The following is a 72,089-nucleotide window of genomic DNA, read 5'->3' on the forward strand; positions in this document are numbered from 1 at the left end:
GTCTTGTCTGGCTCTTCTTATGAACGGTCCCCCAGCCCGGACTCCCCAAGGTCCATGCGAGCTTCACCCAGCTTCTCCCTCTCCCCTATCAGAAACTCAGGCTTAAGGGGAAGCTCCTCACCAGGGATCCGGAGCTACCATTCACCATCCCCTAGGGCTTCACCACACTCACCTCTGTCATCACCAGAATCCCACAAGCTCCCATTTCCCTGTCCTCACCGTGATGGGCAATCAATGAAGCCATTGGGCTCTCCCGTGTCCTCCTCTGAGGATTCCTCAGAGTCCCCACGTTCATCAATAATATACCACATGTTCTTACTGCCATCACCCAGCAGCTCACCCCCAGCTCTCGGGGGGTCTCCTGTGTCTCCCAGCTACTCTCCAAACAACCCCAGATTTCAGCTGGAGTCAGCCCCCCACACCCAGGAATCACCTACAAACTCACGAGCCTCACGGTGCTCCACCCCTGTGTCTTTCATCTCTTCACCCCCAGGCCTCAGGGACTCTCCTGTGGCTCCCAGTTACTCTCCAGCCATCCCCAGGTTCCTGCGGGAGTCAGCCCCATGCACCCAGGAGTCCCCCAGAGACTCACACGTCTCAGGAGAATATGAGCGGTCCCCCAGCCCTGACTCCTCAAGATTCATGCCTGCCTCACCCAGCTTCTCCCTCTCCCCTCCCAGAAACTCAGACCCAAGGGGCAGCTCCTCACCAGGGATGTGGAAGTACTCTACATCACCCCGCAGGGCTTCACCACTCTCACATCCATCATCAACAGAACTCCACAACTTTACGTTTCCCTTTCCTAACCAAGCAGGACAGTCACTCATGTCATTGTGTTCTCCCGTGTCCTCCTCTGGAGATTCTCCACAGTCACCTCATTCATCAATAATATACCATATGTTCTTACTGCCATCATCCAGCAGCTCACCCCCAGCCACCCATGACTCGCCTGTCTGTCCCAGCTACTCTCCAACTACGCCCAGATTTCAGCGGCAGTCTCTACCCCACACCCCAGAAACACCTACAAACTCACAGACCTCAGTGGGATCCTCGCCAGTCTCTCTCACGTCTTCACCCCCAGCCCTTACGGACCCTCCAGTCTGTCCCAGCTACTCTCCAACCACGCCCACATTTCAGCGCGGGTCAGTTCCAGGAACCCAGGGATCACCACCAAGCCCACCACTTTCACTGAGTTACTCCCCAGTCTCCAGCACGTCTTTATCTCCAACCCTCAGGGACTCGCCTGTCTGTCCCAGCTACTCTCCAAACACGCCCACACTTCAGCGGGAGTTCGTTGCAGGCACCCAGAAATCACCACCAAACTCACCAATTTCACGGCGTTACTCCCCAGTCTCTCTCATGTCTTCACCATCCCTCAGGGACTCTCCCGTCTGTCCCAACTACTCTCCAACCACGCCCACATTTCAGCTGGAGTCAGTTCCAGGCACCCCGGACTCACCACCAAACTCACCAGTTTCACTCAGTTACTCCTCAGTCTCTAGCACGTCTTTATCTCCAACCCTCAGGGACTCTCCTGTGTGTCCCAGCTACTCTCCAACCACGCCCACACTTCAGCGGGAGTCAGTTCCAGGCACCCAGGAATCACCATCAAACTCACCAATTTCACTGCGTTACTCCCCAGTCTCTCTCATGTCTTCACCATCCCTCAGGGACTCTCCCGTCTGTCCCAGCTACTCTCCAACCACGCCCACATTTCAGCTGGGGTCAGTTCCAGGCACCCCGGAGTCACCACCAAACTCACCAGTTTCACTGAGGTACTCCCCGGTCTCTCTCATGTCTTCACCCCCAGCCCTCAGGGACTCTCCTGTGTGTCCCAGCTACTCTCCATCCATGCCCAGATTTCAGCGGGAGTCCGTTCCAGGCACCCAGGTATCACCACCAAACTCAGCAGTTTCGCTGAGTTACTCCCCAGTCTCTCTCATGTCTTCACCCCCAGCCCCCTGGGACTCTCCTGTCTGTCCCAGCTACTCTCCCACCACGCCCAGATTTCAGCGGGAGTCAGCCTCCCACACTCCGGAATCACCTACAGACTCACAGACTTCACTGAGGTCCTCCCTGGTCTCTCTCAGGTCTTTGCCCTCAGCCCACAGGGACTCTTGTGTCTCTTTCAGCTACTCTCAAAACTTCTCTAGATTCCAGCTGGAGTCAGTTCCAGGCACCCACGATACACCACCGAACTCACGAATTTCACTGACTTACTCCCCAGTCTCCCTCATGTTCTCACCCCCAGCCCTCAGGGACTCTTCTGTCTCTCTCAGCTACTCTCCAACCATCTCCAGATTGCACCTGGAGTCAGCTTCCCGCACCCAGGAATCATCTACAAACTCACGGACCTTACTGCCACCCTCCCCCATTTCTTTCACCTCTTCACCCCCTGCCTTAAGGGACTCTCCTGGGCCTCCCAGCTTCTCTCCAGCCTTCCCCAGATTTCTGCCACAGTCAGCCCCAGGCACCCAGGGCAACCATAGACACTCACAGGCCTCACGAGACTATCTCCCTATGACCTGTACCTACACAGGGATGGCTCTCACGCATCCCTCAGTGACCCCAAACCCATCTCCACTTACACTTAGACAATCCCAGGGCCTGACAGCTACTCCCCGTTATTGTCCTTCAGTTCGAAGCCCTGGCCAATCTACTAGCCCACATGACGCAGTTACCTGGCCATTTCTCCACGGTTCCCGTGAGGGCCCCACGCCCAGCCGCACAAGAGCCCCTCCTGCATTCCGTCCTCACACGCAGGCCTGTCCATCTACTTGCTACTGTCACACTCTTGCCAGCAGAAGAGGCCCCTGTAATGGCCGATATCACCACCCAGTCTATCCTCACCCCACAGCTGTGCAGCGGGTCCCTCCTGCTGGCCCACGTGGCTGCCAGAGCCCATGCTGGCACGACGCTCCAGCAGGTCGGCGTCCCTGCGGGCCACACTACCGGTGACATGGCTAGCATGACCCTCCTTCCTGGCAGTGACACTGTTGATGTGAACCCCAGTTTCACATCTGTCATTTCTAAATAGGACCATTTTCCCTTTTCGCTCTCCCTTCCTTTCACAGGGCTTTTCGTTCTCTCTGTTTCTGCCTCCGTTTCAGATATTTACTCACCTTTTTCTCTCTCACTATGTCTGCCGTGGTCTCCATGAGAGTGCGCCACTTAAGATTCCCCCATTAAAAGTCATGAATTGAGTGGCTTTTAGTATACCTGTGGTTGTGCACATTCAATTATAATTCGCAATCCATTGTACAACGTCTTATCACCCCCGACCAGAGAAAAACCCTGTAGACATTAGTCACTCCTCATTCTGTCTCAAACCCTCTCCCTGACCCTCAGCCCTAGGTAGCAACTACCTAGTGCCATCAATCCCATATGCATAGATTTCCATATTGTAGACATTTCCTATAAACGGAATTGCACAATAGGTGAGCTGTTATGACTGACATAACACGTAGCACAATATTTTCAAGATTCATCCACATTGTAGGCTTACCCACAGGGGGAAACCATTTTTTGGGGGGGTTTTAGTAACACCGGGTGTTTTCTCCTTCCTTTCGTCCTTCTTTCCTTCCTTCCTTCCTTCCTTCCTTCCTTCTTTCCTTCTTTCCTGCCTTCCTTCCTTCCTTCCTTCCTTCTTTCCTTCCTTCCTCCTACTTCTCTCTTACTCCTTCTGCCCTCTCTCTTTCATATGCCTTAGGTGCATCCCACATTCTGCATTTTTTTGGGGAAATCCACGACAGGTGCAGGAAAATTGTGTTATTGTAACTATTTACCGCTATCTCTCTTTCACGGCTCTCCATCAGTTGTGAACATCTATTGGTTTATCCCAAGTCACTAAGCATATGTTTATTAGGTACACCTGTTTTTCCTTATACAGCTGTTTCTGGAGTCTAGGGTCGCATGCTCATAAACCCAGTGTAACTCAGAAACGCATCTAATAGTCCAATAAACCCATCATAACGTTGAAAAATCATAAATCAAACCATCATAAGTCACGGTTTGTCCGTGGATATGGGCGTCATCAATTCCATTGTATTCAGTCATGCTGTACACCATTAACCACGGCAGACTGACTGGGAGTGGATATTGATACCATTATAAAAGTCAGTTATTAGAGGGATACTTCTTTAACCTGACTGAAGAACTGATCTAATGGCTTTAGTCGAGTGCATGATTATGTGAGATGTTTTGAGACAGAGTAGTACATTTGTGAATGAAATTTTATGGCTTTTTTTCACTTAGTAGGAACCATTGTGTGTGGAAAAGTGAGAAAATTGCTTTCTGCTGTAGAGTCTGGCATTCATTGTAGATTTAAGCTTATTTATCTGGGAGCAAATCTTATTCAATAAAATACTACTCTTTATACTAAGAAACAAAAACAGTGGTGATGTGTGGTCATTATCCTCAGCAAACTAATCCAGGGAAAGAAAACCAAACGCCACATTCTCACTTATAATGGGAGCTGAAAAAGGAGATCACATGGACACAGGAAGGGGAACAACACACACTGGGGCCTTTCGGGGGGCAGAGCGTTAAGAAGAACAGCTACTGCATGCTGGGCTTAATGCCTAGGTGATGGGTTGACAGGTGCAGCAAACCACCATGGCACACGTTTACCTTAGTAACAAATCTGCACATCCTGCACATATACCCCAGAACTTAGAAACGAAACGAAACAAAAGAAAACGAAAAAGCAATAGCAAAACGCTAAAGGCAAACTAAAGTTTCAAACTCAGAACGTGACAGACCAATGTTTGGTTCAAATCATGGTTCTCAACCCAGGTGCCATAAGGTCAGGATAAAGAATTTGATTACATATTGTAAATAAGACATGCAGCAAATGACCAGAAAGATTATTCTCAACATATGTGTGTCTTCTAATTCAATGGTGATGCTACCTACCGGGACATAGCATTAGATTCCAAAGGGCCGGGTCCCGCCACACAGGCCTCCCACACTAATAACAATGGGAAGCCCTACGTGGTTTTACCTGTGCTTCTCAGCAACTGGCTATAAATCAGGTTGCCACCACTCCCAGATTTAGTTGCATTCATTTGCTGGAAGAGCTCACAGCACGCAGGGAAGCACTTACATTTGCCGTTGTATTTTAGCGGACATTGCAAAAAGTTCAGAAATTAATGTGGGGCCCGGCATGTGGGGAGGGGCGCACTACCTTCCAGGAAGTGTTATCCAGAAGCTCTCTGATCCCAGTCCTTTTGGGTTTTTATGGAGACCTCATTCTATAGGCATGATGGGTTAAACCATAGGCTATTGGTGATCAACTCCACCTGAGGCTCTCAACCCTCCCTGGAAATTGGGGTTGAGGCTTTGCCATTCTCAGTCTGACTAAAAGAATTTACCCAAACGGAATTTTGAAACAGATGAGCATAACTGGAATCTTAATTAGATGATTGGATTATCTGGAGCCACACCTTGATATTCCTAACCCGAGCACCCTCATCCAACGAATGCTCCACCCAACTGGCTCCCAAGTCTCTACGTGGTTCCAGAGCAAAAGAATGTTTATACAACGCATATCTCCACCTTTTCTTCAAAGTCTTTTCGCTTACACGGAAAGACTTCTTAAACTGCCATGCATCAGGGTCAGGGGGAGGTCTTGTTACAACGCAGATCTGTGGATCTCCGGGTTTTGATTGTGGCAAGGATGCTGCTGGTGTCAAAACCACAACGTGGGAACCACAGAACCACTAGTTGGTTTTCAGTGTTTCAGTGCATACAATTCCTAACATGTCTGGCCAAGAAAACTTGTAAGTTCTTAGATTGTCCCAAAGGTGGCGCATGAAATCAAAGCAGGAGAACAGTTTCCCACGAGGTGTAGCCTGGGAAAGTTGGGGGTGACTGATGGAAAGGAGGAGTGAAGCTCCGCCCTTTCCGCTGCTAGGCTGCGCCCGAGGCTATTTAAACCCACCCTGGCTGGCCTGTACTCAGATCTTCGCGGAGCGGATCAGCGGCCGGAGCGTTTGGCGGACTCTGCGTGGACTTGGAGCTCACAGCGTCTTGCGACTTGGAAGCGGATTCAGAGGACAGGACAGAACACTTGGGCAAGTGAATCTCTGTCTGTCTGTCTGTCTGTCTGTCTCATTGGTTGGTTGATTTCCATTTTCTTAAGGGGCACATACCTCACACCGCACACACACACACACACACACACACACACACGCACACACACGCACACACACTCCTTCTTTCTGCGAGTTAGAAAATTAGTAGGGGCCCCTGGGAGCTGCAGGTTTCCTAATCATGTCTGCACCTAAGAACAGTAGGGTCTTGTCTGGCTCTTCTTATGAACGGTCCCCCAGCCCGGACTCCCCAAGGTCCATGCGAGCTTCACCCAGCTTCTCCCTCTCCCCTATCAGAAACTCAGGCTTAAGGGGAAGCTCCTCACCAGGGATCCGGAGCTACCATTCACCATCCCCTAGGGCTTCACCACACTCACCTCTGTCATCACCAGAATCCCACAAGCTCCCATTTCCCTGTCCTCACCGTGATGGGCAATCAATGAAGCCATTGGGCTCTCCCGTGTCCTCCTCTGAGGATTCCTCAGAGTCCCCACGTTCATCAATAATATACCACATGTTCTTACTGCCATCACCCAGCAGCTCACCCCCAGCTCTCGGGGGGTCTCCTGTGTCTCCCAGCTACTCTCCAAACAACCCCAGATTTCAGCTGGAGTCAGCCCCCCACACCCAGGAATCACCTACAAACTCACGAGCCTCACGGTGCTCCACCCCTGTGTCTTTCATCTCTTCACCCCCAGGCCTCAGGGACTCTCCTGTGGCTCCCAGTTACTCTCCAGCCATCCCCAGGTTCCTGCAGGAGTCAGCCCCATGCACCCAGGAGTCCCCCAGAGACTCACACGTCTCGGGAGAATATGAGCGGTCCCCCAGCCCTGACTCCTCAAGATTCATGCCTGCCTCACCCAGCTTCTCCCTCTCCCCTCCCAGAAACTCAGACCCAAGGGGCAGCTCCTCACCAGGGATGTGGAAGTACTCTACATCACCCCGCAGGGCTTCACCACTCTCACATCCATCATCAACAGAACTCCACAACTTTACGTTTCCCTTTCCTAACCAAGCAGGACAGTCACTCATGTCATTGTGTTCTCCCGTGTCCTCCTCTGGAGATTCTCCACAGTCACCTCATTCATCAATAATATACCATATGTTCTTACTGCCATCATCCAGCAGCTCACCCCCAGCCACCCATGACTCGCCTGTCTGTCCCAGCTACTCTCCAACTACGCCCAGATTTCAGCGGCAGTCTCTACCCCACACCCCAGAAACACCTACAAACTCACAGACCTCAGTGGGATCCTCGCCAGTCTCTCTCACGTCTTCACCCCCAGCCCTTACGGACCCTCCAGTCTGTCCCAGCTACTCTCCAACCACGCCCACATTTCAGCGCGGGTCAGTTCCAGGAACCCAGGGATCACCACCAAGCCCACCACTTTCACTGAGTTACTCCCCAGTCTCCAGCACGTCTTTATCTCCAACCCTCAGGGACTCGCCTGTCTGTCCCAGCTACTCTCCAAACACGCCCACACTTCAGCGGGAGTTCGTTGCAGGCACCCAGAAATCACCACCAAACTCACCAATTTCACGGCGTTACTCCCCAGTCTCTCTCATGTCTTCACCATCCCTCAGGGACTCTCCCGTCTGTCCCAGCTACTCTCCAACCACGCCCACATTTCAGCTGGAGTCAGTTCCAGGCACCCCGGACTCACCACCAAACTCACCAGTTTCACTCAGTTACTCCTCAGTCTCTAGCACGTCTTTATCTCCAACCCTCAGGGACTCTCCTGTGTGTCCCAGCTACTCTCCAACCACGCCCACACTTCAGCGGGAGTCAGTTCCAGGCACCCAGGAATCACCATCAAACTCACCAATTTCACTGCGTTACTCCCCAGTCTCTCTCATGTCTTCACCATCCCTCAGGGACTCTCCCGTCTGTCCCAGCTACTCTCCAACCACGCCCACATTTCAGCTGGGGTCAGTTCCAGGCACCCCGGAGTCACCACCAAACTCACCAGTTTCACTGAGGTACTCCCCGGTCTCTCTCATGTCTTCACCCCCAGCCCTCAGGGACTCTCCTGTGTGTCCCAGCTACTCTCCATCCATGCCCAGATTTCAGCGGGAGTCCGTTCCAGGCACCCAGGTATCACCACCAAACTCAGCAGTTTCGCTGAGTTACTCCCCAGTCTCTCTCATGTCTTCACCCCCAGCCCCCTGGGACTCTCCTGTCTGTCCCAGCTACTCTCCCACCACGCCCAGATTTCAGCGGGAGTCAGCCTCCCACACTCCGGAATCACCTACAGACTCACAGACTTCACTGAGGTCCTCCCTGGTCTCTCTCAGGTCTTTGCCCTCAGCCCACAGGGACTCTTGTGTCTCTTTCAGCTACTCTCAAAACTTCTCTAGATTCCAGCTGGAGTCAGTTCCAGGCACCCACGATACACCACCGAACTCACGAATTTCACTGACTTACTCCCCAGTCTCCCTCATGTTCTCACCCCCAGCCCTCAGGGACTCTTCTGTCTCTCTCAGCTACTCTCCAACCATCTCCAGATTGCACCTGGAGTCAGCTTCCCGCACCCAGGAATCATCTACAAACTCACGGACCTTACTGCCACCCTCCCCCATTTCTTTCACCTCTTCACCCCCTGCCTTAAGGGACTCTCCTGGGCCTCCCAGCTTCTCTCCAGCCTTCCCCAGATTTCTGCCACAGTCAGCCCCAGGCAACCAGGGCAACCATAGACACTCACAGGCCCCACGAGACTATCTCCCTATGACCTGTACCTACACAGGGATGGCTCTCACGCATCCCTCAGTGACCCCAAACCCATCTCCACTTACACTCAGACACTCCCAGGGCCTGACAGCTACTCCCCGTTATTGTCCTTCAGTTCGAAGCCCTGGCCAATCTACTAGCCCACATGACGCAGTTACCTGGCCATTTCTCCACGGTTCCCGTGAGGGCCCCACGCCCAGCCGCACAAGAGCCCCTCCTGCATTCCGTCCTCACACGCAGGCCTGTCCATCTACTTGCTACTGTCACACTCTTGCCAGCAGAAGAGGCCCCTGTAATGGCCGATATCACCACCCAGTCTATCCTCACCCCACAGCTGTGCAGCGGGTCCCTCCTGCTGGCCCACGTGGCTGCCAGAGCCCATGCTGGCACGACGCTCCAGCAGGTCGGCGTCCCTGCGGGCCACACTACCGGTGACATGGCTAGCATGACCCTCCTTCCTGGCAGTGACACTGTTGATGTGAACCCCAGTTTCACATCTGTCATTTCTAAATAGGACCATTTTCCCTTTTCGCTCTCCCTTCCTTTCACAGGGCTTTTCGTTCTCTCTGTTTCTGCCTCCGTTTCAGATATTTACTCACCTTTTTCTCTCTCACTATGTCTGCCGTGGTCTCCATGAGAGTGCGCCACTTAAGATTCCCCCATTAAAAGTCATGAATTGAGTGGCTTTTAGTATACCTGTGGTTGTGCACATTCAATTATAATTCGCAATCCATTGTACAACGTCTTATCACCCCCGACCAGAGAAAAACCCTGTAGACATTAGTCACTCCTCATTCTGTCTCAAACCCTCTCCCTGACCCTCAGCCCTAGGTAGCAACTACCTAGTGCCATCAATCCCATATGCATAGATTTCCATATTGTAGACATTTCCTATAAACGGAATTGCACAATAGGTGAGCTGTTATGACTGACATAACACGTAGCACAATATTTTCAAGATTCATCCACATTGTAGGCTTACCCACAGGGGGAAACCATTTTTTTGGGGGGTTTTAGTAACACCGGGTGTTTTCTCCTTCCTTTCGTCCTTCTTTCCTTCCTTCCTTCCTTCCTACCTTCCTTCCTTCCTTCTTTCCTACCTTCCTTCTTTCCTTCCTTCCTTCCTTCCTTCCTTCCTTCCTTCCTTCCTTCCTCCTACTTCTCTCTTACTCCTTCTGCCCTCTCTCTTTCCTATGCCTTAGGTGCATCCCACATTCTGCATTTTTTTGGGGAAATCCACGACAGGTGCAGGAAGATTGTGTTATTGTAACTATTTACCGCTATCTCTCTTTCACGGCTCTCCATCAGTTGTGAACATCTATTGGTTTATCCCAAGTCACTAAGCATATGTTTATTAGGTACACCTGTTTTTCCTTATACAGCTGTTTCTGGAGTCTAGGGTCGCATGCTCATAAACCCAGTGTAACTCAGAAACGCATCTAATAGTCCAATAAACCCATCATAACGTTGAAAAATCATAAATCAAACCATCATAAGTCACGGTTTGTCCGTGGATATGGGCGTCATCAATTCCATTGTATTCAGTCATGCTGTACACCATTAACCACGGCAGACTGACTGGGAGTGGATATTGATACCATTATAAAAGTCAGTTATTAGAGGGATACTTCTTTAACCTGACTGAAGAACTGATCTAATGGCTTTAGTCGAGTGCATGATTATGTGAGATGTTTTGAGACAGAGTAGTACATTTGTGAATGAAATTTTATGGCTTTTTTTCACTTAGTAGGAACCATTGTGTGTGGAAAAGTGAGAAAATTGCTTTCTGCTGTAGAGTCTGGCATTCATTGTAGATTTAAGCTTCTTTATCTGGGAGCAAATCTTATTCAATAAAATACTACTCTTTATACTAAAAAAACAAAAACAGTGGTGATGTGTGGTCATTATCCTCAGCAAACTAATCCAGGGAAAGAAAACCAAACGCCACATTCTCACTTATAATGGGAGCTGAAAAAGGAGATGACATGGACACAGGAAGGGGAACAACACACACTGGGGCCTTTCGGGGGGCAGAGCGTTAAGAAGAACAGCTACTGCATGCTGGGCTTAATGCCTAGGTGATGGGTTGACAGGTGCAGCAAACCACCATGGCACACGTTTACCTTAGTAACAAATCTGCACATCCTGCACATATACCCCAGAACTTAGAAACGAAACGAAACAAAAGAAAACGAAAAAGCAATAGCAAAACGCTAAAGGCAAACTAAAGTTTCAAACTCAGAACGTGACAGACCCATGTTTGGTTCAAATCATGGTTCTCAACCCAGGTGCCATAAGGTCAGGATAAAGAATTTGATTACATATTGTAAATAAGACATGCAGCAAATGACCAGAAAGATTATTCTCAACATATGTGTGTCTTCTAATTCAATGGTGACGCTACCTACCGGGACATAGCATTAGATTCCAAAGGGCCGGGTCCCGCCACACAGGCCTCCCACACTAATAACAATGGGAAGCCCTACTTGGTTTTACCTGTGCTTCTCAGCAACTGGCTATAAATCAGGTTGCCACCACTCCCAGATTTAGTTGCATTCATTTGCTGGAAGAGCTCACAGCACGCAGGGAAGCACTTACATTTGCCGTTGTATTTTAGCGGACATTGCAAAAAGTTCAGAAATTAATGTGGGGCCCGGCATGTGGGGAGGGGCGCACTACCTTCCAGGAAGTGTTATCCAGAAGCTCTCTGATCCCAGTCCTTTTGGGTTTTTATGGAGACCTCATTCTATAGGCATGATGGGTTAAACCATAGGCTATTGGTGATCAACTCCACCTGAGGCTCTCAACCCTCCCTGGAAATTGGGGTTGAGGCTTTGCCATTCTCAGTCTGACTAAAAGAATTTACCCAAACGGAATTTTGAAACAGATGAGCATAACTGGAATCTTAATTAGATGATTGGATTATCTGGAGCCACACCTTGATATTCCTAACCCGAGCACCCTCATCCAACGAATGCTCCACCCAACTGGCTCCCAAGTCTCTACGTGGTTCCAGAGCAAAAGAATGTTTATACAACGCATATCTCCACCTTTTCTTCAAAGTCTTTTCGCTTACACGGAAAGACTTCTTAAACTGCCATGCATCAGGGTCAGGGGGAGGTCTTGTTACAACGCAGATCTGTGGATCTCCGGGTTTTGATTGTGGCAAGGATGCTGCTGGTGTCAAAACCACAACGTGGGAACCACAGAACCACTAGTTGGTTTTCAGTGTTTCAGTGCATACAATTCCTAACATATCTGGCCAAGAAAACTTGTAAGTTCTTAGATTGTCCCAAAGGTGGCGCATGAAATCAAAGCAGGAGAACAGTTTCCCACGAGGTGTAGCCTGGGAAAGTTGGGGGTGACTGATGGAAAGGAGGAGTGAAGCTCCGCCCTTTCCGCTGCTAGGCTGCGCCCGAGGCTATTTAAACCCACCCTGGCTGGCCTGTACTCAGATCTTCGCGGAGCGGATCAGCGGCCGGAGCGTTTGGCGGACTCTGCGTGGACTTGGAGCTCACAGCGTCTTGCGACTTGGAAGCGGATTCAGAGGACAGGACAGAACACTTGGGCAAGTGAATCTCTGTCTGTCTGTCTGTCTGTCTGTCTGTCTGTCTGTCTCATTGGTTGGTTGATTTCCATTTTCTTAAGGGGCACATACCTCACACCGCACACACACACACACACACACACACGCACACACACGCACACACACTCCTTCTTTCTGCGAGTTAGAAAATTAGTAGGGGCCCCTGGGAGCTGCAGGTTTCCTAATCATGTCTGCACCTAAGAACAGTAGGGTCTTGTCTGGCTCTTCTTATGAACGGTCCCCCAGCCCGGACTCCCCAAGGTCCATGCGAGCTTCACCCAGCTTCTCCCTCTCCCCTATCAGAAACTCAGGCTTAAGGGGAAGCTCCTCACCAGGGATCCGGAGCTACCATTCACCATCCCCTAGGGCTTCACCACACTCACCTCTGTCATCACCAGAATCCCACAAGCTCCCATTTCCCTGTCCTCACCGTGATGGGCAATCAATGAAGCCATTGGGCTCTCCCGTGTCCTCCTCTGAGGATTCCTCAGAGTCCCCACGTTCATCAATAATATACCACATGTTCTTACTGCCATCACCCAGCAGCTCACCCCCAGCTCTCGGGGGGTCTCCTGTGTCTCCCAGCTACTCTCCAAACAACCCCAGATTTCAGCTGGAGTCAGCCCCCCACACCCAGGAATCACCTACAAACTCACGAGCCTCACGGTGCTCCACCCCTGTGTCTTTCATCTCTTCACCCCCAGGCCTCAGGGACTCTCCTGTGGCTCCCAGTTACTCTCCAGCCATCCCCAGGTTCCTGCGGGAGTCAGCCCCATGCACCCAGGAGTCCCCCAGAGACTCACACGTCTCGGGAGAATATGAGCGGTCCCCCAGCCCTGACTCCTCAAGATTCATGCCTGCCTCACCCAGCTTCTCCCTCTCCCCTCCCAGAAACTCAGACCCAAGGGGCAGCTCCTCACCAGGGATGTGGAAGTACTCTACATCACCCCGCAGGGCTTCACCACTCTCACATCCATCATCAACAGAACTCCACAACTTTACGTTTCCCTTTCCTAACCAAGCAGGACAGTCACCCATGTCATTGTGTTCTCCCGTGTCCTCCTCTGGAGATTCTCCACAGTCACCTCATTCATCAATAATATACCATATGTTCTTACTGCCATCATCCAGCAGCTCACCCCCAGCCACCCATGACTCGCCTGTCTGTCCCAGCTACTCTCCAACTACGCCCAGATTTCAGCGGCAGTCTCTACCCCACACCCCAGAAACACCTACAAACTCACAGACCTCAGTGGGATCCTCGCCAGTCTCTCTCACGTCTTCACCCCCAGCCCTTACGGACCCTCCAGTCTGTCCCAGCTACTCTCCAACCACGCCCACATTTCAGCGCGGGTCAGTTCCAGGAACCCAGGGATCACCACCAAGCCCACCACTTTCACTGAGTTACTCCCCAGTCTCCAGCACGTCTTTATCTCCAACCCTCAGGGACTCGCCTGTCTGTCCCAGCTACTCTCCAAACACGCCCACACTTCAGCGGGAGTTCGTTGCAGGCACCCAGAAATCACCACCAAACTCACCAATTTCACTGCGTTACTCCCCAGTCTCTCTCATGTCTTCACCATCCCTCAGGGACTCTCCCGTCTGTCCCAGCTACTCTCCAACCACGCCCACATTTCAGCTGGAGTCAGTTCCAGGCACCCCGGACTCACCACCAAACTCACCAGTTTCACTCAGTTACTCCTCAGTCTCTAGCACGTCTTTATCTCCAACCCTCAGGGACTCTCCTGTGTGTCCCAGCTACTCTCCAACCACGCCCACACTTCAGCGGGAGTCAGTTCCAGGCACCCAGGAATCACCATCAAACTCACCAATTTCACTGCGTTACTCCCCAGTCTCTCTCATGTCTTCACCATCCCTCAGGGACTCTCCCGTCTGTCCCAGCTACTCTCCAACCACGCCCACATTTCAGCTGGGGTCAGTTCCAGGCACCCCGGAGTCACCACCAAACTCACCAGTTTCACTGAGGTACTCCCCGGTCTCTCTCATGTCTTCACCCCCAGCCCTCAGGGACTCTCCTGTGTGTCCCAGCTACTCTCCATCCATGCCCAGATTTCAGCGGGAGTCCGTTCCAGGCACCCAGGTATCACCACCAAACTCAGCAGTTTCGCTGAGTTACTCCCCAGTCTCTCTCATGTCTTCACCCCCAGCCCCCTGGGACTCTCCTGTCTGTCCCAGCTACTCTCCCACCACGCCCAGATTTCAGCGGGAGTCAGCCTCCCACACTCCGGAATCACCTACAGACTCACAGACTTCACTGAGGTCCTCCCTGGTCTCTCTCAGGTCTTTGCCCTCAGCCCACAGGGACTCTTGTGTCTCTTTCAGCTACTCTCAAAACTTCTCTAGATTCCAGCTGGAGTCAGTTCCAGGCACCCACGATACACCACCGAACTCACGAATTTCACTGACTTACTCCCCAGTCTCCCTCATGTTCTCACCCCCAGCCCTCAGGGACTCTTCTGTCTCTCTCAGCTACTCTCCAACCATCTCCAGATTGCACCTGGAGTCAGCTTCCCGCACCCAGGAATCATCTACAAACTCACGGACCTTACTGCCACCCTCCCCCATTTCTTTCACCTCTTCACCCCCTGCCTTAAGGGACTCTCCTGGGCCTCCCAGCTTCTCTCCAGCCTTCCCCAGATTTCTGCCACAGTCAGCCCCAGGCACCCAGGGCAACCATAGACACTCACAGGCCCCACGAGACTATCTCCCTATGACCTGTACCTACACAGGGATGGCTCTCACGCATCCCTCAGTGACCCCAAACCCATCTCCACTTACACTCAGACACTCCCAGGGCCTGACAGCTACTCCCCGTTATTGTCCTTCAGTTCGAAGCCCTGGCCAATCTACTAGCCCACATGACGCAGTTACCTGGCCATTTCTCCACGGTTCCCGTGAGGGCCCCACGCCCAGCCGCACAAGAGCCCCTCCTGCATTCCGTCCTCACACGCAGGCCTGTCCATCTACTTGCTACTGTCACACTCTTGCCAGCAGAAGAGGCCCCTGTAATGGCCGATATCACCACCCAGTCTATCCTCACCCCACAGCTGTGCAGCGGGTCCCTCCTGCTGGCCCACGTGGCTGCCAGAGCCCATGCTGGCACGACGCTCCAGCAGGTCGGCGTCCCTGCGGGCCACACTACCGGTGACATGGCTAGCATGACCCTCCTTCCTGGCAGTGACACTGTTGATGTGAACCCCAGTTTCACATCTGTCATTTCTAAATAGGACCATTTTCCCTTTTCGCTCTCCCTTCCTTTCACAGGGCTTTTCGTTCTCTCTGTTTCTGCCTCCGTTTCAGATATTTACTCACCTTTTTCTCTCTCACTATGTCTGCCGTGGTCTCCATGAGAGTGCGCCACTTAAGATTCCCCCATTAAAAGTCATGAATTGAGTGGCTTTTAGTATACCTGTGGTTGTGCACATTCAATTATAATTCGCAATCCATTGTACAACGTCTTATCACCCCCGACCAGAGAAAAACCCTGTAGACATTAGTCACTCCTCATTCTGTCTCAAACCCTCTCCCTGACCCTCAGCCCTAGGTAGCAACTACCTAGTGCCATCAATCCCATATGCATAGATTTCCATATTGTAGACATTTCCTATAAACGGAATTGCACAATAGGTGAGCTGTTATGACTGACATAACACGTAGCACAATATTTTCAAGATTCATCCACATTGTAGGCTTACCCACAGGGGGAAACCATTTTTTTGGGGGGTTTTAGTAACACCGGGTGTTTTCTCCTTCCTTTCCTCCTTCTTTCCTTCCTTCCTTCCTTCCTACCTTCCTTCCTTCCTTCTTTCCTACCTTCCTTCTTTCCTTCCTTCCTTCCTTCCTTCCTTCCTTCCTTCCTTCCTTCCTCCTACTTCTCTCTTACTCCTTCTGCCCTCTCTCTTTCCTATGCCTTAGGTGCATCCCACATTCTGCATTTTTTTGGGGAAATCCACGACAGGTGCAGGAAGATTGTGTTATTGTAACTATTTACCGCTATCTCTCTTTCACGGCTCTCCATCAGTTGTGAACATCTATTGGTTTATCCCAAGTCACTAAGCATATGTTTATTAGGTACACCTGTTTTTCCTTATACAGCTGTTTCTGGAGTCTAGGGTCGCATGCTCATAAACCCAGTGTAACTCAGAAACGCATCTAATAGTCCAATAAACCCATCATAACGTTGAAAAATCATAAATCAAACCATCATAAGTCACGGTTTGTCCGTGGATATGGGCGTCATCAATTCCATTGTATTCAGTCATGCTGTACACCATTAACCACGGCAGACTGACTGGGAGTGGATATTGATACCATTATAAAAGTCAGTTATTAGAGGGATACTTCTTTAACCTGACTGAAGAACTGATCTAATGGCTTTAGTCGAGTGCATGATTATGTGAGATGTTTTGAGACAGAGTAGTACATTTGTGAATGAAATTTTATGGCTTTTTTTCACTTAGTAGGAACCATTGTGTGTGGAAAAGTGAGAAAGTTGCTTTCTGCTGTAGAGTCTGGCATTCATTGTAGATTTCAGCTTCTTTTTCTGGGAGCAAATCTTATTCAATAAAATACTACTCTTTATACTAAAAAAACAAAAACAGTGGTGATGTGTGGTCATTATCCTCAGCAAACTAATCCAGGGAAAGAAAACCAAACGCCACATTCTCACTTATAATGGGAGCTGAAAAAGGAGATGACATGGACACAGGAAGGGGAACAACACACACTGGGGCCTTTCGGGGGGCAGAGCGTTAAGAAGAACAGCTACTGCATGCTGGGCTTAATGCCTAGGTGATGGGTTGACAGGTGCAGCAAACCACCATGGCACACGTTTACCTTAGTAACAAATCTGCACATCCTGCACATATACCCCAGAACTTAGAAACGAAACGAAACAAAAGAAAACGAAAAAGCAATAGCAAAACGCTAAAGGCAAACTAAAGTTTCAAACTCAGAACGTGACAGACCAATGTTTGGTTCAAATCATGGTTCTCAACCCAGGTGCCATAAGGTCAGGATAAAGAATTTGATTACATATTGTAAATAAGACATGCAGCAAATGACCAGAAAGATTATTCTCAACATATGTGTGTCTTCTAATTCAATGGTGACGCTACCTACCGGGACATAGCATTAGATTCCAAAGGGCCGGGTCCCGCCACACAGGCCTCCCACACTAATAACAATGGGAAGCCCTACTTGGTTTTACCTGTGCTTCTCAGCAACTGGCTATAAATCAGGTTGCCACCACTCCCAGATTTAGTTGCATTCATTTGCTGGAAGAGCTCACAGCACGCAGGGAAGCACTTACATTTGCCGTTGTATTTTAGCGGACATTGCAAAAAGTTCAGAAATTAATGTGGGGCCCGGCATGTGGGGAGGGGCGCACTACCTTCCAGGAAGTGTTATCCAGAAGCTCTCTGATCCCAGTCCTTTTGGGTTTTTATGGAGACCTCATTCTATAGGCATGATGGGTTAAACCATAGGCTATTGGTGATCAACTCCACCTGAGGCTCTCAACCCTCCCTGGAAATTGGGGTTGAGGCTTTGCCATTCTCAGTCTGACTAAAAGAATTTACCCAAACGGAATTTTGAAACAGATGAGCATAACTGGAATCTTAATTAGATGATTGGATTATCTGGAGCCACACCTTGATATTCCTAACCCGAGCACCCTCATCCAACGAATGCTCCACCCAACTGGCTCCCAAGTCTCTACGTGGTTCCAGAGCAAAAGAATGTTTATACAACGCATATCTCCACCTTTTCTTCAAAGTCTTTTCGCTTACACGGAAAGACTTCTTAAACTGCCATGCATCAGGGTCAGGGGGAGGTCTTGTTACAACGCAGATCTGTGGATCTCCGGGTTTTGATTGTGGCAAGGATGCTGCTGGTGTCAAAACCACAACGTGGGAACCACAGAACCACTAGTTGGTTTTCAGTGTTTCAGTGCATACAATTCCTAACATATCTGGCCAAGAAAACTTGTAAGTTCTTAGATTGTCCCAAAGGTGGCGCATGAAATCAAAGCAGGAGAACAGTTTCCCACGAGGTGTAGCCTGGGAAAGTTGGGGGTGACTGATGGAAAGGAGGAGTGAAGCTCCGCCCTTTCCGCTGCTAGGCTGCGCCCGAGGCTATTTAAACCCACCCTGGCTGGCCTGTACTCAGATCTTCGCGGAGCGGATCAGCGGCCGGAGCGTTTGGCGGACTCTGCGTGGACTTGGAGCTCACAGCGTCTTGCGACTTGGAAGCGGATTCAGAGGACAGGACAGAACACTTGGGCAAGTGAATCTCTGTCTGTCTGTCTGTCTGTCTGTCTGTCTGTCTGTCTCATTGGTTGGTTGATTTCCATTTTCTTAAGGGGCACATACCTCACACCGCACACACACACACACACACACACACACGCACACACACGCACACACACTCCTTCTTTCTGCGAGTTAGAAAATTAGTAGGGGCCCCTGGGAGCTGCAGGTTTCCTAATCATGTCTGCACCTAAGAACAGTAGGGTCTTGTCTGGCTCTTCTTATGAACGGTCCCCCAGCCCGGACTCCCCAAGGTCCATGCGAGCTTCACCCAGCTTCTCCCTCTCCCCTATCAGAAACTCAGGCTTAAGGGGAAGCTCCTCACCAGGGATCCGGAGCTACCATTCACCATCCCCTAGGGCTTCACCACACTCACCTCTGTCATCACCAGAATCCCACAAGCTCCCATTTCCCTGTCCTCACCGTGATGGGCAATCAATGAAGCCATTGGGCTCTCCCGTGTCCTCCTCTGAGGATTCCTCAGAGTCCCCACGTTCATCAATAATATACCACATGTTCTTACTGCCATCACCCAGCAGCTCACCCCCAGCTCTCGGGGGGTCTCCTGTGTCTCCCAGCTACTCTCCAAACAACCCCAGATTTCAGCTGGAGTCAGCCCCCCACACCCAGGAATCACCTACAAACTCACGAGCCTCACGGTGCTCCACCCCTGTGTCTTTCATCTCTTCACCCCCAGGCCTCAGGGACTCTCCTGTGGCTCCCAGTTACTCTCCAGCCATCCCCAGGTTCCTGCGGGAGTCAGCCCCATGCACCCAGGAGTCCCCCAGAGACTCACACGTCTCGGGAGAATATGAGCGGTCCCCCAGCCCTGACTCCTCAAGATTCATGCCTGCCTCACCCAGCTTCTCCCTCTCCCCTCCCAGAAACTCAGACCCAAGGGGCAGCTCCTCACCAGGGATGTGGAAGTACTCTACATCACCCCGCAGGGCTTCACCACTCTCACATCCATCATCAACAGAACTCCACAACTTTACGTTTCCCTTTCCTAACCAAGCAGGACAGTCACTCATGTCATTGTGTTCTCCCGTGTCCTCCTCTGGAGATTCTCCACAGTCACCTCATTCATCAATAATATACCATATGTTCTTACTGCCATCATCCAGCAGCTCACCCCCAGCCACCCATGACTCGCCTGTCTGTCCCAGCTACTCTCCAACTACGCCCAGATTTCAGCGGCAGTCTCTACCCCACACCCCAGAAACACCTACAAACTCACAGACCTCAGTGGGATCCTCGCCAGTCTCTCTCACGTCTTCACCCCCAGCCCTTACGGACCCTCCAGTCTGTCCCAGCTACTCTCCAACCACGCCCACATTTCAGCGCGGGTCAGTTCCAGGAACCCAGGGATCACCACCAAGCCCACCACTTTCACTGAGTTACTCCCCAGTCTCCAGCACGTCTTTATCTCCAACCCTCAGGGACTCGCCTGTCTGTCCCAGCTACTCTCCAAACACGCCCACACTTCAGCGGGAGTTCGTTGCAGGCACCCAGAAATCACCACCAAACTCACCAATTTCACTGCGTTACTCCCCAGTCTCTCTCATGTCTTCACCATCCCTCAGGGACTCTCCCGTCTGTCCCAGCTACTCTCCAACCACGCCCACATTTCAGCTGGAGTCAGTTCCAGGCACCCCGGACTCACCACCAAACTCACCAGTTTCACTCAGTTACTCCTCAGTCTCTAGCACGTCTTTATCTCCAACCCTCAGGGACTCTCCTGTGTGTCCCAGCTACTCTCCAACCACGCCCACACTTCAGCGGGAGTCAGTTCCAGGCACCCAGGAATCACCATCAGACTCACCAATTTCACTGCGTTACTCCCCAGTCTCTCTCATGTCTTCACCATCCCTCAGGGACTCTCCCGTCTGTCCCAGCTACTCTCCAACCACGCCCACATTTCAGCTGGGGTCAGTTCCAGGCACCCCGGAGTCACCACCAAACTCACCAGTTTCACTGAGGTACTCCCCGGTCTCTCTCATGTCTTCACCCCCAGCCCTCAGGGACTCTCCTGTGTGTCCCAGCTACTCTCCATCCATGCCCAGATTTCAGCGGGAGTCCGTTCCAGGCACCCAGGTATCACCACCAAACTCAGCAGTTTCGCTGAGTTACTCCCCAGTCTCTCTCATGTCTTCACCCCCAGCCCCCTGGGACTCTCCTGTCTGTCCCAGCTACTCTCCCACCACGCCCAGATTTCAGCGGGAGTCAGCCTCCCACACTCCGGAATCACCTACAGACTCACAGACTTCACTGAGGTCCTCCCTGGTCTCTCTCAGGTCTTTGCCCTCAGCCCACAGGGACTCTTGTGTCTCTTTCAGCTACTCTCAAAACTTCTCTAGATTCCAGCTGGAGTCAGTTCCAGGCACCCACGATACACCACCGAACTCACGAATTTCACTGACTTACTCCCCAGTCTCCCTCATGTTCTCACCCCCAGCCCTCAGGGACTCTTCTGTCTCTCTCAGCTACTCTCCAACCATCTCCAGATTGCACCTGGAGTCAGCTTCCCGCACCCAGGAATCATCTACAAACTCACGGACCTTACTGCCACCCTCCCCCATTTCTTTCACCTCTTCACCCCCTGCCTTAAGGGACTCTCCTGGGCCTCCCAGCTTCTCTCCAGCCTTCCCCAGATTTCTGCCACAGTCAGCCCCAGGCACCCAGGGCAACCATAGACACTCACAGGCCCCACGAGACTATCTCCCTATGACCTGTACCTACACAGGGATGGCTCTCACGCATCCCTCAGTGACCCCAAACCCATCTCCACTTACACTCAGACACTCCCAGGGCCTGACAGCTACTCCCCGTTATTGTCCTTCAGTTCGAAGCCCTGGCCAATCTACTAGCCCACATGACGCAGTTACCTGGCCATTTCTCCACGGTTCCCGTGAGGGCCCCACGCCCAGCCGCACAAGAGCCCCTCCTGCATTCCGTCCTCACACGCAGGCCTGTCCATCTACTTGCTACTGTCACACTCTTGCCAGCAGAAGAGGCCCCTGTAATGGCCGATATCACCACCCAGTCTATCCTCACCCCACAGCTGTGCAGCGGGTCCCTCCTGCTGGCCCACGTGGCTGCCAGAGCCCATGCTGGCACGACGCTCCAGCAGGTCGGCGTCCCTGCGGGCCACACTACCGGTGACATGGCTAGCATGACCCTCCTTCCTGGCAGTGACACTGTTGATGTGAACCCCAGTTTCACATCTGTCATTTCTAAATAGGACCATTTTCCCTTTTCGCTCTCCCTTCCTTTCACAGGGCTTTTCGTTCTCTCTGTTTCTGCCTCCGTTTCAGATATTTACTCACCTTTTTCTCTCTCACTATGTCTGCCGTGGTCTCCATGAGAGTGCGCCACTTAAGATTCCCCCATTAAAAGTCATGAATTGAGTGGCTTTTAGTATACCTGTGGTTGTGCACATTCAATTATAATTCGCAATCCATTGTACAACGTCTTATCACCCCCGACCAGAGAAAAACCCTGTAGACATTAGTCACTCCTCATTCTGTCTCAAACCCTCTCCCTGACCCTCAGCCCTAGGTAGCAACTACCTAGTGCCATCAATCCCATATGCATAGATTTCCATATTGTAGACATTTCCTATAAACGGAATTGCACAATAGGTGAGCTGTTATGACTGACATAACACGTAGCACAATATTTTCAAGATTCATCCACATTGTAGGCTTACCCACAGGGGGAAACCATTTTTTTGGGGGGTTTTAGTAACACCGGGTGTTTTCTCCTTCCTTTCCTCCTTCTTTCCTTCCTTCCTTCCTTCCTACCTTCCTTCCTTCCTTCTTTCCTACCTTCCTTCTTTCCTTCCTTCCTTCCTTCCTTCCTTCCTTCCTCCTACTTCTCTCTTACTCCTTCTGCCCTCTCTCTTTCATATGCCTTAGGTGCATCCCACATTCTGCATTTTTTTGGGGAAATCCACGACAGGTGCAGGAAAATTGTGTTATTGTAACTATTTACCGCTATCTCTCTTTCACGGCTCTCCATCAGTTGTGAACATCTATTGGTTTATCCCAAGTCACTAAGCATATGTTTATTAGGTACACCTGTTTTTCCTTATACAGCTGTTTCTGGAGTCTAGGGTCGCATGCTCATAAACCCAGTGTAACTCAGAAACGCATCTAATAGTCCAATAAACCCATCATAACGTTGAAAAATCATAAATCAAACCATCATAAGTCACGGTTTGTCCGTGGATATGGGCGTCATCAATTCCATTGTATTCAGTCATGCTGTACACCATTAAGCACGGCAGACTGACTGGGAGTGGATATTGATACCATTATAAAAGTCAGTTATTAGAGGGATACTTCTTTAACCTGACTGAAGAACTGATCTAATGGCTTTAGTCGAGTGCATGATTATGTGAGATGTTTTGAGACAGAGTAGTACATTTGTGAATGAAATTTTATGGCTTTTTTTCACTTAGTAGGAACCATTGTGTGTGGAAAAGTGAGAAAATTGCTTTCTGCTGTAGAGTCTGGCATTCATTGTAGATTTAAGCTTATTTATCTGGGAGCAAATCTTATTCAATAAAATACTACTCTTTATACTAAGAAACAAAAACAGTGGTGATGTGTGGTCATTATCCTCAGCAAACTAATCCAGGGAAAGAAAACCAAACGCCACATTCTCACTTATAATGGGAGCTGAAAAAGGAGATCACATGGACACATGAAGGGGAACAACACACACTGGGGCCTTTCGGGGGGCAGAGCGTTAAGAAGAACAGCTACTGCATGCTGGGCTTAATGCCTAGGTGATGGGTTGACAGGTGCAGCAAACCACCATGGCACACGTTTACCTTAGTAACAAATCTGCACATCCTGCACATATACCCCAGAACTTAGAAACGAAACGAAACAAAAGAAAACGAAAAAGCAATAGCAAAACGCTAAAGGCAAACTAAAGTTTCAAACTCAGAACGTGACAGACCAATGTTTGGTTCAAATCATGGTTCTCAACCCAGGTGCCATAAGGTCAGGATAAAGAATTTGATTACATATTGTAAATAAGACATGCAGCAAATGACCAGACAGGTGATTCTCAACATATGTGTGTCTTCTAATTCAATGGTGACGCTACCTACCGGGACATAGCATTAGATTCCAAAGGGCCGGGTCCCGCCACACAGGCCTCCCACACTAATAACAATGGGAAGCCCTACGTGGTTTTACCTGTGCTTCTCAGCAACTGGCTATAAATCAGGTTGCCACCACTCCCAGATTTAGTTGCATTCATTTGCTGGAAGAGCTCACAGCACGCAGGGAAGCACTTACATTTGCCGTTGTATTTTAGCGGACATTGCAAAAAGTTCAGAAATTAATGTGGGGCCCGGCATGTGGGGAGGGGCGCACTACCTTCCAGGAAGTGTTATCCAGAAGCTCTCTGATCCCAGTCCTTTTGGGTTTTTATGGAGACCTCATTCTATAGGCATGATGGGTTAAACCATAGGCTATTGGTGATCAACTCCACCTGAGGCTCTCAACCCTCCCTGGAAATTGGGGTTGAGGCTTTGCCATTCTCAGTCTGACTAAAAGAATTTACCCAAACGGAATTTTGAAACAGATGAGCATAACTGGAATCTTAATTAGATGATTGGATTATCTGGAGCCACACCTTGATATTCCTAACCCGAGCACCCTCATCCAACGAATGCTCCACCCAACTGGCTCCCAAGTCTCTACGTGTTTCCAGAGCAAAAGAATGTTTATACAACGCATATCTCCACCTTTTCTTCAAAGTCTTTTCGCTTACACGGAAAGACTTCTTAAACTGCCATGCATCAGGGTCAGGGGGAGGTCTTGTTACAACGCAGATCTGTGGATCTCCGGGTTTTGATTGTGGCAAGGATGCTGCTGGTGTCAAAGCCACAACGTGGTTGGTTTTCAGTGTTTCAGTGCATACAATTCCTAACATATCTGGCCAAGAAAACTTGTAAGTTCTTAGATTGTCCCAAAGGTGGCGCATGAAATCAAAGCAGGAGAACAGTTTCCCACGAGGTGTAGCCTGGGAAAGTTGGGGGTGACTGATGGAAAGGAGGAGTGAAGCTCTGCCCTTTCCGCTGCTAGGCTGCGCCCGAGGCTATTTAAACCCACCCTGGCTGGCCTGTACTCAGATCTTCGCGGAGCGGATCAGCGGCCGGAGCGTTTGGCGGACTCTGCGTGGACTTGGAGCTCACAGCGTCTTGCGACTTGGAAGCGGATTCAGAGGACAGGACAGAACACTTGGGCAAGTGAATCTCTGTCTGTCTGTCTGTCTGTCTGTCTGTCTGTCTCATTGGTTGGTTGATTTCCATTTCCTTAAGGGGCACATACCTCACACCGCACACACACACACACACACACACACACACACACACACGCACACACACGCACACACACTCCTTCTTTCTGCGAGTTAGAAAATTAGTAGGGGCCCCTGGGAGCTGCAGGTTTCCTAATCATGTCTGCACCTAAGAACAGTAGGGTCTTGTCTGGCTCTTCTTATGAACGGTCCCCCAGCCCGGACTCCCCAAGGTCCATGCGAGCTTCACCCAGCTTCTCCCTCTCCCCTATCAGAAACTCAGGCTTAAGGGGAAGCTCCTCACCAGGGATCCGGAGCTACCATTCACCATCCCCTAGGGCTTCACCACACTCACCTCTGTCATCACCAGAATCCCACAAGCTCCCATTTCCCTGTCCTCACCGTGATGGGCAATCAATGAAGCCATTGGGCTCTCCCGTGTCCTCCTCTGAGGATTCCTCAGAGTCCCCACGTTCATCAATAATATACCACATGTTCTTACTGCCATCACCCAGCAGCTCACCCCCAGCTCTCGGGGGGTCTCCTGTGTCTCCCAGCTACTCTCCAAACAACCCCAGATTTCAGCTGGAGTCAGCCCCCCACACCCAGGAATCACCTACAAACTCACGAGCCTCACGGTGCTCCACCCCTGTGTCTTTCATCTCTTCACCCCCAGGCCTCAGGGACTCTCCTGTGGCTCCCAGTTACTCTCCAGCCATCCCCAGGTTCCTGCGGGAGTCAGCCCCATGCACCCAGGAGTCCCCCAGAGACTCACACGTCTCGGGAGAATATGAGCGGTCCCCCAGCCCTGACTCCTCAAGATTCATGCCTGCCTCACCCAGCTTCTCCCTCTCCCCTCCCAGAAACTCAGACCCAAGGGGCAGCTCCTCACCAGGGATGTGGAAGTACTCTACATCACCCCGCAGGGCTTCACCACTCTCACATCCATCATCAACAGAACTCCACAACTTTACGTTTCCCTTTCCTAACCAAGCAGGACAGTCACTCATGTCATTGTGTTCTCCCGTGTCCTCCTCTGGAGATTCTCCACAGTCACCTCATTCATCAATAATATACCATATGTTCTTACTGCCATCATCCAGCAGCTCACCCCCAGCCACCCATGACTCGCCTGTCTGTCCCAGCTACTCTCCAACTACGCCCAGATTTCAGCGGCAGTCTCTACCCCACACCCCAGAAACACCTACAAACTCACAGACCTCAGTGGGATCCTCGCCAGTCTCTCTCACGTCTTCACCCCCAGCCCTTACGGACCCTCCAGTCTGTCCCAGCTACTCTCCAACCACGCCCACATTTCAGCGCGGGTCAGTTCCAGGAACCCAGGGATCACCACCAAGCCCACCACTTTCACTGAGTTACTCCCCAGTCTCCAGCACGTCTTTATCTCCAACCCTCAGGGACTCGCCTGTCTGTCCCAGCTACTCTCCAAACACGCCCACACTTCAGCGGGAGTTCGTTGCAGGCACCCAGAAATCACCACCAAACTCACCAATTTCACGGCGTTACTCCCCAGTCTCTCTCATGTCTTCACCATCCCTCAGGGACTCTCCCGTCTGTCCCAGCTACTCTCCAACCACGCCCACATTTCAGCTGGAGTCAGTTCCAGGCACCCCGGACTCACCACCAAACTCACCAGTTTCACTCAGTTACTCCTCAGTCTCTAGCACGTCTTTATCTCCAACCCTCAGGGACTCTCCTGTGTGTCCCAGCTACTCTCCAACCACGCCCACACTTCAGCGGGAGTCAGTTCCAGGCACCCAGGAATCACCATCAGACTCACCAATTTCACTGCGTTACTCCCCAGTCTCTCTCATGTCTTCACCATCCCTCAGGGACTCTCCCGTCTGTCCCAGCTACTCTCCAACCACGCCCACATTTCAGCTGGGGTCAGTTCCAGGCACCCCGGAGTCACCACCAAACTCACCAGTTTCACTGAGGTACTCCCCGGTCTCTCTCATGTCTTCACCCCCAGCCCTCAGGGACTCTCCTGTGTGTCCCAGCTACTCTCCATCCATGCCCAGATTTCAGCGGGAGTCCGTTCCAGGCACCCAGGTATCACCACCAAACTCAGCAGTTTCGCTGAGTTACTCCCCAGTCTCTCTCATGTCTTCACCCCCAGCCCCCTGGGACTCTCCTGTCTGTCCCAGCTACTCTCCCACCACGCCCAGATTTCAGCGGGAGTCAGCCTCCCACACTCCGGAATCACCTACAGACTCACAGACTTCACTGAGGTCCTCCCTGGTCTCTCTCAGGTCTTTGCCCTCAGCCCACAGGGACTCTTGTGTCTCTTTCAGCTACTCTCAAAACTTCTCTAGATTCCAGCTGGAGTCAGTTCCAGGCACCCACGATACACCACCGAACTCACGAATTTCACTGACTTACTCCCCAGTCTCCCTCATGTTCTCACCCCCAGCCCTCAGGGACTCTTCTGTCTCTCTCAGCTACTCTCCAACCATCTCCAGATTGCACCTGGAGTCAGCTTCCCGCACCCAGGAATCATCTACAAACTCACGGACCTTACTGCCACCCTCCCCCATTTCTTTCACCTCTTCACCCCCTGCCTTAAGGGACTCTCCTGGGCCTCCCAGCTTCTCTCCAGCCTTCCCCAGATTTCTGCCACAGTCAGCCCCAGGCACCCAGGGCAACCATAGACACTCACAGGCCTCACGAGACTATCTCCCTATGACCTGTACCTACACAGGGATGGCTCTCACCCATCCCTCAGTGACCCCAAACCCATCTCCACTTACACTCAGACACTCCCAGGGCCTGACAGCTACTCCCCGTTATTGTCCTTCAGTTCGAAGCCCTGGCCAATCTACTAGCCCACATGACGCAGTTACCTGGCCATTTCTCCACGGTTCCCGTGAGGGCCCCACGCCCAGCCGCACAAGAGCCCCTCCTGCATTCCGTCCTCACACGCAGGCCTGTCCATCTACTTGCTACTGTCACACTCTTGCCAGCAGAAGAGGCCCCTGTAATGGCCGATATCACCACCCAGTCTATCCTCACCCCACAGCTGTGCAGCGGGTCCCTCCTGCTGGCCCACGTGGCTGCCAGAGCCCATGCTGGCACGACGCTCCAGCAGGTCGGCGTCCCTGCGGGCCACACTACCGGTGACATGGCTAGCATGACCCTCCTTCCTGGCAGTGACACTGTTGATGTGAACCCCAGTTTCACATCTGTCATTTCTAAATAGGACCATTTTCCCTTTTCGCTCTCCCTTCCTTTCACAGGGCTTTTCGTTCTCTCTGTTTCTGCCTCCGTTTCAGATATTTACTCACCTTTTTCTCTCTCACTATGTCTGCCGTGGTCTCCATGAGAGTGCGCCACTTAAGATTCCCCCATTAAAAGTCATGAATTGAGTGGCTTTTAGTATACCTGTGGTTGTGCACATTCAATTATAATTCGCAATCCATTGTAGAACGTCTTATCACCCCCGACCAGAGAAAAACCCTGTAGACATTAGTCACTCCTCATTCTGTCTCAAACCCTCTCCCTGACCCTCAGCCCTAGGTAGCAACTACCTAGTGCCATCAATCCCATATGCATAGATTTCCATATTGTAGACATTTCCTATAAACGGAATTGCACAATAGGTGAGCTGTTATGACTGACATAACACGTAGCACAATATTTTCAAGATTCATCCACATTGTAGGCTTACCCACAGGGGGAAACCATTTTTTTGGGGGGTTTTAGTAACACCGGGTGTTTTCTCCTTCCTTTTGTCCTTCTTTCCTTCCTTCCTTCCTTCTTTCCTACCTTCCTTCTTTCCTTCCTTCCTTCCTTCCTTCCTTCCTTCCTTCCTTCCTTCCTCCTACTTCTCTCTTACTCCTTCTGCCCTCTCTCTTTCATATGCCTTAGGTGCATCCCACATTCTGCATTTTTTTGGGGAAATCCACGACAGGTGCAGGAAGATTGTGTTATTGTAACTATTTACCGCTATCTCTCTTTCACGGCTCTCCATCAGTTGTGAACATCTATTGGTTTATCCCAAGTCACTAAGCATATGTTTATTAGGTACACCTGTTTTTCCTTATACAGCTGTTTCTGGAGTCTAGGGTCGCATGCTCATAAACCCAGTGTAACTCAGAAACGCATCTAATAGTCCAATAAACCCATCATAACGTTGAAAAATCATAAATCAAACCATCATAAGTCACGGTTTGTCCGTGGATATGGGCGTCATCAATTCCATTGTATTCAGTCATGCTGTACACCATTAACCACGGCAGACTGACTGGGAGTGGATATTGATACCATTATAAAAGTCAGTTATTAGAGGGATACTTCTTTAACCTGACTGAAGAACTGATCTAATGGCTTTAGTCGAGTGCATGATTATGTGAGATGTTTTGAGACAGAGTAGTACATTTGTGAATGAAATTTTATGGCTTTTTTTCACTTAGTAGGAACCATTGTGTGTGGAAAAGTGAGAAAGTTGCTTTCTGCTGTAGAGTCTGGCATTCATTGTAGATTTAAGCTTATTTTTCTGGGAGCAAATCTTATTCAATAAAATACTACTCTTTATACTAAGAAACAAAAACAGTGGTGATGTGTGGTCATTATCCTCAGCAAACTAATCCAGGGAAAGAAAACCAAACGCCACATTCTCACTTATAATGGGAGCTGAAAAAGGAGATCACATGGACACAGGAAGGGGAACAACACACACTGGGGCCTTTCGGGGGGCAGAGCGTTAAGAAGAACAGCTACTGCATGCTGGGCTTAATGCCTAGGTGATGGGTTGACAGGTGCAGCAAACCACCATGGCACACGTTTACCTTAGTAACAAATCTGCACATCCTGCACATATACCCCAGAACTTAGAAACGAAACGAAACAAAAGAAAACGAAAAAGCAATAGCAAAACGCTAAAGGCAAACTAAAGTTTCAAACTCAGAACGTGACAGACCAATGTTTGGTTCAAATCATGGTTCTCAACCCAGGTGCCATAAGGTCAGGATAAAGAATTTGATTACATATTGTAAATAAGACATGCAGCAAATGACCAGACAGGTGATTCTCAACATATGTGTGTCTTCTAATTCAATGGTGACGCTACCTACCGGGACATAGCATTAGATTCCAAAGGGCCGGGTCCCGCCACACAGGCCTCCCACACTAATAACAATGGGAAGCCCTACGTGGTTTTACCTGTGCTTCTCAGCAACTGGCTATAAATCAGGTTGCCACCACTCCCAGATTTAGTTGCATTCATTTGCTGGAAGAGCTCACAGCACGCAGGGAAGCACTTACATTTGCCGTTGTATTTTAGCGGACATTGCAAAAAGTTCAGAAATTAATGTGGGGCCCGGCATGTGGGGAGGGGCGCACTACCTTCCAGGAAGTGTTATCCAGAAGCTCTCTGATCCCAGTCCTTTTGGGTTTTTATGGAGACCTCATTCTATAGGCATGATGGGTTAAACCATAGGCTATTGGTGATCAACTCCACCTGAGGCTCTCAACCCTCCCTGGAAATTGGGGTTGAGGCTTTGCCATTCTCAGTCTGACTAAAAGAATTTACCCAAACGGAATTTTGAAACAGATGAGCATAACTGGAATCTTAATTAGATGATTGGATTATCTGGAGCCACACCTTGATATTCCTAACCCGAGCACCCTCATCCAACGAATGCTCCACCCAACTGGCTCCCAAGTCTCTACGTGGTTCCAGAGCAAAAGAATGTTTATACAACGCATATCTCCACCTTTTCTTCAAAGTCTTTTCGCTTACACGGAAAGACTTCTTAAACTGCCATGCATCAGGGTCAGGGGGAGGTCTTGTTACAACGCAGATCTGTGGATCTCCGGGTTTTGATTGTGGCAAGGATGCTGCTGGTGTCAAAGCCACAACGTGGTTGGTTTTCAGTGTTTCAGTGCATACAATTCCTAACATATCTGGCCAAGAAAACTTGTAAGTTCTTAGATTGTCCCAAAGGTGGCGCATGAAATCAAAGCAGGAGAACAGTTTCCCACGAGGTGTAGCCTGGGAAAGTTGGGGGTGACTGATGGAAAGGAGGAGTGAAGCTCCGCCCTTTCCGCTGCTAGGCTGCGCCCGAGGCTATTTAAACCCACCCTGGCTGGCCTGTACTCAGATCTTCGCGGAGCGGATCAGCGGCCGGAGCGTTTGGCGGACTCTGCGTGGACTTGGAGCTCACAGCGTCTTGCGACTTGGAAGCGGATTCAGAGGACAGGACAGAACACTTGGGCAAGTGAATCTCTGTCTGTCTGTCTGTCTGTCTGTCTGTCTGTCTCATTGGTTGGTTGATTTCCATTTCCTTAAGGGGCACATACCTCACACCGCACACACACACACACACACACACACGCACACACACGCACACACACTCCTTCTTTCTGCGAGTTAGAAAATTAGTAGGGGCCCCTGGGAGCTGCAGGTTTCCTAATCATGTCTGCACCTAAGAACAGTAGGGTCTTGTCTGGCTCTTCTTATGAACGGTCCCCCAGCCCGGACTCCCCAAGGTCCATGCGAGCTTCACCCAGCTTCTCCCTCTCCCCTATCAGAAACTCAGGCTTAAGGGGAAGCTCCTCACCAGGGATCCGGAGCTACCATTCACCATCCCCTAGGGCTTCACCACACTCACCTCTGTCATCACCAGAATCCCACAAGCTCCCATTTCCCTGTCCTCACCGTGATGGGCAATCAATGAAGCCATTGGGCTCTCCCGTGTCCTCCTCTGAGGATTCCTCAGAGTCCCCACGTTCATCAATAATATACCACATGTTCTTACTGCCATCACCCAGCAGCTCACCCCCAGCTCTCGGGGGGTCTCCTGTGTCTCCCAGCTACTCTCCAAACAACCCCAGATTTCAGCTGGAGTCAGCCCCCCACACCCAGGAATCACCTACAAACTCACGAGCCTCACGGTGCTCCACCCCTGTGTCTTTCATCTCTTCACCCCCAGGCCTCAGGGACTCTCCTGTGGCTCCCAGTTACTCTCCAGCCATCCCCAGGTTCCTGCGGGAGTCAGCCCCATGCACCCAGGAGTCCCCCAGAGACTCACACGTCTCGGGAGAATATGAGCGGTCCCCCAGCCCTGACTCCTCAAGATTCATGCCTGCCTCACCCAGCTTCTCCCTCTCCCCTCCCAGAAACTCAGACCCAAGGGGCAGCTCCTCACCAGGGATGTGGAAGTACTCTACATCACCCCGCAGGGCTTCACCACTCTCACATCCATCATCAACAGAACTCCACAACTTTACGTTTCCCTTTCCTAACCAAGCAGGACAGTCACTCATGTCATTGTGTTCTCCCGTGTCCTCCTCTGGAGATTCTCCACAGTCACCTCATTCATCAATAATATACCATATGTTCTTACTGCCATCATCCAGCAGCTCACCCCCAGCCACCCATGACTCGCCTGTCTGTCCCAGCTACTCTCCAACTACGCCCAGATTTCAGCGGCAGTCTCTACCCCACACCCCAGAAACACCTACAAACTCACAGACCTCAGTGGGATCCTCGCCAGTCTCTCTCACGTCTTCACCCCCAGCCCTTACGGACCCTCCAGTCTGTCCCAGCTACTCTCCAACCACGCCCACATTTCAGCGCAGGTCAGTTCCAGGAACCCAGGGATCACCACCAAGCCCACCACTTTCACTGAGTTACTCCCCAGTCTCCAGCACGTCTTTATCTCCAACCCTCAGGGACTCGCCTGTCTGTCCCAGCTACTCTCCAAACACGCCCACACTTCAGCGGGAGTTTGTTGCAGGCACCCAGAAATCACCACCAAACTCACCAATTTCACTGCGTTACTCCCCAGTCTCTCTCATGTCTTCACCATCCCTCAGGGACTCTCCCGTCTGTCCCAGCTACTCTCCAACCACGCCCACATTTCAGCTGGAGTCAGTTCCAGGCACCCCGGACTCACCACCAAACTCACCAGTTTCACTCAGTTACTCCTCAGTCTCTAGCACGTCTTTATCTCCAACCCTCAGGGACTCTCCTGTGTGTCCCAGCTACTCTCCAACCACGCCCACACTTCAGCGGGAGTCAGTTCCAGGCACCCAGGAATCACCATCAAACTCACCAATTTCACTGCGTTACTCCCCAGTCTCTCTCATGTCTTCACCATCCCTCAGGGACTCTCCCGTCTGTCCCAGCTACTCTCCAACCACGCCCACATTTCAGCTGGGGTCAGTTCCAGGCACCCCGGAGTCACCACCAAACTCACCAGTTTCACTGAGGTACTCCCCGGTCTCTCTCATGTCTTCACCCCCAGCCCTCAGGGACTCTCCTGTGTGTCCCAGCTACTCTCCATCCATGCCCAGATTTCAGCGGGAGTCCGTTCCAGGCACCCAGGTATCACCACCAAACTCAGCAGTTTCGCTGAGTTACTCCCCAGTCTCTCTCATGTCTTCACCCCCAGCCCCCTGGGACTCTCCTGTCTGTCCCAGCTACTCTCCCACCACGCCCAGATTTCAGCGGGAGTCAGCCTCCCACACTCCGGAATCACCTACAGACTCACAGACTTCACTGAGGTCCTCCCTGGTCTCTCTCAGGTCTTTGCCCTCAGCCCACAGGGACTCTTGTGTCTCTTTCAGCTACTCTCAAAACTTCTCTAGATTCCAGCTGGAGTCAGTTCCAGGCACCCACGATACACCACCGAACTCACGAATTTCACTGACTTACTCCCCAGTCTCCCTCATGTTCTCACCCCCAGCCCTCAGGGACTCTTCTGTCTCTCTCAGCTACTCTCCAACCATCTCCAGATTGCACCTGGAGTCAGCTTCCCGCACCCAGGAATCATCTACAAACTCACGGACCTTACTGCCACCCTCCCCCATTTCTTTCACCTCTTCACCCCCTGCCTTAAGGGACTCTCCTGGGCCTCCCAGCTTCTCTCCAGCCTTCCCCAGATTTCTGCCACAGTCAGCCCCAGGCACCCAGGGCAACCATAGACACTCACAGGCCTCACGAGACTATCTCCCTATGACCTGTACCTACACAGGGATGGCTCTCACGCATCCCTCAGTGACCCCAAACCCATCTCCACTTACACTCAGACACTCCCAGGGCCTGACAGCTACTCCCCGTTATTGTCCTTCAGTTCGAAGCCCTGGCCAATCTACTAGCCCACATGACGCAGTTACCTGGCCATTTCTCCACGGTTCCCGTGAGGGCCCCACGCCCAGCCGCACAAGAGCCCCTCCTGCATTCCGTCCTCACACGCAGGCCTGTCCATCTACTTGCTACTGTCACACTCTTGCCAGCAGAAGAGGCCCCTGTAATGGCCGATATCACCACCCAGTCTATCCTCACCCCACAGCTGTGCAGCGGGTCCCTCCTGCTGGCCCACGTGGCTGCCAGAGCCCATGCTGGCACGACGCTCCAGCAGGTCGGCGTCCCTGCGGGCCACACTACCGGTGACATGGCTAGCATGACCCTCCTTCCTGGCAGTGACACTGTTGATGTGAACCCCAGTTTCACATCTGTCATTTCTAAATAGGACCATTTTCCCTTTTCGCTCTCCCTTCCTTTCACAGGGCTTTTCGTTCTCTCTGTTTCTGCCTCCGTTTCAGATATTTACTCACCTTTTTCTCTCTCACTATGTCTGCCGTGGTCTCCATGAGAGTGCGCCACTTAAGATTCCCCCATTAAAAGTCATGAATTGAGTGGCTTTTAGTATACCTGTGGTTGTGCACATTCAATTATAATTCGCAATCCATTGTAGAACGTCTTATCACCCCCGACCAGAGAAAAACCCTGTAGACATTAGTCACTCCTCATTCTGTCTCAAACCCTCTCCCTGACCCTCAGCCCTAGGTAGCAACTACCTAGTGCCATCAATCCCATATGCATAGATTTCCATATTGTAGACATTTCCTATAAACGGAATTGCACAATAGGTGAGCTGTTATGACTGACATAACACGTAGCACAATATTTTCAAGATTCATCCACATTGTAGGCTTACCCACAGGGGGAAACCATTTTTTTGGGGGGTTTTAGTAACACCGGGTGTTTTCTCCTTCCTTTCGTCCTTCTTTCCTTCCTTCCTTCCTTCCTTCCTTCCTTCCTTCCTTCTTTCCTGCCTTCCTTCCTTCCTTCCTTCCTTCCTTCCTTCCTTCCTCCTACTTCTCTCTTACTCCTTCTGCCCTCTCTCTTTCCTATGCCTTAGGTGCATCCCACATTCTGCATTTTTTTGGGGAAATCCACGACAGGTGCAGGAAGATTGTGTTATTGTAAGTATTTACCGCTATCTCTCTTTCACGGCTCTCCATCAGTTGTGAACATCTATTGGTTTATCCCAAGTCACTAAGCATATGTTTATTAGGTACACCTGTTTTTCCTTATACAGCTGTTTCTGGAGTCTAGGGTCGCATGCTCATAAACCCAGTGTAACTCAGAAACGCATCTAATAGTCCAATAAACCCATCATAACGTTGAAAAATCATAAATCAAACCATCATAAGTCACGGTTTGTCCGTGGATATGGGCGTCATCAATTCCATTGTATTCAGTCATGCTGTACACCATTAACCACGGCAGACTGACTGGGAGTGGATATTGATACCATTATAAAAGTCAGTTATTAGAGGGATACTTCTTTAACCTGACTGAAGAACTGATCTAATGGCTTTAGTCGAGTGCATGATTATGTGAGATGTTTTGAGACAGAGTAGTACATTTGTGAATGAAATTTTATGGCTTTTTTTCACTTAGTAGGAACCATTGTGTGTGGAAAAGTGAGAAAGTTGCTTTCTGCTGTAGAGTCTGGCATTCATTGTAGATTTAAGCTTATTTTTCTGGGAGCAAATCTTATTCAATAAAATACTACTCTTTATACTAAGAAACAAAAACAGTGGTGATGTGTGGTCATTATCCTCAGCAAACTAATCCAGGGAAAGAAAACCAAACGCCACATTCTCACTTATAATGGGAGCTGAAAAAGGAGATCACATGGACACATGAAGGGGAACAACACACACTGGGGCCTTTCGGGGGGCAGAGCGTTAAGAAGAACAGCTACTGCATGCTGGGCTTAATGCCTAGGTGATGGGTTGACAGGTGCAGCAAACCACCATGGCACACGTTTACCTTAGTAACAAATCTGCACATCCTGCACATATAGCCCAGAACTTAGAAACGAAACGAAACAAAAGAAAACGAAAAAGCAATAGCAAAACGCTAAAGGCAAACTAAAGTTTCAAACTCAGAACGTGACAGACCAATGTTTGGTTCAAATCATGGTTCTCAACCCAGGTGCCATAAGGTCAGGATAAAGAATTTGATTACATATTGTAAATAAGACATGCAGCAAATGACCAGACAGGTGATTCTCAACATATGTGTGTCTTCTAATTCAATGGTGACGCTACCTACCGGGACATAGCATTAGATTCCAAAGGGCCGGGTCCCGCCACACAGGCCTCCCACACTAATAACAATGGGAAGCCCTACGTGGTTTTACCTGTGCTTCTCAGCAACTGGCTATAAATCAGGTTGCCACCACTCCCAGATTTAGTTGCATTCATTTGCTGGAAGAGCTCACAGCACGCAGGGAAGCACTTACATTTGCCGTTGTATTTTAGCGGACATTGCAAAAAGTTCAGAAATTAATGTGGGGCCCGGCATGTGGGGAGGGGCGCACTACCTTCCAGGAAGTGTTATCCAGAAGCTCTCTGATCCCAGTCCTTTTGGGTTTTTATGGAGACCTCATTCTATAGGCATGATGGGTTAAACCATAGGCTATTGGTGATCAACTCCACCTGAGGCTCTCAACCCTCCCTGGAAATTGGGGTTGAGGCTTTGCCATTCTCAGTCTGACTAAAAGAATTTACCCAAACGGAATTTTGAAACAGATGAGCATAACTGGAATCTTAATTAGATGATTGGATTATCTGGAGCCACACCTTGATATTCCTAACCCGAGCACCCTCATCCAACGAATGCTCCACCCAACTGGCTCCCAAGTCTCTACGTGTTTCCAGAGCAAAAGAATGTTTATACAACGCATATCTCCACCTTTTCTTCAAAGTCTTTTCGCTTACACGGAAAGACTTCTTAAACTGCCATGCATCAGGGTCAGGGGGAGGTCTTGTTACAACGCAGATCTGTGGATCTCCGGGTTTTGATTGTGGCAAGGATGCTGCTGGTGTCAAAGCCACAACGTGGTTGGTTTTCAGTGTTTCAGTGCATACAATTCCTAACATATCTGGCCAAGAAAACTTGTAAGTTCTTAGATTGTCCCAAAGGTGGCGCATGAAATCAAAGCAGGAGAACAGTTTCCCACGAGGTGTAGCCTGGGAAAGTTGGGGGTGACTGATGGAAAGGAGGAGTGAAGCTCCGCCCTTTCCGCTGCTAGGCTGCGCCCGAGGCTATTTAAACCCACCCTGGCTGGCCTGTACTCAGATCTTCGCGGAGCGGATCAGCGGCCGGAGCGTTTGGCGGACTCTGCGTGGACTTGGAGCTCACAGCGTCTTGCGACTTGGAAGCGGATTCAGAGGACAGGACAGAACACTTGGGCAAGTGAATCTCTGTCTGTCTGTCTGTCTGTCTGTCTGTCTGTCTCATTGGTTGGTTGATTTCCATTTCCTTAAGGGGCACATACCTCACACCGCACACACACACACACACACACACACACACACGCACACACACGCACACACACTCCTTCTTTCTGCGAGTTAGAAAATTAGTAGGGGCCCCTGGGAGCTGCAGGTTTCCTAATCATGTCTGCACCTAAGAACAGTAGGGTCTTGTCTGGCTCTTCTTATGAACGGTCCCCCAGCCCGGACTCCCCAAGGTCCATGCGAGCTTCACCCAGCTTCTCCCTCTCCCCTATCAGAAACTCAGGCTTAAGGGGAAGCTCCTCACCAGGGATCCGGAGCTACCATTCACCATCCCCTAGGGCTTCACCACACTCACCTCTGTCATCACCAGAATCCCACAAGCTCCCATTTCCCTGTCCTCACCGTGATGGGCAATCAATGAAGCCATTGGGCTCTCCCGTGTCCTCCTCTGAGGATTCCTCAGAGTCCCCACGTTCATCAATAATATACCACATGTTCTTACTGCCATCACCCAGCAGCTCACCCCCAGCTCTCGGGGGGTCTCCTGTGTCTCCCAGCTACTCTCCAAACAACCCCAGATTTCAGCTGGAGTCAGCCCCCCACACCCAGGAATCACCTACAAACTCACGAGCCTCACGGTGCTCCACCCCTGTGTCTTTCATCTCTTCACCCCCAGGCCTCAGGGACTCTCCTGTGGCTCCCAGTTACTCTCCAGCCATCCCCAGGTTCCTGCGGGAGTCAGCCCCATGCACCCAGGAGTCCCCCAGAGACTCACACGTCTCGGGAGAATATGAGCGGTCCCCCAGCCCTGACTCCTCAAGATTCATGCCTGCCTCACCCAGCTTCTCCCTCTCCCCTCCCAGAAACTCAGACCCAAGGGGCAGCTCCTCACCAGGGATGTGGAAGTACTCTACATCACCCCGCAGGGCTTCACCACTCTCACATCCATCATCAACAGAACTCCACAACTTTACGTTTCCCTTTCCTAACCAAGCAGGACAGTCACTCATGTCATTGTGTTCTCCCGTGTCCTCCTCTGGAGATTCTCCACAGTCACCTCATTCATCAATAATATACCATATGTTCTTACTGCCATCATCCAGCAGCTCACCCCCAGCCACCCATGACTCGCCTGTCTGTCCCAGCTACTCTCCAACTACGCCCAGATTTCAGCGGCAGTCTCTACCCCACACCCCAGAAACACCTACAAACTCACAGACCTCAGTGGGATCCTCGCCAGTCTCTCTCACGTCTTCACCCCCAGCCCTTACGGACCCTCCAGTCTGTCCCAGCTACTCTCCAACCACGCCCACATTTCAGCGCGGGTCAGTTCCAGGAACCCAGGGATCACCACCAAGCCCACCACTTTCACTGAGTTACTCCCCAGTCTCCAGCACGTCTTTATCTCCAACCCTCAGGGACTCGCCTGTCTGTCCCAGCTACTCTCCAAACACGCCCACACTTCAGCGGGAGTTCGTTGCAGGCACCCAGAAATCACCACCAAACTCACCAATTTCACGGCGTTACTCCCCAGTCTCTCTCATGTCTTCACCATCCCTCAGGGACTCTCCCGTCTGTCCCAGCTACTCTCCAACCACGCCCACATTTCAGCTGGAGTCAGTTCCAGGCACCCCGGACTCACCACCAAACTCACCAGTTTCACTCAGTTACTCCTCAGTCTCTAGCACGTCTTTATCTCCAACCCTCAGGGACTCTCCTGTGTGTCCCAGCTACTCTCCAACCACGCCCACACTTCAGCGGGAGTCAGTTCCAGGCACCCAGGAATCACCATCAAACTCACCAATTTCACTGCGTTACTCCCCAGTCTCTCTCATGTCTTCACCATCCCTCAGGGACTCTCCCGTCTGTCCCAGCTACTCTCCAACCACGCCCACATTTCAGCTGGGGTCAGTTCCAGGCACCCCGGAGTCACCACCAAACTCACCAGTTTCACTGAGGTACTCCCCGGTCTCTCTCATGTCTTCACCCCCAGCCCTCAGGGACTCTCCTGTGTGTCCCAGCTACTCTCCATCCATGCCCAGATTTCAGCGGGAGTCCGTTCCAGGCACCCAGGTATCACCACCAAACTCAGCAGTTTCGCTGAGTTACTCCCCAGTCTCTCTCATGTCTTCACCCCCAGCCCCCTGGGACTCTCCTGTCTGTCCCAGCTACTCTCCCACCACGCCCAGATTTCAGCGGGAGTCAGCCTCCCACACTCCGGAATCACCTACAGACTCACAGACTTCACTGAGGTCCTCCCTGGTCTCTCTCAGGTCTTTGCCCTCAGCCCACAGGGACTCTTGTGTCTCTTTCAGCTACTCTCAAAACTTCTCTAGATTCCAGCTGGAGTCAGTTCCAGGCACCCACGATACACCACCGAACTCACGAATTTCACTGACTTACTCCCCAGTCTCCCTCATGTTCTCACCCCCAGCCCTCAGGGACTCTTCTGTCTCTCTCAGCTACTCTCCAACCATCTCCAGATTGCACCTGGAGTCAGCTTCCCGCACCCAGGAATCATCTACAAACTCACGGACCTTACTGCCACCCTCCCCCATTTCTTTCACCTCTTCACCCCCTGCCTTAAGGGACTCTCCTGGGCCTCCCAGCTTCTCTCCAGCCTTCCCCAGATTTCTGCCACAGTCAGCCCCAGGCACCCAGGGCAACCATAGACACTCACAGGCCTCACGAGACTATCTCCCTATGACCTGTACCTACACAGGGATGGCTCTCACCCATCCCTCAGTGACCCCAAACCCATCTCCACTTACACTCAGACACTCCCAGGGCCTGACAGCTACTCCCCGTTATTGTCCTTCAGTTCGAAGCCCTGGCCAATCTACTAGCCCACATGACGCAGTTACCTGGCCATTTCTCCACGGTTCCCGTGAGGGCCCCACGCCCAGCCGCACAAGAGCCCCTCCTGCATTCCGTCCTCACACGCAGGCCTGTCCATCTACTTGCTACTGTCACACTCTTGCCAGCAGAAGAGGCCCCTGTAATGGCCGATATCACCACCCAGTCTATCCTCACCCCACAGCTGTGCAGCGGGTCCCTCCTGCTGGCCCACGTGGCTGCCAGAGCCCATGCTGGCACGACGCTCCAGCAGGTCGGCGTCCCTGCGGGCCACACTACCGGTGACATGGCTAGCATGACCCTCCTTCCTGGCAGTGACACTGTTGATGTGAACCCCAGTTTCACATCTGTCATTTCTAAATAGGACCATTTTCCCTTTTCGCTCTCCCTTCCTTTCACAGGGCTTTTCGTTCTCTCTGTTTCTGCCTCCGTTTCAGATATTTACTCACCTTTTTCTCTCTCACTATGTCTGCCGTGGTCTCCATGAGAGTGCGCCACTTAAGATTCCCCCATTAAAAGTCATGAATTGAGTGGCTTTTAGTATACCTGTGGTTGTGCACATTCAATTATAATTCGCAATCCATTGTAGAACGTCTTATCACCCCCGACCAGAGAAAAACCCTGTAGACATTAGTCACTCCTCATTCTGTCTCAAACCCTCTCCCTGACCCTCAGCCCTAGGTAGCAACTACCTAGTGCCATCAATCCCATATGCATAGATTTCCATATTGTAGACATTTCCTATAAACGGAATTGCACAATAGGTGAGCTGTTATGACTGACATAACACGTAGCACAATATTTTCAAGATTCATCCACATTGTAGGCTTACCCACAGGGGGAAACCATTTTTTTGGGGGGTTTTAGTAACACCGGGTGTTTTCTCCTTCCTTTTGTCCTTCTTTCCTTCCTTCCTTCCTTCTTTCCTACCTTCCTTCTTTCCTTCCTTCCTTCCTTCCTTCCTTCCTTCCTTCCTTCCTTCCTCCTACTTCTCTCTTACTCCTTCTGCCCTCTCTCTTTCATATGCCTTAGGTGCATCCCACATTCTGCATTTTTTTGGGGAAATCCACGACAGGTGCAGGAAGATTGTGTTATTGTAACTATTTACCGCTATCTCTCTTTCACGGCTCTCCATCAGTTGTGAACATCTATTGGTTTATCCCAAGTCACTAAGCATATGTTTATTAGGTACACCTGTTTTTCCTTATACAGCTGTTTCTGGAGTCTAGGGTCGCATGCTCATAAACCCAGTGTAACTCAGAAACGCATCTAATAGTCCAATAAACCCATCATAACGTTGAAAAATCATAAATCAAACCATCATAAGTCACGGTTTGTCCGTGGATATGGGCGTCATCAATTCCATTGTATTCAGTCATGCTGTACACCATTAACCACGGCAGACTGACTGGGAGTGGATATTGATACCATTATAAAAGTCAGTTATTAGAGGGATACTTCTTTAACCTGACTGAAGAACTGATCTAATGGCTTTAGTCGAGTGCATGATTATGTGAGATGTTTTGAGACAGAGTAGTACATTTGTGAATGAAATTTTATGGCTTTTTTTCACTTAGTAGGAACCATTGTGTGTGGAAAAGTGAGAAAGTTGCTTTCTGCTGTAGAGTCTGGCATTCATTGTAGATTTAAGCTTATTTTTCTGGGAGCAAATCTTATTCAATAAAATACTACTCTTTATACTAAGAAACAAAAACAGTGGTGATGTGTGGTCATTATCCTCAGCAAACTAATCCAGGGAAAGAAAACCAAACGCCACATTCTCACTTATAATGGGAGCTGAAAAAGGAGATCACATGGACACATGAAGGGGAACAACACACACTGGGGCCTTTCGGGGGGCAGAGCGTTAAGAAGAACAGCTACTGCATGCTGGGCTTAATGCCTAGGTGATGGGTTGACAGGTGCAGCAAACCACCATGGCACACGTTTACCTTAGTAACAAATCTGCACATCCTGCACATATACCCCAGAACTTAGAAACGAAACGAAACAAAAGAAAACGAAAAAGCAATAGCAAAACGCTAAAGGCAAACTAAAGTTTCAAACTCAGAACGTGACAGACCAATGTTTGGTTCAAATCATGGTTCTCAACCCAGGTGCCATAAGGTCAGGATAAAGAATTTGATTACATATTGTAAATAAGACATGCAGCAAATGACCAGACAGGTGATTCTCAACATATGTGTGTCTTCTAATTCAATGGTGACGCTACCTACCGGGACATAGCATTAGATTCCAAAGGGCCGGGTCCCGCCACACAGGCCTCCCACACTAATAACAATGGGAAGCCCTACGTGGTTTTACCTGTGCTTCTCAGCAACTGGCTATAAATCAGGTTGCCACCACTCCCAGATTTAGTTGCATTCATTTGCTGGAAGAGCTCACAGCACGCAGGGAAGCACTTACATTTGCCGTTGTATTTTAGCGGACATTGCAAAAAGTTCAGAAATTAATGTGGGGCCCGGCATGTGGGGAGGGGCGCACTACCTTCCAGGAAGTGTTATCCAGAAGCTCTCTGATCCCAGTCCTTTTGGGTTTTTATGGAGACCTCATTCTATAGGCATGATGGGTTAAACCATAGGCTATTGGTGATCAACTCCACCTGAGGCTCTCAACCCTCCCTGGAAATTGGGGTTGAGGCTTTGCCATTCTCAGTCTGACTAAAAGAATTTACCCAAACGGAATTTTGAAACAGATGAGCATAACTGGAATCTTAATTAGATGATTGGATTATCTGGAGCCACACCTTGATATTCCTAACCCGAGCACCCTCATCCAACGAATGCTCCACCCAACTGGCTCCCAAGTCTCTACGTGTTTCCAGAGCAAAAGAATGTTTATACAACGCATATCTCCACCTTTTCTTCAAAGTCTTTTCGCTTACACGGAAAGACTTCTTAAACTGCCATGCATCAGGGTCAGGGGGAGGTCTTGTTACAACGCAGATCTGTGGATCTCCGGGTTTTGATTGTGGCAAGGATGCTGCTGGTGTCAAAGCCACAACGTGGTTGGTTTTCAGTGTTTCAGTGCATACAATTCCTAACATATCTGGCCAAGAAAACTTGTAAGTTCTTAGATTGTCCCAAAGGTGGCGCATGAAATCAAAGCAGGAGAACAGTTTCCCACGAGGTGTAGCCTGGGAAAGTTGGGGGTGACTGATGGAAAGGAGGAGTGAAGCTCCGCCCTTTCCGCTGCTAGGCTGCGCCCGAGGCTATTTAAACCCACCCTGGCTGGCCTGTACTCAGATCTTCGCGGAGCGGATCAGCGGCCGGAGCGTTTGGCGGACTCTGCGTGGACTTGGAGCTCACAGCGTCTTGCGACTTGGAAGCGGATTCAGAGGACAGGACAGAACACTTGGGCAAGTGAATCTCTGTCTGTCTGTCTGTCTGTCTGTCTGTCTGTCTCATTGGTTGGTTGATTTCCATTTCCTTAAGGGGCACATACCTCACACCGCACACACACACACACACACACACACACGCACACACACGCACACACACTCCTTCTTTCTGCGAGTTAGAAAATTAGTAGGGGCCCCTGGGAGCTGCAGGTTTCCTAATCATGTCTGCACCTAAGAACAGTAGGGTCTTGTCTGGCTCTTCTTATGAACGGTCCCCCAGCCCGGACTCCCCAAGGTCCATGCGAGCTTCACCCAGCTTCTCCCTCTCCCCTATCAGAAACTCAGGCTTAAGGGGAAGCTCCTCACCAGGGATCCGGAGCTACCATTCACCATCCCCTAGGGCTTCACCACACTCACCTCTGTCATCACCAGAATCCCACAAGCTCCCATTTCCCTGTCCTCACCGTGATGGGCAATCAATGAAGCCATTGGGCTCTCCCGTGTCCTCCTCTGAGGATTCCGCAGAGTCCCCACGTTCATCAATAATATACCACATGTTCTTACTGCCATCACCCAGCAGCTCACCCCCAGCTCTCGGGGGGTCTCCTGTGTCTCCCAGCTACTCTCCAAACAACCCCAGATTTCAGCTGGAGTCAGCCCCCCACACCCAGGAATCACCTACAAACTCACGAGCCTCACGGTGCTCCACCCCTGTGTCTTTCATCTCTTCACCCCCAGGCCTCAGGGACTCTCCTGTGGCTCCCAGTTACTCTCCAGCCATCCCCAGGTTCCTGCGGGAGTCAGCCCCATGCACCCAGGAGTCCCCCAGAGACTCACACGTCTCGGGAGAATATGAGCGGTCCCCCAGCCCTGACTCCTCAAGATTCATGCCTGCCTCACCCAGCTTCTCCCTCTCCCCTCCCAGAAACTCAGACCCAAGGGGCAGCTCCTCACCAGGGATGTGGAAGTACTCTACATCACCCCGCAGGGCTTCACCACTCTCACATCCATCATCAACAGAACTCCACAACTTTACGTTTCCCTTTCCTAACCAAGCAGGACAGTCACTCATGTCATTGTGTTCTCCCGTGTCCTCCTCTGGAGATTCTCCACAGTCACCTCATTCATCAATAATATACCATATGTTCTTACTGCCATCATCCAGCAGCTCACCCCCAGCCACCCATGACTCGCCTGTCTGTCCCAGCTACTCTCCAACTACGCCCAGATTTCAGCAGCAGTCTCTACCCCACACCCCAGAAACACCTACAAACTCACAGACCTCAGTGGGATCCTCGCCAGTCTCTCTCACGTCTTCACCCCCAGCCCTTACGGACCCTCCAGTCTGTCCCAGCTACTCTCCAACCACGCCCACATTTCAGCGCGGGTCAGTTCCAGGAACCCAGGGATCACCACCAAGCCCACCACTTTCACTGAGTTACTCCCCAGTCTCCAGCACGTCTTTATCTCCAACCCTCAGGGACTCGCCTGTCTGTCCCAGCTACTCTCCAAACACGCCCACACTTCAGCGGGAGTTCGTTGCAGGCACCCAGAAATCACCACCAAACTCACCAATTTCACGGCGTTACTCCCCAGTCTCTCTCATGTCTTCACCATCCCTCAGGGACTCTCCCGTCTGTCCCAGCTACTCTCCAACCACGCCCACATTTCAGCTGGAGTCAGTTCCAGGCACCCCGGACTCACCACCAAACTCACCAGTTTCACTCAGTTACTCCTCAGTCTCTAGCACGTCTTTATCTCCAACCCTCAGGGACTCTCCTGTGTGTCCCAGCTACTCTCCAACCACGCCCACACTTCAGCGGGAGTCAGTTCCAGGCACCCAGGAATCACCATCAAACTCACCAATTTCACTGCGTTACTCCCCAGTCTCTCTCATGTCTTCACCATCCCTCAGGGACTCTCCCGTCTGTCCCAGCTACTCTCCAACCACGCCCACATTTCAGCTGGGGTCAGTTCCAGGCACCCCGGAGTCACCACCAAACTCACCAGTTTCACTGAGGTACTCCCCGGTCTCTCTCATGTCTTCACCCCCAGCCCTCAGGGACTCTCCTGTGTGTCCCAGCTACTCTCCATCCATGCCCAGATTTCAGCGGGAGTCCGTTCCAGGCACCCAGGTATCACCACCAAACTCAGCAGTTTCGCTGAGTTACTCCCCAGTCTCTCTCATGTCTTCACCCCCAGCCCCCTGGGACTCTCCTGTCTGTCCCAGCTACTCTCCCACCACGCCCAGATTTCAGCGGGAGTCAGCCTCCCACACTCCGGAATCACCTACAGACTCACAGACTTCACTGAGGTCCTCCCTGGTCTCTCTCAGGTCTTTGCCCTCAGCCCACAGGGACTCTTGTGTCTCTTTCAGCTACTCTCAAAACTTCTCTAGATTCCAGCTGGAGTCAGTTCCAGGCACCCACGATACACCACCGAACTCACGAATTTCACTGACTTACTCCCCAGTCTCCCTCATGTTCTCACCCCCAGCCCTCAGGGACTCTTCTGTCTCTCTCAGCTACTCTCCAACCATCTCCAGATTGCACCTGGAGTCAGCTTCCCGCACCCAGGAATCATCTACAAACTCACGGACCTTACTGCCACCCTCCCCCATTTCTTTCACCTCTTCACCCCCTGCCTTAAGGGACTCTCCTGGGCCTCCCAGCTTCTCTCCAGCCTTCCCCAGATTTCTGCCACAGTCAGCCCCAGGCACCCAGGGCAACCATAGACACTCACAGGCCTCACGAGACTATCTCCCTATGACCTGTACCTACACAGGGATGGCTCTCACGCATCCCTCAGTGACCCCAAACCCATCTCCACTTACACTCAGACACTCCCAGGGCCTGACAGCTACTCCCCGTTATTGTCCTTCAGTTCGAAGCCCTGGCCAATCTACTAGCCCACATGACGCAGTTACCTGGCCATTTCTCCACGGTTCCCGTGAGGGCCCCACGCCCAGCCGCACAAGAGCCCCTCCTGCATTCCGTCCTCACACGCAGGCCTGTCCATCTACTTGCTACTGTCACACTCTTGCCAGCAGAAGAGGCCCCTGTAATGGCCGATATCACCACCCAGTCTATCCTCACCCCACAGCTGTGCAGCGGGTCCCTCCTGCTGGCCCACGTGGCTGCCAGAGCCCATGCTGGCACGACGCTCCAGCAGGTCGGCGTCCCTGCGGGCCACACTACCGGTGACATGGCTAGCATGACCCTCCTTCCTGGCAGTGACACTGTTGATGTGAACCCCAGTTTCACATCTGTCATTTCTAAATAGGACCATTTTCCCTTTTCGCTCTCCCTTCCTTTCACAGGGCTTTTCGTTCTCTCTGTTTCTGCCTCCGTTTCAGATATTTACTCACCTTTTTCTCTCTCACTATGTCTGCCGTGGTCTCCATGAGAGTGCGCCACTTAAGATTCCCCCATTAAAAGTCATGAATTGAGTGGCTTTTAGTATACCTGTGGTTGTGCACATTCAATTATAATTCGCAATCCATTGTAGAACGTCTTATCACCCCCGACCAGAGAAAAACCCTGTAGACATTAGTCACTCCTCATTCTGTCTCAAACCCTCTCCCTGACCCTCAGCCCTAGGTAGCAACTACCTAGTGCCATCAATCCCATATGCATAGATTTCCATATTGTAGACATTTCCTATAAACGGAATTGCACAATAGGTGAGCTGTTATGACTGACATAACACGTAGCACAATATTTTCAAGATTCATCCACATTGTAGGCTTACCCACAGGGGGAAACCATTTTTTTGGGGGGTTTTAGTAACACCGGGTGTTTTCTCCTTCCTTTCGTCCTTCTTTCCTTCCTTCCTTCCTTCCTTCCTTCCTTCCTTCCTTCCTTCTTTCCTGCCTTCCTTCCTTCCTTCCTTCCTTCCTTCCTTCCTTCCTTCCTCCTACTTCTCTCTTACTCCTTCTGCCCTCTCTCTTTCATATGCCTTAGGTGCATCCCACATTCTGCATTTTTTTGGGGAAATCCACGACAGGTGCAGGAAAATTGTGTTATTGTAACTATTTACCGCTATCTCTCTTTCACGGCTCTCCATCAGTTGTGAACATCTATTGGTTTATCCCAAGTCACTAAGCATATGTTTATTAGGTACACCTGTTTTTCCTTATACAGCTGTTTCTGGAGTCTAGGGTCGCATGCTCATAAACCCAGTGTAACTCAGAAACGCATCTAATAGTCCAATAAACCCATCATAACGTTGAAAAATCATAAATCAAACCATCATAAGTCACGGTTTGTCCGTGGATATGGGCGTCATCAATTCCATTGTATTCAGTCATGCTGTACACCATTAACCACGGCAGACTGACTGGGAGTGGATATTGATACCATTATAAAAGTCAGTTATTAGAGGGATACTTCTTTAACCTGACTGAAGAACTGATCTAATGGCTTTAGTCGAGTGCATGATTATGTGAGATGTTTTGAGACAGAGTAGTACATTTGTGAATGAAATTTTATGGCTTTTTTTCACTTAGTAGGAACCATTGTGTGTGGAAAAGTGAGAAAATTGCTTTCTGCTGTAGAGTCTGGCATTCATTGTAGATTTAAGCTTATTTATCTGGGAGCAAATCTTATTCAATAAAATACTACTCTTTATACTAAGAAACAAAAACAGTGGTGATGTGTGGTCATTATCCTCAGCAAACTAATCCAGGGAAAGAAAACCAAACGCCACATTCTCACTTATAATGGGAGCTGAAAAAGGAGATCACATGGACACATGAAGGGGAACAACACACACTGGGGCCTTTCGGGGGGCAGAGCGTTAAGAAGAACAGCTACTGCATGCTGGGCTTAATGCCTAGGTGATGGGTTGACAGGTGCAGCAAACCACCATGGCACACGTTTACCTTAGTAACAAATCTGCACAACCTGCACATATACCCCAGAACTTAGAAACGAAACGAAACAAAAGAAAACGAAAAAGCAATAGCAAAACGCTAAAGGCAAACTAAAGTTTCAAACTCAGAACGTGACAGACCAATGTTTGGTTCAAATCATGGTTCTCAACCCAGGTGCCATAAGGTCAGGATAAAGAATTTGATTACATATTGTAAATAAGACATGCAGCAAATGACCAGAAAGATTATTCTCAACATATGTGTGTCTTCTAATTCAATGGTGACGCTACCTACCGGGACATAGCATTAGATTCCAAAGGGCCGGGTCCCGCCACACAGGCCTCCCACACTAATAACAATGGGAAGCCCTACGTGGTTTTACCTGTGCTTCTCAGCAACTGGCTATAAATCAGGTTGCCACCACTCCCAGATTTAGTTGCATTCATTTGCTGGAAGAGCTCACAGCACGCAGGGAAGCACTTACATTTGCCGTTGTATTTTAGCGGACATTGCAAAAAGTTCAGAAATTAATGTGGGGCCCGGCATGTGGGGAGGGGCGCACTACCTTCCAGGAAGTGTTATCCAGAAGCTCTCTGATCCCAGTCCTTTTGGGTTTTTATGGAGACCTCATTCTATAGGCATGATGGGTTAAACCATAGGCTATTGGTGATCAACTCCACCTGAGGCTCTCAACCCTCCCTGGAAATTGGGGTTGAGGCTTTGCCATTCTCAGTCTGACTAAAAGAATTTACCCAAACGGAATTTTGAAACAGATGAGCATAACTGGAATCTTAATTAGATGATTGGATTATCTGGAGCCACACCTTGATATTCCTAACCCGAGCACCCTCATCCAACGAATGCTCCACCCAACTGGCTCCCAAGTCTCTACGTGTTTCCAGAGCAAAAGAATGTTTATACAACGCATATCTCCACCTTTTCTTCAAAGTCTTTTCGCTTACACGGAAAGACTTCTTAAACTGCCATGCATCAGGGTCAGGGGGAGGTCTTGTTACAACGCAGATCTGTGGATCTCCGGGTTTTGATTGTGGCAAGGATGCTGCTGGTGTCAAAGCCACAACGTGGTTGGTTTTCAGTGTTTCAGTGCATACAATTCCTAACATATCTGGCCAAGAAAACTTGTAAGTTCTTAGATTGTCCCAAAGGTGGCGCATGAAATCAAAGCAGGAGAACAGTTTCCCACGAGGTGTAGCCTGGGAAAGTTGGGGGTGACTGATGGAAAGGAGGAGTGAAGCTCTGCCCTTTCCGCTGCTAGGCTGCGCCCGAGGCTATTTAAACCCACCCTGGCTGGCCTGTACTCAGATCTTCGCGGAGCGGATCAGCGGCCGGAGCGTTTGGCGGACTCTGCGTGGACTTGGAGCTCACAGCGTCTTGCGACTTGGAAGCGGATTCAGAGGACAGGACAGAACACTTGGGCAAGTGAATCTCTGTCTGTCTGTCTGTCTGTCTGTCTGTCTCATTGGTTGGTTGATTTCCATTTCCTTAAGGGGCACATACCTCACACCGCACACACACACACACACACACACACACACACACACACGCACACACACGCACACACACTCCTTCTTTCTGCGAGTTAGAAAATTAGTAGGGGCCCCTGGGAGCTGCAGGTTTCCTAATCATGTCTGCACCTAAGAACAGTAGGGTCTTGTCTGGCTCTTCTTATGAACGGTCCCCCAGCCCGGACTCCCCAAGGTCCATGCGAGCTTCACCCAGCTTCTCCCTCTCCCCTATCAGAAACTCAGGCTTAAGGGGAAGCTCCTCACCAGGGATCCGGAGCTACCATTCACCATCCCCTAGGGCTTCACCACACTCACCTCTGTCATCACCAGAATCCCACAAGCTCCCATTTCCCTGTCCTCACCGTGATGGGCAATCAATGAAGCCATTGGGCTCTCCCGTGTCCTCCTCTGAGGATTCCTCAGAGTCCCCACGTTCATCAATAATATACCACATGTTCTTACTGCCATCACCCAGCAGCTCACCCCCAGCTCTCGGGGGGTCTCCTGTGTCTCCCAGCTACTCTCCAAACAACCCCAGATTTCAGCTGGAGTCAGCCCCCCACACCCAGGAATCACCTACAAACTCACGAGCCTCACGGTGCTCCACCCCTGTGTCTTTCATCTCTTCACCCCCAGGCCTCAGGGACTCTCCTGTGGCTCCCAGTTACTCTCCAGCCATCCCCAGGTTCCTGCGGGAGTCAGCCCCATGCACCCAGGAGTCCCCCAGAGACTCACACGTCTCGGGAGAATATGAGCGGTCCCCCAGCCCTGACTCCTCAAGATTCATGCCTGCCTCACCCAGCTTCTCCCTCTCCCCTCCCAGAAACTCAGACCCAAGGGGCAGCTCCTCACCAGGGATGTGGAAGTACTCTACATCACCCCGCAGGGCTTCACCACTCTCACATCCATCATCAACAGAACTCCACAACTTTACGTTTCCCTTTCCTAACCAAGCAGGACAGTCACTCATGTCATTGTGTTCTCCCGTGTCCTCCTCTGGAGATTCTCCACAGTCACCTCATTCATCAATAATATACCATATGTTCTTACTGCCATCATCCAGCAGCTCACCCCCAGCCACCCATGACTCGCCTATCTGTCCCAGCTACTCTCCAACTACGCCCAGATTTCAGCGGCAGTCTCTACCCCACACCCCAGAAACACCTACAAACTCACAGACCTCAGTGGGATCCTCGCCAGTCTCTCTCACGTCTTCACCCCCAGCCCTTACGGACCCTCCAGTCTGTCCCAGCTACTCTCCAACCACGCCCACATTTCAGCGCGGGTCAGTTCCAGGAACCCAGGGATCACCACCAAGCCCACCACTTTCACTGAGTTACTCCCCAGTCTCCAGCACGTCTTTATCTCCAACCCTCAGGGACTCGCCTGTCTGTCCCAGCTACTCTCCAAACACGCCCACACTTCAGCGGGAGTTCGTTGCAGGCACCCAGAAATCACCACCAAACTCACCAATTTCACGGCGTTACTCCCCAGTCTCTCTCATGTCTTCACCATCCCTCAGGGACTCTCCCGTCTGTCCCAGCTACTCTCCAACCACGCCCACATTTCAGCTGGAGTCAGTTCCAGGCACCCCGGACTCACCACCAAACTCACCAGTTTCACTCAGTTACTCCTCAGTCTCTAGCACGTCTTTATCTCCAACCCTCAGGGACTCTCCTGTGTGTCCCAGCTACTCTCCAACCACGCCCACACTTCAGCGGGAGTCAGTTCCAGGCACCCAGGAATCACCATCAAACTCACCAATTTCACTGCGTTACTCCCCAGTCTCTCTCATGTCTTCACCATCCCTCAGGGACTCTCCCGTCTGTCCCAGCTACTCTCCAACCACGCCCACATTTCAGCTGGGGTCAGTTCCAGGCACCCCGGAGTCACCACCAAACTCACCAGTTTCACTGAGGTACTCCCCGGTCTCTCTCATGTCTTCACCCCCAGCCCTCAGGGACTCTCCTGTGTGTCCCAGCTACTCTCCATCCATGCCCAGATTTCAGCGGGAGTCCGTTCCAGGCACCCAGGTATCACCACCAAACTCAGCAGTTTCGCTGAGTTACTCCCCAGTCTCTCTCATGTCTTCACCCCCAGCCCCCTGGGACTCTCCTGTCTGTCCCAGCTACTCTCCCACCACGCCCAGATTTCAGCGGGAGTCAGCCTCCCACACTCCGGAATCACCTACAGACTCACAGACTTCACTGAGGTCCTCCCTGGTCTCTCTCAGGTCTTTGCCCTCAGCCCACAGGGACTCTTGTGTCTCTTTCAGCTACTCTCAAAACTTCTCTAGATTCCAGCTGGAGTCAGTTCCAGGCACCCACGATACACCACCGAACTCACGAATTTCACTGACTTACTCCCCAGTCTCCCTCATGTTCTCACCCCCAGCCCTCAGGGACTCTTCTGTCTCTCTCAGCTACTCTCCAACCATCTCCAGATTGCACCTGGAGTCAGCTTCCCGCACCCAGGAATCATCTACAAACTCACGGACCTTACTGCCACCCTCCCCCATTTCTTTCACCTCTTCACCCCCTGCCTTAAGGGACTCTCCTGGGCCTCCCAGCTTCTCTCCAGCCTTCCCCAGATTTCTGCCACAGTCAGCCCCAGGCACCCAGGGCAACCATAGACACTCACAGGCCTCACGAGACTATCTCCCTATGACCTGTACCTACACAGGGATGGCTCTCACCCATCCCTCAGTGACCCCAAACCCATCTCCACTTACACTCAGACACTCCCAGGGCCTGACAGCTACTCCCCGTTATTGTCCTTCAGTTCGAAGCCCTGGCCAATCTACTAGCCCACATGACGCAGTTACCTGGCCATTTCTCCACGGTTCCCGTGAGGGCCCCACGCCCAGCCGCACAAGAGCCCCTCCTGCATTCCGTCCTCACACGCAGGCCTGTCCATCTACTTGCTACTGTCACACTCTTGCCAGCAGAAGAGGCCCCTGTAATGGCCGATATCACCACCCAGTCTATCCTCACCCCACAGCTGTGCAGCGGGTCCCTCCTGCTGGCCCACGTGGCTGCCAGAGCCCATGCTGGCACGACGCTCCAGCAGGTCGGCGTCCCTGCGGGCCACACTACCGGTGACATGGCTAGCATGACCCTCCTTCCTGGCAGTGACACTGTTGATGTGAACCCCAGTTTCACATCTGTCATTTCTAAATAGGACCATTTTCCCTTTTCGCTCTCCCTTCCTTTCACAGGGCTTTTCGTTCTCTCTGTTTCTGCCTCCGTTTCAGATATTTACTCACCTTTTTCTCTCTCACTATGTCTGCCGTGGTCTCCATGAGAGTGCGCCACTTAAGATTCCCCCATTAAAAGTCATGAATTGAGTGGCTTTTAGTATACCTGTGGTTGTGCACATTCAATTATAATTCGCAATCCATTGTAGAACGTCTTATCACCCCCGACCAGAGAAAAACCCTGTAGACATTAGTCACTCCTCATTCTGTCTCAAACCCTCTCCCTGACCCTCAGCCCTAGGTAGCAACTACCTAGTGCCATCAATCCCATATGCATAGATTTCCATATTGTAGACATTTCCTATAAACGGAATTGCACAATAGGTGAGCTGTTATGACTGACATAACACGTAGCACAATATTTTCAAGATTCATCCACATTGTAGGCTTACCCACAGGGGGAAACCATTTTTTGGGGGGGTTTTAGTAACACCGGGTGTTTTCTCCTTCCTTTTGTCCTTCTTTCCTTCCTTCCTTCCTTCTTTCCTACCTTCCTTCTTTCCTTCCTTCCTTCCTTCCTTCCTTCCTTCCTTCCTCCTACTTCTCTCTTACTCCTTCTGCCCTCTCTCTTTCCTATGCCTTAGGTGCATCCCACATTCTGCATTTTTTTGGGGAAATCCACGACAGGTGCAGGAAGATTGTGTTATTGTAAGTATTTACCGCTATCTCTCTTTCACGGCTCTCCATCAGTTGTGAACATCTATTGGTTTATCCCAAGTCACTAAGCATATGTTTATTAGGTACACCTGTTTTTCCTTATACAGCTGTTTCTGGAGTCTAGGGTCGCATGCTCATAAACCCAGTGTAACTCAGAAACGCATCTAATAGTCCAATAAACCCATCATAACGTTGAAAAATCATAAATCAAACCATCATAAGTCACGGTTTGTCCGTGGATATGGGCGTCATCAATTCCATTGTATTCAGTCATGCTGTACACCATTAACCACGGCAGACTGACTGGGAGTGGATATTGATACCATTATAAAAGTCAGTTATTAGAGGGATACTTCTTTAACCTGACTGAAGAACTGATCTAATGGCTTTAGTCGAGTGCATGATTATGTGAGATGTTTTGAGACAGAGTAGTACATTTGTGAATGAAATTTTATGGCTTTTTTTCACTTAGTAGGAACCATTGTGTGTGGAAAAGTGAGAAAGTTGCTTTCTGCTGTAGAGTCTGGCATTCATTGTAGATTGAAGCTTATTTTTCTGGGAGCAAATCTTATTCAATAAAATACTACTCTTTATACTAAGAAACAAAAACAGTGGTGATGTGTGGTCATTATCCTCAGCAAACTAATCCAGGGAAAGAAAACCAAACGCCACATTCTCACTTATAATGGGAGCTGAAAAAGGAGATCACATGGACACATGAAGGGGAACAACACACACTGGGGCCTTTCGGGGGGCAGAGCGTTAAGAAGAACAGCTACTGCATGCTGGGCTTAATGCCTAGGTGATGGGTTGACAGGTGCAGCAAACCACCATGGCACACGTTTACCTTAGTAACAAATCTGCACATCCTGCACATATACCCCAGAACTTAGAAACGAAACGAAACAAAAGAAAACGAAAAAGCAATAGCAAAACGCTAAAGGCAAACTAAAGTTTCAAACTCAGAACGTGACAGACCAATGTTTGGTTCAAATCATGGTTCTCAACCCAGGTGCCATAAGGTCAGGATAAAGAATTTGATTACATATTGTAAATAAGACATGCAGCAAATGACCAGACAGGTGATTCTCAACATATGTGTGTCTTCTAATTCAATGGTGACGCTACCTACCGGGACATAGCATTAGATTCCAAAGGGCCGGGTCCCGCCACACAGGCCTCCCACACTAATAACAATGGGAAGCCCTACGTGGTTTTACCTGTGCTTCTCAGCAACTGGCTATAAATCAGGTTGCCACCACTCCCAGATTTAGTTGCATTCATTTGCTGGAAGAGCTCACAGCACGCAGGGAAGCACTTACATTTGCCGTTGTATTTTAGCGGACATTGCAAAAAGTTCAGAAATTAATGTGGGGCCCGGCATGTGGGGAGGGGCGCACTACCTTCCAGGAAGTGTTATCCAGAAGCTCTCTGATCCCAGTCCTTTTGGGTTTTTATGGAGACCTCATTCTATAGGCATGATGGGTTAAACCATAGGCTATTGGTGATCAACTCCACCTGAGGCTCTCAACCCTCCCTGGAAATTGGGGTTGAGGCTTTGCCATTCTCAGTCTGACTAAAAGAATTTACCCAAACGGAATTTTGAAACAGATGAGCATAACTGGAATCTTAATTAGATGATTGGATTATCTGGAGCCACACCTTGATATTCCTAACCCGAGCACCCTCATCCAACGAATGCTCCACCCAACTGGCTCCCAAGTCTCTACGTGTTTCCAGAGCAAAAGAATGTTTATACAACGCATATCTCCACCTTTTCTTCAAAGTCTTTTCGCTTACACGGAAAGACTTCTTAAACTGCCATGCATCAGGGTCAGGGGGAGGTCTTGTTACAACGCAGATCTGTGGATCTCCGGGTTTTGATTGTGGCAAGGATGCTGCTGGTGTCAAAGCCACAACGTGGTTGGTTTTCAGTGTTTCAGTGCATACAATTCCTAACATATCTGGCCAAGAAAACTTGTAAGTTCTTAGATTGTCCCAAAGGTGGCGCATGAAATCAAAGCAGGAGAACAGTTTCCCACGAGGTGTAGCCTGGGAAAGTTGGGGGTGACTGATGGAAAGGAGGAGTGAAGCTCCGCCCTTTCCGCTGCTAGGCTGCGCCCGAGGCTATTTAAACCCACCCTGGCTGGCCTGTACTCAGATCTTCGCGGAGCGGATCAGCGGCCGGAGCGTTTGGCGGACTCTGCGTGGACTTGGAGCTCACAGCGTCTTGCGACTTGGAAGCGGATTCAGAGGACAGGACAGAACACTTGGGCAAGTGAATCTCTGTCTGTCTGTCTGTCTGTCTGTCTGTCTGTCTCATTGGTTGGTTGATTTCCATTTCCTTAAGGGGCACATACCTCACACCGCACACACACACACACACACACACACACACACACACACACGCACACACACTCCTTCTTTCTGCGAGTTAGAAAATTAGTAGGGGCCCCTGGGAGCTGCAGGTTTCCTAATCATGTCTGCACCTAAGAACAGTAGGGTCTTGTCTGGCTCTTCTTATGAACGGTCCCCCAGCCCGGACTCCCCAAGGTCCATGCGAGCTTCACCCAGCTTCTCCCTCTCCCCTATCAGAAACTCAGGCTTAAGGGGAAGCTCCTCACCAGGGATCCGGAGCTACCATTCACCATCCCCTAGGGCTTCACCACACTCACCTCTGTCATCACCAGAATCCCACAAGCTCCCATTTCCCTGTCCTCACCGTGATGGGCAATCAATGAAGCCATTGGGCTCTCCCGTGTCCTCCTCTGAGGATTCCTCAGAGTCCCCACGTTCATCAATAATATACCACATGTTCTTACTGCCATCACCCAGCAGCTCACCCCCAGCTCTCGGGGGGTCTCCTGTGTCTCCCAGCTACTCTCCAAACAACCCCAGATTTCAGCTGGAGTCAGCCCCCCACACCCAGGAATCACCTACAAACTCACGAGCCTCACGGTGCTCCACCCCTGTGTCTTTCATCTCTTCACCCCCAGGCCTCAGGGACTCTCCTGTGGCTCCCAGTTACTCTCCAGCCATCCCCAGGTTCCTGCGGGAGTCAGCCCCATGCACCCAGGAGTCCCCCAGAGACTCACACGTCTCGGGAGAATATGAGCGGTCCCCCAGCCCTGACTCCTCAAGATTCATGCCTGCCTCACCCAGCTTCTCCCTCTCCCCTCCCAGAAACTCAGACCCAAGGGGCAGCTCCTCACCAGGGATGTGGAAGTACTCTACATCACCCCGCAGGGCTTCACCACTCTCACATCCATCATCAACAGAACTCCACAACTTTACGTTTCCCTTTCCTAACCAAGCAGGACAGTCACTCATGTCATTGTGTTCTCCCGTGTCCTCCTCTGGAGATTCTCCACAGTCACCTCATTCATCAATAATATACCATATGTTCTTACTGCCATCATCCAGCAGCTCACCCCCAGCCACCCATGACTCGCCTGTCTGTCCCAGCTACTCTCCAACTACGCCCAGATTTCAGCGGCAGTCTCTACCCCACACCCCAGAAACACCTACAAACTCACAGACCTCAGTGGGATCCTCGCCAGTCTCTCTCACGTCTTCACCCCCAGCCCTTACGGACCCTCCAGTCTGTCCCAGCTACTCTCCAACCACGCCCACATTTCAGCGCAGGTCAGTTCCAGGAACCCAGGGATCACCACCAAGCCCACCACTTTCACTGAGTTACTCCCCAGTCTCCAGCACGTCTTTATCTCCAACCCTCAGGGACTCGCCTGTCTGTCCCAGCTACTCTCCAAACACGCCCACACTTCAGCGGGAGTTCGTTGCAGGCACCCAGAAATCACCACCAAACTCACCAATTTCACGGCGTTACTCCCCAGTCTCTCTCATGTCTTCACCATCCCTCAGGGACTCTCCCGTCTGTCCCAGCTACTCTCCAACCACGCCCACATTTCAGCTGGAGTCAGTTCCAGGCACCCCGGACTCACCACCAAACTCACCAGTTTCACTCAGTTACTCCTCAGTCTCTAGCACGTCTTTATCTCCAACCCTCAGGGACTCTCCTGTGTGTCCCAGCTACTCTCCAACCACGCCCACACTTCAGCGGGAGTCAGTTCCAGGCACCCAGGAATCACCATCAAACTCACCAATTTCACTGCGTTACTCCCCAGTCTCTCTCATGTCTTCACCATCCCTCAGGGACTCTCCCGTCTGTCCCAGCTACTCTCCAACCACGCCCACATTTCAGCTGGGGTCAGTTCCAGGCACCCCGGAGTCACCACCAAACTCACCAGTTTCACTGAGGTACTCCCCGGTCTCTCTCATGTCTTCACCCCCAGCCCTCAGGGACTCTCCTGTGTGTCCCAGCTACTCTCCATCCATGCCCAGATTTCAGCGGGAGTCCGTTCCAGGCACCCAGGTATCACCACCAAACTCAGCAGTTTCGCTGAGTTACTCCCCAGTCTCTCTCATGTCTTCACCCCCAGCCCCCTGGGACTCTCCTGTCTGTCCCAGCTACTCTCCCACCACGCCCAGATTTCAGCGGGAGTCAGCCTCCCACACTCCGGAATCACCTACAGACTCACAGACTTCACTGAGGTCCTCCCTGGTCTCTCTCAGGTCTTTGCCCTCAGCCCACAGGGACTCTTGTGTCTCTTTCAGCTACTCTCAAAACTTCTCTAGATTCCAGCTGGAGTCAGTTCCAGGCACCCACGATACACCACCGAACTCACGAATTTCACTGACTTACTCCCCAGTCTCCCTCATGTTCTCACCCCCAGCCCTCAGGGACTCTTCTGTCTCTCTCAGCTACTCTCCAACCATCTCCAGATTGCACCTGGAGTCAGCTTCCCGCACCCAGGAATCATCTACAAACTCACGGACCTTACTGCCACCCTCCCCCATTTCTTTCACCTCTTCACCCCCTGCCTTAAGGGACTCTCCTGGGCCTCCCAGCTTCTCTCCAGCCTTCCCCAGATTTCTGCCACAGTCAGCCCCAGGCACCCAGGGCAACCATAGACACTCACAGGCCTCACGAGACTATCTCCCTATGACCTGTACCTACACAGGGATGGCTCTCACCCATCCCTCAGTGACCCCAAACCCATCTCCACTTACACTCAGACACTCCCAGGGCCTGACAGCTACTCCCCGTTATTGTCCTTCAGTTCGAAGCCCTGGCCAATCTACTAGCCCACATGACGCAGTTACCTGGCCATTTCTCCACGGTTCCCGTGAGGGCCCCACGCCCAGCCGCACAAGAGCCCCTCCTGCATTCCGTCCTCACACGCAGGCCTGTCCATCTACTTGCTACTGTCACACTCTTGCCAGCAGAAGAGGCCCCTGTAATGGCCGATATCACCACCCAGTCTATCCTCACCCCACAGCTGTGCAGCGGGTCCCTCCTGCTGGCCCACGTGGCTGCCAGAGCCCATGCTGGCACGACGCTCCAGCAGGTCGGCGTCCCTGCGGGCCACACTACCGGTGACATGGCTAGCATGACCCTCCTTCCTGGCAGTGACACTGTTGATGTGAACCCCAGTTTCACATCTGTCATTTCTAAATAGGACCATTTTCCCTTTTCGCTCTCCCTTCCTTTCACAGGGCTTTTCGTTCTCTCTGTTTCTGCCTCCGTTTCAGATATTTACTCACCTTTTTCTCTCTCACTATGTCTGCCGTGGTCTCCATGAGAGTGCGCCACTTAAGATTCCCCCATTAAAAGTCATGAATTGAGTGGCTTTTAGTATACCTGTGGTTGTGCACATTCAATTATAATTCGCAATCCATTGTAGAACGTCTTATCACCCCCGACCAGAGAAAAACCCTGTAGACATTAGTCACTCCTCATTCTGTCTCAAACCCTCTCCCTGACCCTCAGCCCTAGGTAGCAACTACCTAGTGCCATCAATCCCATATGCATAGATTTCCATATTGTAGACATTTCCTATAAACGGAATTGCACAATAGGTGAGCTGTTATGACTGACATAACACGTAGCACAATATTTTCAAGATTCATCCACATTGTAGGCTTACCCACAGGGGGAAACCATTTTTTTGGGGGGTTTTAGTAACACCGGGTGTTTTCTCCTTCCTTTTGTCCTTCTTTCCTTCCTTCCTTCCTTCTTTCCTACCTTCCTTCTTTCCTTCCTTCCTTCCTTCCTTCCTTCCTTCCTTCCTTCCTCCTACTTCTCTCTTACTCCTTCTGCCCTCTCTCTTTCCTATGCCTTAGGTGCATCCCACATTCTGCATTTTTTTGGGGAAATCCACGACAGGTGCAGGAAGATTGTGTTATTGTAACTATTTACCGCTATCTCTCTTTCACGGCTCTCCATCAGTTGTGAACATCTATTGGTTTATCCCAAGTCACTAAGCATATGTTTATTAGGTACACCTGTTTTTCCTTATACAGCTGTTTCTGGAGTCTAGGGTCGCATGCTCATAAACCCAGTGTAACTCAGAAACGCATCTAATAGTCCAATAAACCCATCATAACGTTGAAAAATCATAAATCAAACCATCATAAGTCACGGTTTGTCCGTGGATATGGGCGTCATCAATTCCATTGTATTCAGTCATGCTGTACACCATTAACCACGGCAGACTGACTGGGAGTGGATATTGATACCATTATAAAAGTCAGTTATTAGAGGGATACTTCTTTAACCTGACTGAAGAACTGATCTAATGGCTTTAGTCGAGTGCATGATTATGTGAGATGTTTTGAGACAGAGTAGTACATTTGTGAATGAAATTTTATGGCTTTTTTTCACTTAGTAGGAACCATTGTGTGTGGAAAAGTGAGAAAGTTGCTTTCTGCTGTAGAGTCTGGCATTCATTGTAGATTGAAGCTTATTTTTCTGGGAGCAAATCTTATTCAATAAAATACTACTCTTTATACTAAGAAACAAAAACAGTGGTGATGTGTGGTCATTATCCTCAGCAAACTAATCCAGGGAAAGAAAACCAAACGCCACATTCTCACTTATAATGGGAGCTGAAAAAGGAGATCACATGGACACATGAAGGGGAACAACACACACTGGGGCCTTTCGGGGGGCAGAGCGTTAAGAAGAACAGCTACTGCATGCTGGGCTTAATGCCTAGGTGATGGGTTGACAGGTGCAGCAAACCACCATGGCACACGTTTACCTTAGTAACAAATCTGCACATCCTGCACATATACCCCAGAACTTAGAAACGAAACGAAACAAAAGAAAACGAAAAAGCAATAGCAAAACGCTAAAGGCAAACTAAAGTTTCAAACTCAGAACGTGACAGACCAATGTTTGGTTCAAATCATGGTTCTCAACCCAGGTGCCATAAGGTCAGGATAAAGAATTTGATTACATATTGTAAATAAGACATGCAGCAAATGACCAGACAGGTGATTCTCAACATATGTGTGTCTTCTAATTCAATGGTGACGCTACCTACCGGGACATAGCATTAGATTCCAAAGGGCCGGGTCCCGCCACACAGGCCTCCCACACTAATAACAATGGGAAGCCCTACGTGGTTTTACCTGTGCTTCTCAGCAACTGGCTATAAATCAGGTTGCCACCACTCCCAGATTTAGTTGCATTCATTTGCTGGAAGAGCTCACAGCACGCAGGGAAGCACTTACATTTGCCGTTGTATTTTAGCGGACATTGCAAAAAGTTCAGAAATTAATGTGGGGCCCGGCATGTGGGGAGGGGCGCACTACCTTCCAGGAAGTGTTATCCAGAAGCTCTCTGATCCCAGTCCTTTTGGGTTTTTATGGAGACCTCATTCTATAGGCATGATGGGTTAAACCATAGGCTATTGGTGATCAACTCCACCTGAGGCTCTCAACCCTCCCTGGAAATTGGGGTTGAGGCTTTGCCATTCTCAGTCTGACTAAAAGAATTTACCCAAACGGAATTTTGAAACAGATGAGCATAACTGGAATCTTAATTAGATGATTGGATTATCTGGAGCCACACCTTGATATTCCTAACGCGAGCACCCTCATCCAACGAATGCTCCACCCAACTGGCTCCCAAGTCTCTACGTGGTTCCAGAGCAAAAGAATGTTTATACAACGCATATCTCCACCTTTTCTTCAAAGTCTTTTCGCTTACACGGAAAGACTTCTTAAACTGCCATGCATCAGGGTCAGGGGGAGGTCTTGTTACAACGCAGATCTGTGGATCTCCGGGTTTTGATTGTGGCAAGGATGCTGCTGGTGTCAAAGCCACAACGTGGTTGGTTTTCAGTGTTTCAGTGCATACAATTCCTAACATATCTGGCCAAGAAAACTTGTAAGTTCTTAGATTGTCCCAAAGGTGGCGCATGAAATCAAAGCAGGAGAACAGTTTCCCACGAGGTGTAGCCTGGGAAAGTTGGGGGTGACTGATGGAAAGGAGGAGTGAAGCTCCGCCCTTTCCGCTGCTAGGCTGCGCCCGAGGCTATTTAAACCCACCCTGGCTGGCCTGTACTCAGATCTTCGCGGAGCGGATCAGCGGCCGGAGCGTTTGGCGGACTCTGCGTGGACTTGGAGCTCACAGCGTCTTGCGACTTGGAAGCGGATTCAGAGGACAGGACAGAACACTTGGGCAAGTGAATCTCTGTCTGTCTGTCTGTCTGTCTGTCTGTCTGTCTCATTGGTTGGTTGATTTCCATTTCCTTAAGGGGCACATACCTCACACCGCACACACACACACACACACACACACACACGCACACACACGCACACACACTCCTTCTTTCTGCGAGTTAGAAAATTAGTAGGGGCCCCTGGGAGCTGCAGGTTTCCTAATCATGTCTGCACCTAAGAACAGTAGGGTCTTGTCTGGCTCTTCTTATGAACGGTCCCCCAGCCCGGACTCCCCAAGGTCCATGCGAGCTTCACCCAGCTTCTCCCTCTCCCCTATCAGAAACTCAGGCTTAAGGGGAAGCTCCTCACCAGGGATCCGGAGCTACCATTCACCATCCCCTAGGGCTTCACCACACTCACCTCTGTCATCACCAGAATCCCACAAGCTCCCATTTCCCTGTCCTCACCGTGATGGGCAATCAATGAAGCCATTGGGCTCTCCCGTGTCCTCCTCTGAGGATTCCTCAGAGTCCCCACGTTCATCAATAATATACCACATGTTCTTACTGCCATCACCCAGCAGCTCACCCCCAGCTCTCGGGGGGTCTCCTGTGTCTCCCAGCTACTCTCCAAACAACCCCAGATTTCAGCTGGAGTCAGCCCCCCACACCCAGGAATCACCTACAAACTCACGAGCCTCACGGTGCTCCACCCCTGTGTCTTTCATCTCTTCACCCCCAGGCCTCAGGGACTCTCCTGTGGCTCCCAGTTACTCTCCAGCCATCCCCAGGTTCCTGCGGGAGTCAGCCCCATGCACCCAGGAGTCCCCCAGAGACTCACACGTCTCGGGAGAATATGAGCGGTCCCCCAGCCCTGACTCCTCAAGATTCATGCCTGCCTCACCCAGCTTCTCCCTCTCCCCTCCCAGAAACTCAGACCCAAGGGGCAGCTCCTCACCAGGGATGTGGAAGTACTCTACATCACCCCGCAGGGCTTCACCACTCTCACATCCATCATCAACAGAACTCCACAACTTTACGTTTCCCTTTCCTAACCAAGCAGGACAGTCACTCATGTCATTGTGTTCTCCCGTGTCCTCCTCTGGAGATTCTCCACAGTCACCTCATTCATCAATAATATACCATATGTTCTTACTGCCATCATCCAGCAGCTCACCCCCAGCCACCCATGACTCGCCTGTCTGTCCCAGCTACTCTCCAACTACGCCCAGATTTCAGCGGCAGTCTCTACCCCACACCCCAGAAACACCTACAAACTCACAGACCTCAGTGGGATCCTCGCCAGTCTCTCTCACGTCTTCACCCCCAGCCCTTACGGACCCTCCAGTCTGTCCCAGCTACTCTCCAACCACGCCCACATTTCAGCGCAGGTCAGTTCCAGGAACCCAGGGATCACCACCAAGCCCACCACTTTCACTGAGTTACTCCCCAGTCTCCAGCACGTCTTTATCTCCAACCCTCAGGGACTCGCCTGTCTGTCCCAGCTACTCTCCAAACACGCCCACACTTCAGCGGGAGTTCGTTGCAGGCACCCAGAAATCACCACCAAACTCACCAATTTCACTGCGTTACTCCCCAGTCTCTCTCATGTCTTCACCATCCCTCAGGGACTCTCCTGTCTGTCCCAGCTACTCTCCAACCACGCCCACATTTCAGCTGGAGTCAGTTCCAGGCACCCCGGACTCACCACCAAACTCACCAGTTTCACTCAGTTACTCCTCAGTCTCTAGCACGTCTTTATCTCCAACCCTCAGGGACTCTCCTGTGTGTCCCAGCTACTCTCCAACCACGCCCACACTTCAGCGGGAGTCAGTTCCAGGCACCCAGGAATCACCATCAAACTCACCAATTTCACTGCGTTACTCCCCAGTCTCTCTCATGTCTTCACCATCCCTCAGGGACTCTCCCGTCTGTCCCAGCTACTCTCCAACCACGCCCACATTTCAGCTGGGGTCAGTTCCAGGCACCCCGGAGTCACCACCAAACTCACCAGTTTCACTGAGGTACTCCCCGGTCTCTCTCATGTCTTCACCCCCAGCCCTCAGGGACTCTCCTGTGTGTCCCAGCTACTCTCCATCCATGCCCAGATTTCAGCGGGAGTCCGTTCCAGGCACCCAGGTATCACCACCAAACTCAGCAGTTTCGCTGAGTTACTCCCCAGTCTCTCTCATGTCTTCACCCCCAGCCCCCTGGGACTCTCCTGTCTGTCCCAGCTACTCTCCCACCACGCCCAGATTTCAGCGGGAGTCAGCCTCCCACACTCCGGAATCACCTACAGACTCACAGACTTCACTGAGGTCCTCCCTGGTCTCTCTCAGGTCTTTGCCCTCAGCCCACAGGGACTCTTGTGTCTCTTTCAGCTACTCTCAAAACTTCTCTAGATTCCAGCTGGAGTCAGTTCCAGGCACCCACGATACACCACCGAACTCACGAATTTCACTGACTTACTCCCCAGTCTCCCTCATGTTCTCACCCCCAGCCCTCAGGGACTCTTCTGTCTCTCTCAGCTACTCTCCAACCATCTCCAGATTGCACCTGGAGTCAGCTTCCCGCACCCAGGAATCATCTACAAACTCACGGACCTTACTGCCACCCTCCCCCATTTCTTTCACCTCTTCACCCCCTGCCTTAAGGGACTCTCCTGGGCCTCCCAGCTTCTCTCCAGCCTTCCCCAGATTTCTGCCACAGTCAGCCCCAGGCACCCAGGGCAACCATAGACACTCACAGGCCTCACGAGACTATCTCCCTATGACCTGTACCTACACAGGGATGGCTCTCACCCATCCCTCAGTGACCCCAAACCCATCTCCACTTACACTCAGACACTCCCAGGGCCTGACAGCTACTCCCCGTTATTGTCCTTCAGTTCGAAGCCCTGGCCAATCTACTAGCCCACATGACGCAGTTACCTGGCCATTTCTCCACGGTTCCCGTGAGGGCCCCACGCCCAGCCGCACAAGAGCCCCTCCTGCATTCCGTCCTCACACGCAGGCCTGTCCATCTACTTGCTACTGTCACACTCTTGCCAGCAGAAGAGGCCCCTGTAATGGCCGATATCACCACCCAGTCTATCCTCACCCCACAGCTGTGCAGCGGGTCCCTCCTGCTGGCCCACGTGGCTGCCAGAGCCCATGCTGGCACGACGCTCCAGCAGGTCGGCGTCCCTGCGGGCCACACTACCGGTGACATGGCTAGCATGACCCTCCTTCCTGGCAGTGACACTGTTGATGTGAACCCCAGTTTCACATCTGTCATTTCTAAATAGGACCATTTTCCCTTTTCGCTCTCCCTTCCTTTCACAGGGCTTTTCGTTCTCTCTGTTTCTGCCTCCGTTTCAGATATTTACTCACCTTTTTCTCTCTCACTATGTCTGCCGTGGTCTCCATGAGAGTGCGCCACTTAAGATTCCCCCATTAAAAGTCATGAATTGAGTGGCTTTTAGTATACCTGTGGTTGTGCACATTCAATTATAATTCGCAATCCATTGTACAACGTCTTATCACCCCCGACCAGAGAAAAACCCTGTAGACATTAGTCACTCCTCATTCTGTCTCAAACCCTCTCCCTGACCCTCAGCCCTAGGTAGCAACTACCTAGTGCCATCAATCCCATATGCATAGATTTCCATATTGTAGACATTTCCTATAAACGGAATTGCACAATAGGTGAGCTGTTATGACTGACATAACACGTAGCACAATATTTTCAAGATTCATCCACATTGTAGGCTTACCCACAGGGGGAAACCATTTTTTTGGGGGGTTTTAGTAACACCGGGTGTTTTCTCCTTCCTTTCGTCCTTCTTTCCTTCCTTCCTTCCTTCCTTCTTTCCTACATTCCTTCTTTCCTTCCTTCCTTCCTTCCTTCCTTCCTTCCTCCTACTTCTCTCTTACTCCTTCTGCCCTCTCTCTTTCCTATGCCTTAGGTGCATCCCACATTCTGCATTTTTTTGGGGAAATCCACGACAGGTGCAGGAAGATTGTGTTATTGTAACTATTTACCGCTATCTCTCTTTCACGGCTCTCCATCAGTTGTGAACATCTATTGGTTTATCCCAAGTCACTAAGCATATGTTTATTAGGTACACCTGTTTTTCCTTATACAGCTGTTTCTGGAGTCTAGGGTCGCATGCTCATAAACCCAGTGTAACTCAGAAACGCATCTAATAGTCCAATAAACCCATCATAACGTTGAAAAATCATAAATCAAACCATCATAAGTCACGGTTTGTCCGTGGATATGGGCGTCATCAATTCCATTGTATTCAGTCATGCTGTACACCATTAACCACGGCAGACTGACTGGGAGTGGATATTGATACCATTATAAAAGTCAGTTATTAGAGGGATACTTCTTTAACCTGACTGAAGAACTGATCTAATGGCTTTAGTCGAGTGCATGATTATGTGAGATGTTTTGAGACAGAGTAGTACATTTGTGAATGAAATTTTATGGCTTTTTTTCACTTAGTAGGAACCATTGTGTGTGGAAAAGTGAGAAAGTTGCTTTCTGCTGTAGAGTCTGGCATTCATTGTAGATTTAAGCTTATTTTTCTGGGAGCAAATCTTATTCAATAAAATACTACTCTTTATACTAAGAAACAAAAACAGTGGTGATGTGTGGTCATTATCCTCAGCAAACTAATCCAGGGAAAGAAAACCAAACGCCACATTCTCACTTATAATGGGAGCTGAAAAAGGAGATCACATGGACACAGGAAGGGGAACAACACACACTGGGGCCTTTCGGGGGGCAGAGCGTTAAGAAGAACAGCTACTGCATGCTGGGCTTAATGCCTAGGTGATGGGTTGACAGGTGCAGCAAACCACCATGGCACACGTTTACCTTAGTAACAAATCTGCACATCCTGCACATATACCCCAGAACTTAGAAACGAAACGAAACAAAAGAAAACGAAAAAGCAATAGCAAAACGCTAAAGGCAAACTAAAGTTTCAAACTCAGAACGTGACAGACCAATGTTTGGTTCAAATCATGGTTCTCAACCCAGGTGCCATAAGGTCAGGATAAAGAATTTGATTACATATTGTAAATAAGACATGCAGCAAATGACCAGACAGGTGATTCTCAACATATGTGTGTCTTCTAATTCAATGGTGACGCTACCTACCGGGACATAGCATTAGATTCCAAAGGGCCGGGTCCCGCCACACAGGCCTCCCACACTAATAACAATGGGAAGCCCTACGTGGTTTTACCTGTGCTTCTCAGCAACTGGCTATAAATCAGGTTGCCACCACTCCCAGATTTAGTTGCATTCATTTGCTGGAAGAGCTCACAGCACGCAGGGAAGCACTTACATTTGCCGTTGTATTTTAGCGGACATTGCAAAAAGTTCAGAAATTAATGTGGGGCCCGGCATGTGGGGAGGGGCGCACTACCTTCCAGGAAGTGTTATCCAGAAGCTCTCTGATCCCAGTCCTTTTGGGTTTTTATGGAGACCTCATTCTATAGGCATGATGGGTTAAACCATAGGCTATTGGTGATCAACTCCACCTGAGGCTCTCAACCCTCCCTGGAAATTGGGGTTGAGGCTTTGCCATTCTCAGTCTGACTAAAAGAATTTACCCAAACGGAATTTTGAAACAGATGAGCATAACTGGAATCTTAATTAGATGATTGGATTATCTGGAGCCACACCTTGATATTCCTAACGCGAGCACCCTCATCCAACGAATGCTCCACCCAACTGGCTCCCAAGTCTCTACGTGGTTCCAGAGCAAAAGAATGTTTATACAACGCATATCTCCACCTTTTCTTCAAAGTCTTTTCGCTTACACGGAAAGACTTCTTAAACTGCCATGCATCAGGGTCAGGGGGAGGTCTTGTTACAACGCAGATCTGTGGATCTCCGGGTTTTGATTGTGGCAAGGATGCTGCTGGTGTCAAAGCCACAACGTGGTTGGTTTTCAGTGTTTCAGTGCATACAATTCCTAACATATCTGGCCAAGAAAACTTGTAAGTTCTTAGATTGTCCCAAAGGTGGCGCATGAAATCAAAGCAGGAGAACAGTTTCCCACGAGGTGTAGCCTGGGAAAGTTGGGGGTGACTGATGGAAAGGAGGAGTGAAGCTCCGCCCTTTCCGCTGCTAGGCTGCGCCCGAGGCTATTTAAACCCACCCTGGCTGGCCTGTACTCAGATCTTCGCGGAGCGGATCAGCGGCCGGAGCGTTTGGCGGACTCTGCGTGGACTTGGAGCTCACAGCGTCTTGCGACTTGGAAGCGGATTCAGAGGACAGGACAGAACACTTGGGCAAGTGAATCTCTGTCTGTCTGTCTGTCTGTCTGTCTGTCTGTCTGTCTCATTGGTTGGTTGATTTCCATTTCCTTAAGGGGCACATACCTCACACCGCACACACACACACACACACACACACACACGCACACACACGCACACACACTCCTTCTTTCTGCGAGTTAGAAAATTAGTAGGGGCCCCTGGGAGCTGCAGGTTTCCTAATCATGTCTGCACCTAAGAACAGTAGGGTCTTGTCTGGCTCTTCTTATGAACGGTCCCCCAGCCCGGACTCCCCAAGGTCCATGCGAGCTTCACCCAGCTTCTCCCTCTCCCCTATCAGAAACTCAGGCTTAAGGGGAAGCTCCTCACCAGGGATCCGGAGCTACCATTCACCATCCCCTAGGGCTTCACCACACTCACCTCTGTCATCACCAGAATCCCACAAGCTCCCATTTCCCTGTCCTCACCGTGATGGGCAATCAATGAAGCCATTGGGCTCTCCCGTGTCCTCCTCTGAGGATTCCTCAGAGTCCCCACGTTCATCAATAATATACCACATGTTCTTACTGCCATCACCCAGCAGCTCACCCCCAGCTCTCGGGGGGTCTCCTGTGTCTCCCAGCTACTCTCCAAACAACCCCAGATTTCAGCTGGAGTCAGCCCCCCACACCCAGGAATCACCTACAAACTCACGAGCCTCACGGTGCTCCACCCCTGTGTCTTTCATCTCTTCACCCCCAGGCCTCAGGGACTCTCCTGTGGCTCCCAGTTACTCTCCAGCCATCCCCAGGTTCCTGCGGGAGTCAGCCCCATGCACCCAGGAGTCCCCCAGAGACTCACACGTCTCGGGAGAATATGAGCGGTCCCCCAGCCCTGACTCCTCAAGATTCATGCCTGCCTCACCCAGCTTCTCCCTCTCCCCTCCCAGAAACTCAGACCCAAGGGGCAGCTCCTCACCAGGGATGTGGAAGTACTCTACATCACCCCGCAGGGCTTCACCACTCTCACATCCATCATCAACAGAACTCCACAACTTTACGTTTCCCTTTCCTAACCAAGCAGGACAGTCACTCATGTCATTGTGTTCTCCCGTGTCCTCCTCTGGAGATTCTCCACAGTCACCTCATTCATCAATAATATACCATATGTTCTTACTGCCATCATCCAGCAGCTCACCCCCAGCCACCCATGACTCGCCTGTCTGTCCCAGCTACTCTCCAACTACGCCCAGATTTCAGCGGCAGTCTCTACCCCACACCCCAGAAACACCTACAAACTCACAGACCTCAGTGGGATCCTCGCCAGTCTCTCTCACGTCTTCACCCCCAGCCCTTACGGACCCTCCAGTCTGTCCCAGCTACTCTCCAACCACGCCCACATTTCAGCGCAGGTCAGTTCCAGGAACCCAGGGATCACCACCAAGCCCACCACTTTCACTGAGTTACTCCCCAGTCTCCAGCACGTCTTTATCTCCAACCCTCAGGGACTCGCCTGTCTGTCCCAGCTACTCTCCAAACACGCCCACACTTCAGCGGGAGTTCGTTGCAGGCACCCAGAAATCACCACCAAACTCACCAATTTCACTGCGTTACTCCCCAGTCTCTCTCATGTCTTCACCATCCCTCAGGGACTCTCCCGTCTGTCCCAGCTACTCTCCAACCACGCCCACATTTCAGCTGGAGTCAGTTCCAGGCACCCCGGACTCACCACCAAACTCACCAGTTTCACTCAGTTACTCCTCAGTCTCTAGCACGTCTTTATCTCCAACCCTCAGGGACTCTCCTGTGTGTCCCAGCTACTCTCCAACCACGCCCACACTTCAGCGGGAGTCAGTTCCAGGCACCCAGGAATCACCATCAAACTCACCAATTTCACTGCGTTACTCCCCAGTCTCTCTCATGTCTTCACCATCCCTCAGGGACTCTCCCGTCTGTCCCAGCTACTCTCCAACCACGCCCACATTTCAGCTGGGGTCAGTTCCAGGCACCCCGGAGTCACCACCAAACTCACCAGTTTCACTGAGGTACTCCCCGGTCTCTCTCATGTCTTCACCCCCAGCCCTCAGGGACTCTCCTGTGTGTCCCAGCTACTCTCCATCCATGCCCAGATTTCAGCGGGAGTCCGTTCCAGGCACCCAGGTATCACCACCAAACTCAGCAGTTTCGCTGAGTTACTCCCCAGTCTCTCTCATGTCTTCACCCCCAGCCCCCTGGGACTCTCCTGTCTGTCCCAGCTACTCTCCCACCACGCCCAGATTTCAGCGGGAGTCAGCCTCCCACACTCCGGAATCACCTACAGACTCACAGACTTCACTGAGGTCCTCCCTGGTCTCTCTCAGGTCTTTGCCCTCAGCCCACAGGGACTCTTGTGTCTCTTTCAGCTACTCTCAAAACTTCTCTAGATTCCAGCTGGAGTCAGTTCCAGGCACCCACGATACACCACCGAACTCACGAATTTCACTGACTTACTCCCCAGTCTCCCTCATGTTCTCACCCCCAGCCCTCAGGGACTCTTCTGTCTCTCTCAGCTACTCTCCAACCATCTCCAGATTGCACCTGGAGTCAGCTTCCCGCACCCAGGAATCATCTACAAACTCACGGACCTTACTGCCACCCTCCCCCATTTCTTTCACCTCTTCACCCCCTGCCTTAAGGGACTCTCCTGGGCCTCCCAGCTTCTCTCCAGCCTTCCCCAGATTTCTGCCACAGTCAGCCCCAGGCACCCAGGGCAACCATAGACACTCACAGGCCTCACGAGACTATCTCCCTATGACCTGTACCTACACAGGGATGGCTCTCACCCATCCCTCAGTGACCCCAAACCCATCTCCACTTACACTCAGACACTCCCAGGGCCTGACAGCTACTCCCCGTTATTGTCCTTCAGTTCGAAGCCCTGGCCAATCTACTAGCCCACATGACGCAGTTACCTGGCCATTTCTCCACGGTTCCCGTGAGGGCCCCACGCCCAGCCGCACAAGAGCCCCTCCTGCATTCCGTCCTCACACGCAGGCCTGTCCATCTACTTGCTACTGTCACACTCTTGCCAGCAGAAGAGGCCCCTGTAATGGCCGATATCACCACCCAGTCTATCCTCACCCCACAGCTGTGCAGCGGGTCCCTCCTGCTGGCCCA

This window comes from Pan troglodytes, chromosome 15 (genome assembly GCF_028858775.2).
Source record: "Pan troglodytes isolate AG18354 chromosome 15, NHGRI_mPanTro3-v2.0_pri, whole genome shotgun sequence".
NCBI lineage: Eukaryota > Metazoa > Chordata > Mammalia > Primates > Hominidae > Pan > Pan troglodytes.